This window comes from Salvelinus alpinus, chromosome 1 (assembly GCF_045679555.1).
Source record: "Salvelinus alpinus chromosome 1, SLU_Salpinus.1, whole genome shotgun sequence".
Classification (NCBI taxonomy): Eukaryota; Metazoa; Chordata; class Actinopteri; order Salmoniformes; family Salmonidae; genus Salvelinus; species Salvelinus alpinus.
The window spans coordinates 53,515,336-53,584,910 of NC_092086.1; the positions used below are offsets into that span (position 1 = coordinate 53,515,336).

The window sequence follows — 69,575 nt, forward strand, 5'->3', positions numbered from 1 at the left end:
CAACATATTGCACACAGACAGCAGAGCTGGGGACAGATGGGCAGGGACAGACTGGCAAGTTTGTTGAGTCTTTGTTTGGCAACATTATGAAAAGTTCTCTCTTTTTTAGACTTGTAAAATAGAGACATAATTGGAAAATGCCATGGATACCCCCACTCTCAACTTAAACTGGTGACTGAACTAAGATTTGTTTAAGGCAATGGTATTGCTGTTGTGATTAATTGTGTAGTTTTAGGTACCGGTAGTTAGGAGTATGACAAACACATTATTTATTTTCTAGGAGACAGACTGTGAGTCGGTGAGGGTGGTGAAAGGGAAAGAGCCAGGGAGAGAAACTTCAGAGGACAGTGTCACAGCCACGGCAAGACCAGGTGTCAACCTTGTTGCCAGCAGCACCAGTATAGGGGACAGTGGCACAGCATTGTCCAGTTACCTCAGTGATGGCACAAAACCATATCAGCCACACCATCAATTTATAGAACCGCAAACTCTTGCCAACAGATTGTTGACGTTTCAAGAGAGATGGTTTTGCGATTTCCCCTCGCTACATTATAATCCATCAATTAAAGGAGTGTTGTGTTTTCACTGTAGCCAAGGGTTTTCAAGCCAGCCATCTTTTGGCCAAAGAGCGGATTCTGCCTTTCCTTAGTGCAGGATTTAGGAACTGGAGAAAAGACATTGAAAAATTCACAGCACATCAACTGTCAAACCCACTGCCAATTTGTAACTGTAACAGCACACCAGCTAAATCTAATCAGTGCCCAGTTATCCAGCGCGTGGGGTAAACAGCAGAAATTACGAAAGCTACCTTGCACTGTATGAGAAAGCAACAACATTGATTGACTCCGTTGAATCCATTGAGACACACTCAATACGATTTGCTGGCAAAGCAGTGGATCACTATACGGCAGAATTTTTTTAAGTGTTGGATGGTGTGGAGGTTCAGTTTGGCGAACGTTTTGACCAGGACAGTCTAAACGTCCTGCACATGTTGGAAAGAGCGCTTCTCACGGGGGAGTTGGATGAGTCTCTAGATCAGTACCCTGAGCTGAACATAGATTCTCTTTCAGTGCAGTTGCCTCTCTTTCGCAACAAATACCCATGTAGCAGCAGTGGAGAGGCAGCAGAGGTCCTCAGGAGGCTTCCAGTGGAGGTGCAGGGGTTGTTTGACCAAGTTGAGGTGCTGATCAGAATTTTGTTTGTGGTGCCAGTGTCTTCATGTGAGGCTGAGAGGAGTTTCAGTGCACTCCTAATTTGGGTTATTCATTGAAGTAGTTCTTTTGCTTTTTGCTTTCTTTTGCTTTTAGAATTGTACTTATTTTGAGCTTTTTGTTCTTGTAAAGCTATTGTAGTAGACTCAGGCCAGTGGCACATATTTAATGACTATATAAAAGTATCAGAAAAAGTTAAATAAAAAGGTCAATTCAATACGGAGACCAACTTTGTGAGGGTCCTCAATGGAGATTCTTTTAGATGAGATCACACCATGTTCATTGTATTTACGAAAACTGCACCCATACACAGTGTACAGTACCATTGCCACCTACTGGCCTTTGTATTGCTGGTTGTAATATACAAATACCTTCATACATACTGGACTGATAAGGAACACTGCTATAACTATTATTAGTAGTAGTATTATAATGATTTAAACATTTTAACAAGTTGGGACAACCTTTTAGTTAACTACTGTATCTATCAATTATTCAGTAGTAGTAATTATGGTTCCTCAATATACATTTAACATATTACAACGTAGGCTGTGTTACAGCACCACTTTTGGTGTCCCCCTCAGGAATTGCTCTTGAGAAAATGTAATGTAATTGTCCCCTCCAAAGTTGATATCAGATTTTCGCCCCTGGGCGCACGGGGCAGGTCTGGCAACTGCAGCCAGAGATTTGGAATCTGTGGGCTTGGCCCCTGAAAGGTCCAAATTGATGGCAAAGGGTTTACCGCTGAACGTTATTGCTACTGTACAGTCCGCAACTGCACGCTCCACGAGAGGGTTGTATGGATTTAAGTGGCGGGCTTTGAGCTTTGGTGCGAAAATAAAGGAATTCTTCCTTGTCTGAGCTCTCTGGTGGACATTTCAATGTTCATACAGGGGATTTTCGAGCAGGGCTGTTAATTCTCCACCCTGAAGGTATATATAGCAGCTGTTTCAGCGTGTCATGTGTGAATTGATGGTGCCACTCGGTGGGTTCGTACCCTGACGGTGCGGGTTTTAAAAGGTGTGCGCCGTCTCAGGCCGGTCATCCAAATTGTTAGGTTGAAAAAACGATTCTAATAAAAGTTACAGCTGTACAATGGATGAAGATCCTCCAAACTATTAGATTTTTTATTTTCCATCAGATATTGACTGAATTATAGCACACAGACAAATAATGTTAAATGTTTCTCTTGTACTTGATTCTTGCACTCATATATACATTTTGTTAGTATATCAGGTGCTTTTAAAATGCTTTGATTAAAATAAAGAATTGTATGTGCTTAATTTGCAAATATACACTAGGTGTATTTGCATATATGGATAAATTAATATAAAGATGTGGAACAGGACTGCAACAACCAAAAACGTGCTCTGTCTAGGCCCAATACACTATCACAGCTTATTGTGAAATGTGTAATTGCACGATTTTCATCACAATGCATTTTGTGTTTATTATACAATTTGCTTTCTTCATAATACATTTGCGTACATTACACAGTCATAATACCCATAAAACCTAGCAGTCAAACAGAGAAATGGTTATAATACTTATTCCATCATTCATTTCTCCCATAGGGGATTTTAGAAACACTTAAGGATCGGACCTTTTTTTCCAATTTCCTCCTAAAATGACATACCTAAATCGAACTGCCTGTAGCTCCGGACCTGAAGCAAGGATATGTACATTCTTGATACCATTTGAAAGGAAACTCTTTGAAGTTTGTGGAAATGTGAAATGAATGTATGACGAGACAGCAGGGGTTCAAACTGTAGAACCCAGTTGCTACATTTGAATATAAAAATTGATATTATCAAACAAAATGATGCTACATTTTATCTCTGGGACCCTCAGGATGACAAATCAGAGCAAGATTACTGAATGTAAGTACATTATTTACCTTCAGAGGTGAATGTATCAAACCAGTTGCCGTGATAAGTGTTTTTTTGTTTTGCGCTCTACTCAAACAGTAACATGGTATTTTTTCACTGTAATAGTTACTGTAAATTGGACACTGCAGTTAGATTAACAAGAATTTAAGCATTCTGCCCATATAAAATGTCTATGTCCTGTAAAGTTGGCTGTTGATTACTAGTCATTCTAGTCACATTGGCGCATGTTAGCAAAAATCGTCCTGTAGAGGTTTTAAAATAAGGGGTGTATTTCGTGTAGGCTTACCGCGGCGTCATGGTTTATAAATCTCTCTCACAAGGTGACTTTTATCAATATATTCGCCTGCATTTAACCCCCCCCCCCAAAAAAAAAATCCAAAGGTAATTAACTGCTAATGTCGCTATCATAAAGAATAACAAATGCCATCATGATCTGGATGAGACGGATGTATAGAGGCAAAGGTAAGAGTCTCTGGATTAACTATCTAATGTTAGCTAAAATATCTTTAAATGCACAATTCTGTGAACTGTCTTGTTCCTAAATTGACACAATACCTGTTAGCAAAGGTGTCAGCTAGAGATGACATGCAAGAGCCTGTAGGGATTTGTAGTTTTGCATCATGTCTACTTTGATGCTAATTAGCATTTTCTGAGACTAAATAGAGCTGAATATTTATATTTTGTTCAATATAGTTGGCTATAAATTGATTTTGGTATTTTAACATGCATCTGGTGGGGATAGACAAAATCAACATGCGCACGCGGATGCACGAGCAGAGTCGGTTTTGTCAGTACCTATTGGGATAGATGAAATGCAGTGGCATGTAAAAAGTTTCGTTTTCGAACGTGGACGCGTTTATGGGGGTTTCCACTAGTTACCACAGCCACAAAGTCAAAATTGGCTATATCGTAAAAAAACATGAAAACAAAAATGCCTTTTTCGGTCTTCATTTAAGGATAGGGTAAGGCATAAGGTTAGAAGTGTGGTAAAGGTTAAGTTTTAGTTTAAAATCACATTTTAATTAGATAAGTTATAAAAGTGGGTTATGACTTTGGTGTTTTGTGTGTGGTCAGGGGGAGACCCAGCTGTATCCAAGAGGCGGCATGGATAATGGATATACAATCAACGCGTTCATTATAGGTGACGCTTAACAGCCAATATGAAGATCATGCGTGGCTATAATAACTTCAGTGTTAGTCTTCAAATGAATTGGTTTTACGTGGTGTGATTTTCATTACAGATGGTAAAAAAGCTTTGCACACTGAGCTTCATGTTTTTAACTGGCCGGTGAGCTCTTCCAACAGAACCCAACACTTGTGAAATGGAATACCATCAAACCCAGGGAGCTCCAAGACCTTCTTTCTCGACAACATAGGACCTATTCGGAATGTGGACGTTCTTGGTGATGCTGTTGTATTTGTTCATTGCGTTAGACAGTAGGTTATTACTTTATTAACCATAGTATCCGTGTAATTCATGTTATTAATATTATTCACAAGGAAAATCATATTCAAGTTGTTTGTTGTGTTTACAATTTTTTTCAGGTCAAAAACATGTCTGCTTCTTGACCCTCCAATGGGAGACAAGGTGAAGAACTTCTTCAAACAGCTGGACGACTTTCTTTCAGGTGAGGTAAATATCCCCTAGGTTTACTTTTTGGGGTTTTAAATGTAGTCTAATGAGAGGGGTGCCTATAAATATGATGTAGGCCTACGTGTATACTATGTTTTCTTAAAAATATCTATTCGTTTCTTGTTTTTTCTTTCAGAATTTCAGTTCTTGCGCACCGGAGGTCTTGAGAGATGAAATAGGGAGCATCCTGAGACATTTAAAAAAAAAAAAAAAAATAGGTAGCATATTGTAGTTACATTTGCATAAAAGTTTATTAAAACATGTTTATATAAGTCATTTTCTTAGGTATATTAATTATGACACTCCTATGTGTTTATGTTATTCCTCCATGTTATATAAAATTGCCACGAACTCTTAGGAAAAAAGGTTCTAGATTGAACCAAAAAGTGTTTTATTGATTGTTTCATATATGGCACCCCTGAAGGTTCTATATAGAACCCTTTTCTAAGAGTGTGTATAATATTTGAATAAACACACACACACACACAGCTTAGAATTGTGCTATCAATTTTGTAAAAATGTGTGGTGTGAATCAACCAATGAATGAAGACGAATTTCTCCATGAAATGTTAGCATAACTCCATACCAACATCATCTTCAATGAAAAACAATAAACGCCGTTAGAATACACTTTTAGACAAGAAATCATATGACTGTGGCATCATATCACTGTAAAATATTGTTTATTCTTATAGTTATTAATAATTTAAAGTATATACTGGATATTATGCAACATAATTATTATTACAATTTGAATATTAGTTCAATGGAGTATACCAATCGCTCTTAAAACCAAGCCTCTACTCTTCAGTCGCTGGAGAGGAAAGGTCATAGATGCAGAGGTCCCATCAACTTACATAACTGGGTGAATAAATAAAATATGTATTTACAAGTCCATTATGTCATGTTTTGTCTTTGATCATCATGTCTTGTCCCTGTGCTTCCCTCTGCTGGTCTTATTAGGTTCTTTCCCTCTTTCTATCCCTCTCTCTCCCCCTCCCTCTCTCCCTCTCTCGCTCTCTCTCTCTATCGTTCCGTTCCTGCTCCCAGCTGTTTCTCATTCTCCTAACGACCTCATTTACTCTTTCACACCTGTCCCCTATTTTGCCCTCTGATTAGAGTCCCTATTTCTCCCTCTGTTTTCCGCTTCTGTCCTTGTCGGATTCTTGTTTGATGTTTGCTGTTCTGTGTCCTTGTTCCGCCCTGTCGTGTTTTTGCCTTCTTCAGATGCTGCGTGTGAGCAGGTGTCTATGTCAGCTACGGCCTGTGCCTTCCTGAAGCGACCTGCAGTCTGTGGTCGCGTCTCCAGTCGTTCCTCTCTACTGACGAGAGGATTTCAGTTTCCTGTTTTGGATTTACCTTTGATAATATCCAGGAGAATCATTGTTTGTTTAATACTGGAATAAAGACTCTGTTTCTATTACGTCGCTTTTGGGTCCTCATTCACCAGCATAACAGAAGAATCCGACCAAGTATGGACCCAGCGACTATGGATTCTCTCAACACTGCCGTCGAGTTCCAGGGAGCAATGCTCGGCAGACACGAGCAGGAATTGTTTGCTGCTCGTCATGCCGTTGAGACCCTGGCCGCTCAGGTCTCCGATCTCTCTGGACAGTTTCAGAGTCTTCGTCTCGTGCCACCAGCTACTTCCTGGTCTTCCGAGTCTCCGGAACCTAGGGTTAATAACCCACCATGTTACTCTGGGCAGCCCACTGAGTGTCGCTCCTTTCTCACCCAGTGTGATATTGTGTTCTCTCTCCAGCCCAACACGTACTCAAGAGAGAGAGCTCGGATCGCTTACGTCATATCACTCCTTACTGGTCGGGCTCGGGAGTGGGGCACAGCTATCTGGGAGGCAAGGGCTGAGTGTTCTAACGATTATCAGAACTTTAAAGAGGAGATGATACGGGTTTTTGATCGTTCAGTTTTTGGGAAGGAGGCTTCCAGGGCCCTGGCTTCCCTATGTCAAGGTGATCGATCCATAACGGATTACTCTATAGAGTTTCGCACTCTTGCTGCCTCCAGTGACTGGAACGAGCCGGCGTTGCTCGCTCGTTTTCTGGAGGGACTCCACGCTGAGGTTAAGGATGAGATTCTCTCCCGGGAGGTTCCTTCCAGCGTGGACTCTTTGATTGCACTCGCCATCCGCATAGAACGACGGGTAGATCTTCGTCACCGAGCTCGTGGAAGAGAGCTCGCGTTAACGGTGTTTCCCCTCTCCGCTTCTCAACCATCTCCTCCCACCGGCTCAGAGACTGAGCCCATGCAGCTGGGAGGTATTCGCATCTCGACTAAGGAGAGGGAACGGAGAATCACCAACCGCCTTTGCCTCTATTGCGGTTCTGCTGGACATTTTGTCATGTCATGTCCAGTAAAAGCCAGAGCTCATCAGTAAGCGGAGGGCTACTGGTGAGCGCTACTACTCAAGTCTCTCCATCAAGATCCTGTACTACCTTGTCGGTCCATCTACGCTGGACCGGTTCGGCTGCTTCCTGCAGTGCCTTGATAGACTCTGGGGCTGAGGGTTGTTTTATGGACGAAGCATGGGCTCGGAAACATGAGATTCCTCTCAGACAGTTAGGGAAGCCCACGCCCATGTTCGCCTTAGATGGTAGTCTTCTCCCCAGTATCAGATGTGAGACACTACCTTTAACCCTCACAGTATCTGGTAACCACAGTGAGACCATTTCCTTTTTGATTTTTCGTTCACCTTTTACACCTGTTGTTTTGGGTCATCCCTGGCTAGTATGTCATAATCCTTCTATTAATTGGTCTAGTAATTCTATCCTATCCTGGAACGTTTCTTGTCATGTGAAGTGTTTAATGTCTGCTATTCCTCCTGTTTCTTCTGTCCCCTCTACTCAGGAGGAACCTGGTGATTTGACAGGAGTGCCGGAGGAATATCATGATCTGCGCACGGTCTTCAGTCGGTCCAGAGCCAACTCTCTTCCTCCTCACCGGTCGTATGATTGTTGTATTGATCTCCTTCCGGGGACCACTCCCCCTCGGGGTAGACTATACTCTCTGTCGGCTCCCGAACGTAAGGCTCTCGAGGATTATCTGTCTGTTTCTCTCGACGCCGGTACCGTGGTGCCTTCTTCCTCTCCCGCCGGAGCGGGGTTTTTCTTTGTTAAGAAGAAGGACGGTACTCTGCGCCCCTGCGTGGATTATCGAGGGCTGAATGACATAACGGTTAAGAATCGTTATCCGCTTCCCCTTATGTCGTCAGCCTTCGAGATTCTGCAGGGAGCCAGGTTCTTTACTAAGTTGGACCTTCGCAACGCTTACCATCTCGTGCGCATCAGAGAGGGGGACGAGTGGAAAACGGCGTTTAACACTCCGTTAGGGCATTTTGAATACCGGGTTCTGCCGTTCGGTCTCGCTAATGCTCCAGCTGTCTTTCAGGCATTAGTTAATGATGTACTGAGAGACATGCTGAACATCTTTGTTTTCGTTTACCTTGACGATATCCTGATTTTTTCACCGTCTCTCGAGATTCATGTTCAGCACGTTCGACGTGTACTCCAGCGCCTTTTAGAGAATTGTCTCTACGTGAAGGCTGAGAAGTGCGCCTTTCATGTCTCCTCTGTCACATTTCTCGGTTCTGTTATTTCCGCTGAAGGCATTCAGATGGATCCCGCTAAGGTCCAGGCTGTCAGCGATTGGCCCGTCCCTAAGTCACGTGTCGAGTTGCAGCGCTTTCTCTGTTTCGCTAATTTCTATCGGCGTTTCATTCGTAATTTCGGTCAAGTGGCTGTCCCTCTCACAGCTCTGACTTCTGTCAAGACTTGCTTTAAGTGGTCCGGTTCCGCCCAGGGAGCTTTTGATCTCCTCAAGAAGCGTTTTACATCCGCCCCTATCCTTGTTACTCCTGACGTCTCTAAACAATTCATTGTCGAGGTTGACGCTTCAGAGGTGGGCGTGGGAGCCATTCTGTCCCAGCGCTTCCATTCTGACGATAAGGTCCATCCTTGCGCTTACTTTTCTCATCGCCTGTCGCCATCGGAACGCAACTATGATGTGGGTAACCGCGAACTGCTCGCCATCCGCTTAGCCATAGGCGAATGGCGACAGTGGTTGGAGGGGGCGACCGTCCCTTTTGTCGTTTGGACTGACCATAAGAACCTTGAGTACATCCGTTCTGCCAAACGACTTAATGCACGTCAAGCTCGTTGGGCGTTGTTTTTCGCTCGTTTCGAGTTCGTGATTTCCTATCGCCCGGGAAATAAGAACACCAAGCCTGATGCCTTATCCCGTCTCTTTAGTTCTTCTGTGGCTTCTACCGACCCCGAGGGGATTCTCCCTGAAGGGCGTGTTGTCGGGTTGACGGTCTGGGGAATTGAGAGACAGGTTAAGCAAGCACTCACTCACACTGCGTCGCCGCGCGCTTGTCCTAGTAACCTTCTGTTCGTTCCTGTCTCTACTCGTCTGGCTGTTCTTCAGTGGGCTCACTCTGCCAAGTTAGCTGGCCACCCCGGCGTTCGGGGTACGCTTGCTTCTATTCGCCAGCGGTTTTGGTGGCCTACTCAGGAGCGGGACACGCGCCGTTTCGTGGCTGCTTGTTCGGACTGCGCGCAGACTAAGTCAGGTAACTCTCCTCCTGCCGGTCGTCTCAGACCGCTTCCCATTCCTTCTCGACCATGGTCTCACATCGCCTTAGACTTTATTACCGGTCTGCCTTCGTCTGCGGGGAAGACTGTGATTCTTACGGTTATCGATAGGTTCTCTAAGGCGGCACATTTCATTCCCCTCGCTAAGCTTCCTTCCGCTAAGGAGACGGCACAGATCATCATTGAGAATGTGTTCAGAATTCATGGCCTCCCGTTAGACGCCGTTTCAGACAGAGGCCCGCAATTCACGTCACAGTTTTGGAGGGAGTTCTGTCGGTTGATTGGTGCTTCCGTCAGTCTCTCTTCCGGGTTTCATCCCCAGTCTAACGGTCAAGCAGAAAGGGCCAATCAGTCGATTGGTCGCATATTACGCAGCCTTTCGTTTCGAAACCCTGCGTCTTGGGCTGAACAGCTCCCCTGGGCTGAGTACGCTCACAACTCGCTTCCTTCGTCTGCTACCGGGCTATCTCCGTTTCAGAGTAGTCTTGGGTACCAGCCTCCTCTGTTCTCGTCCCAGCTCGCCGAGTCCAGCGTTCCCTCCGCTCAGGCTTTTGTCCAACGTTGTGAGCGCACCTGGAGGAGGGTCAGGTCTGCACTTTGCCGTTACAGGGCGCAGACTGTGAGAGCCGCCAATAAACGTAGGATTAAGAGTCCTAGGTATTGTCGCGGTCAGAGAGTGTGGCTTTCCACTCGTAACCTTCCCCTTACGACAGCTTCTCGCAAGTTGACTCCGCGGTTCATTGGTCCGTTCCGTGTCTCTCAGGTCGTCAATCCTGTCGCTGTGCGACTGCTTCTTCCGCGACATCTTCGTCGCGTCCACCCTGTCTTCCATGTCTCCTGTGTCAAGCCTTTTCTTCGCGCCCCCGTTCGTCTTCCCTCCCCCCCCCCCGTCCTTGTCGAGGGCGCACCTATTTACAAGGTACGGAAGATCATGGACATGCGTTCTCGGGGACGTGGTCACCAGTACTTAGTGGATTGGGAGGGTTACGGTCCTGAGGAGAGGAGTTGGGTTCCATCTCGGGACGTGCTGGACCGTTCGTTGATTGATGATTTCCTTCGTTGCCGCCAGGGTTCCTCCTCGAGTGCGCCAGGAGGCGCTCGGTGAGTGGGGGGGTACTGTCATGTTTTGTCTTTGATCATCATGTCTTGTCCCTGTGCTTCCCTCTGCTGGTCTTATTAGGTTCTTTCCCTCTTTCTATCCCTCTCTCTCCCCCTCCCTCTCTCCCTCTCTCGCTCTCTCTCTCTATCGTTCCGTTCCTGCTCCCAGCTGTTTCTCATTCTCCTAACGACCTCATTTACTCTTTCACACCTGTCCCCTATTTTGCCCTCTGATTAGAGTCCCTATTTCTCCCTCTGTTTTCCGCTTCTGTCCTTGTCGGATTCTTGTTTGATGTTTGCTGTTCTGTGTCCTTGTTCCGCCCTGTCGTGTTTTTGCCTTCTTCAGATGCTGCGTGTGAGCAGGTGTCTATGTCAGCTACGGCCTGTGCCTTCCTGAAGCGACCTGCAGTCTGTGGTCGCGTCTCCAGTCGTTCCTCTCTACTGACGAGAGGATTTCAGTTTCCTGTTTTGGATTTACCTTTGATAATATCCAGGAGAATCATTGTTTGTTTAATACTGGAATAAAGACTCTGTTTCTATTACGTCGCTTTTGGGTCCTCATTCACCAGCATAACACATTAAAGACAAGAATATTGAATACTTTGACAGATGATCTACGTGAAATACCTATCTTATGCACACATGCCTATAGGCCCAGATTCAAAAGCCCCCGCAATATAGGCTCCAATTGAAGCAATATTCCCAAGGTCTATACTGCCTGTGCACTTCATAGGCTACCAGTGTCTAATTTTGAAAACTGGGAGCATATAGAAGGGGGTCAACCAAAATAATTCAGACCACCCAAACCTGTTTCTAAAACGAAATAAAGTCATGTTGAGTGTGTAATTGATTGAACCTATACAACGTTGTATCTTTAAATAGGCAGTTGAGGTCCACAAACCACAATTACCCTTTAAGCAGGTGGTTACAACGTAGTTGACACCATAGTTCTGTGCGCAAATGAAAAGGTGTTGCGTTTTCAACCATTAAATACTGTGGTTTTCGAAGTGAAAGGCCAAACTAAATGTATTCTATATGGTGATATTTTTTTAGGCCATAGTCCGATGAATTCACATGTTTATTTTTTTTATTAAAAAAAATCCTGGTTGGATGGCCAATATTTCATGATAAAATAGCAAATAACTCAAGATGTAACAATTCTTTGAGAGATGCACCTGTCCTTTCCGTGCATTTTCTCCAGACATAAAACAACTCTCAGGTATGAAAGTGTAAGGGAACTTCCACCTTTCACTTTTGGAATACCTTGCAGACTCTTAGTATAAAGGATCGACACAGGTTGGAGCATGGCAGAACTCGGGAATTCGACAAATTGATCAGTCAGGAAGAACACTTTATCTCTTTATCCGTTGCGGAAAACTTACTTTTGTCGGAATTATAATCTTTCGGAAGGGCATCAACGTTGATTGCGGACAGACCGAGAACTACAGCAGACCTACGCTAAAATGGGTTCAATCAGCTTTTGGATGTGCTTGGTCATGACGATTTGCACCTGGAATAAAACCATCGGATGCACGTGGATGAAGACACTTCCTCGGTCTCCGAGCATGTTCCAAGTGTTCAGCAACAACACCATAACGATGCTTCAGAAAATGGTAGGATATAGGGAAATGTTTATTCACTTGTTCCTGGTCATTGAGCTCTTGTCATCTTTTCAACATTTCATGAGCTGCTATGTTTCATTTAAATTACCTGACTCCTTTTTGTAATGTAATAATAATTCAATATTTTGTTTATATTTTTTGGCATCTCAGGGTCATGAAGTCTCTCGAGAACCTCAGATCCCTTTCCCTGACAAACAATACAGACAAGTCAATAATTTCAACGTAAGAAATATGCATAAAAAAGGTTTTGTTCTATCCATAACCTTTTTTCTAAGAGTGGATTAAACACTGAATTCGGAAAGTATTCAGACCCCTTCACCTTTTCCAAATTTTGTTACGTTACAGACCATTTCTAAAATTGATTACAAATAAATAAAATATGATCATCAATCTACACACAATACCCCGTAATGATAAAGCAAAAACAGTTTTTTGTTTTGAAAAAATTAGCAAAAATGTCTAAAAACATGTTTTGACTTGGTCATTATGGGTTATTGTGTGTAGATTGATGAAAGAAATCATATTTATTAAATTTTAATACAAGGCTGTAACGTAACAAAATGTGCAGATAGTGAAGGGTTCTGAACACTTCCCGAATGCACTGTATATAATTTGGTTATAACGAATAAGCAATTTGCTATAATTTTCTGATATTTTCCCTCAATTTATAAGGCATATATTAATACAAATCACTCTTCTTCTAGGCTGACGAACAGATGGCCTTCATTTCGCATACTCTGAACGCTATAAAGAAATTGTACAGCAGTGGTAAATATGAGTCCACCGCCTGGGACCAGAAAGAAGTTGACAAGTTTATGAATAACCTCTACCGCCAGACCTCGGAGCTGGACCAATGCGTATGTCATTTGTGATTTTCGCCCTTAACATTAATGCAAAAAGGAAAACATTATACTATCCTACTAGATTATAATATAAGTGGTTACATGTTAATCAAATCATAATATTAAATTAATTATTTGTATTTTGTTCTAACAGGTAAAGGCTATGAAAACTAGACAATCAAAATCTGTCAAAAGAGTGAACAAAAAGATGAGCCTTCACTTCAAGTCCCTGAAGAATTACTTGAAACACGAGGTAGGTTGATCCATTTGTCTTACAAAGAGAGTACATTTACCAAATCTGAATGTATTTGTGTGATGATACAACATGTGTCTACTCTCAAATCTCAACAAGTGTTTTTCATTTATGCAGGATTACAGCGCAAGCGGCTGGGAAGACATAAGGACAGTGGTGCTGGCACACCTACAAAGACTAGACACAACATTAAGTAGCCAATGAGCGTTATGTGTGTGTTGTGTAGATATTATTTATTTATATATCTATTTATCTATTCATATATCTAACTATTTATTTACATGTTTACTTATTTGTTTTTATTTACGTATTTATTTATTGGGTAGTAATGTATTCACAACTCTGTGGAGTAAATTATTTTTTATACTGAATAATTCTGTGATTGACTTAGGCTATACATAGCCTAATGTATCAATGTTTCCGTGCATGTTCTTTTGTATTCATGAAGGCCATTGCATACTGTATTTATTATTGCAACCTGATAGGAAATGTTTGTTATTGTAATAATGAAATATATTTTAATTAAATAAATGTGTCCTCTACAGCTGTAATCTTTTTTACTCAAATAAATTGTAATTTATGGCATACACACATTTAGCAGATGTTTTAACGGGTGTAGCGATATGCTTGTATTTCTAGCTCTACCACTGCAGTAATATCTGACAATACAGAACAATACACACATCTAAAAGTAAATGAATGGACATAAGAAACATAGAAATATGTCGAAGTCCGGAGTATATATATACAGTACCAGTCAAAAGTTGGGACACACCTCAGGGTTTTTCTTTATTTTTACTATTTTCTACATTGTAGAATAATAGTGAAGACATCAACACTATGAAATAGCACATATGGAATCATGTAGTAACCAAAAAAGTGTTAAACAAATCCAAATATATGTTAAAATTGTAGATTCTTCAAAGTATCCACCCAGCTTTGATGTCAGCTTTGCACACGCTTGGCATTCTCTGAACCAGCTTCATGAGTTAGTCACCTGGAATGCATTTAAATTAACAGGTGTGCCTTGTTAAAAGTTAATTTGTGGAATTTCTTTCCTTCTTAATGCATTTTAGCCAATCAGTTGTGTTGTGACAAGGTAGGGGTGGTATACTGAAGATAGCACTATTTGCTAAAATACCAAGTCCATATTTTTGGCAGGAACAGCTCAAATAAGCAAAGAGAAATGACAGTCCATCATTACTTTAAGACATGAATGTCAGTCAATGCGGGAAATGTCTCGAACTTTGATATTTTCTTCAAGTGCAGTTGCAAAAACCATCAAGCGCCATGATGGACCTGGCTCTCGTGAGGACAGCCACAGGAAAGGAAGACCCAGAGTTACATCTGCTACAGAGGAGAAGTTCATTAGAGATACCAGCTTCAGAAACTGCAGCCCAAATAAATGCTTCACAGAGTTCAAGTAACAGACACATCTCAACATCAAGTGTTCAGGGGAGACTGCCTGAATCAGGCCTTCATGGTTGAATTGCTGCAAAGAAAACACTGTGTGTGTGTGTGTGTGTGTGTGTGTGTGTGTGTGTGTGTGTGTGTGTGTGTGTGTGTGTGTGTGTGTGTGTGTGTGTGTGTGTGTGTGTGTGTGTGTGTGTGTGTGTGTGTAAGGCTGTAAAGTAACAACATTTTGAAAAAGTCAATGGGTCTGAACATTTTCCGAATGCACTGTACCTTAGTTGAATGCACTGTACCTCAGTTGAATGCACTGTAAGTCGTTGTGAATAAAAGTGTCTGCTGAGTGACCAAAATGTCATGACCAGACCAAATCTGAACTAATCATATTCATTTAGGCTTTGTTTCACAACTTTGAACAGCACAGTATGGTATGGCACAGTTCAATACAATAGAGCACTGTAGAGTACAATAAAGTACAGTAGAGTACAGTACAGTAGATATTAATTCAGTACAGTACAGCATAGTTTAATTCAGTAGAGTACAGTACAGTTTAGTAAATTAGTGTAAAGTAGGCTACAGTCTACTGTGCTGAACTCTACTGTACGTTACTTTCCTTTACTTTACTGTAATGTACACTGTATTGTAATGAACTATAATCTACTGTACTCTTCTGTATTGTACTGTACTGTGCTGTCCAAATGTATCCTTGGACAATGAAATTAACAGTCAAACCAAAAATCTGACCAAATAAAGACAGCACCGTGCTTAGTGGGTAGGCACGATGTATCCTGTATACATTGGGGTGATGCCGTTTAGACACCGTTTGCTCATTGACGTCTTACACATTCTAAAGTCTACAGTTCTACATCGTTGATATGTCTGCTAGACATCAACATTATATCATGATGTCTTGGCGCCGTCTTCCCAATATGCAAACGCTCTCAAAACTACATATTCCCAATTCGAAAGGTCGGCCAAAGGTGTCTATGATTACTGGGGAGAAGACTCAGGTGAAACTGATGACATCACACAACTTGTGTAAAACAGCTGGGAAACCCCCAAAATGCGTCCACCGCAGGCGCGTCATGCGACATAAGATGACGTTTCAGCACAATTGACAGGTATCACTACTAGTGCTAAAAAGCATGAAGACGTCAGCCACTTCAACACTTTGGACATCGCCACGAGGCAAAGATTCTATCAGTGGTTCTGTGTCGTGGCCGCAGCCCTGTTGCTACTGTTATTGCCATGCTTACTAGTGTTCCAATTCCCCAAACCCCTAAACTTAAATTTGTAAAACTATAGGCAATACATTTATGACATATGTGATGGGAAATATAGCTCTCTGACTCGTTGGTATCACGTTTCAAGTGTCACGATTATGATTCCTCATGGCTGGTCCTATTAAGGCTATATCGAATAACACCAAGGCCCGTATTTATAAAGCATCTCCGAGAGTTGGAGTGAATAAATGCAGCAGAATAATTAGGCTACATCTGACATTTTTGCCTATAACATGACATTTCAATATGAAACCACCCATGACATCTTATCAAGACCCTGATGGAACAGGTGTGTTTGTACTGGGTTGGAACAAAAGCCTGCACCTCCTCCTGCTGGTCTCCAGGACCGTGCAGACAGTTTTGGTGACCACTACCCTACAGTATATGATCTTTACAGTTGAACAGGCCTTGTATATTATGAATGAATCCCAATATTATATATAAAAATGAGCAATAAACCATTGCCAAGATTTGACCTTGTATAGTCACTCAAAAACGTGCACAACACTATGACATACACACACACACACACACACACACACACACACACACACACACACACACACACACACACACACACAAAGCCCTGTGAAATCTATTGACTCTGTAGGGAAAATATCCCTGATATCGTAGCCTATACCAAGGAACTATAGTCACATATTCTTTTTCATTTTCCCCTTGTAAAATAAACGACAAATAGAAAGTTCCAACAAATCATGTTGTCGTTGCTTGTCAACGTTGCATCACCAGCAGACAACAGTAGGGTGAAAGTTGGTTACGTCATTGTGAAAATGAAAGTTGAGAGATATGGGTATTGACGCTGACGTCTCCCATTCACTTTTCAGTTGTAGCGCAACAGCAGAGGACGACGGAACAATTGTTCGGACTAACTTTGAACGAAACCCACTAAATGAATGTCTTATATGGCTAAATTTCTTAAGAAGTGTGGGTTTTATTTCGACTTCGACGATTTTGTTATCAGACTTTTTTTTTATCGGTTCACGGGAAGTTATTAGCAGTTGAAAGCAAATCTCGCGAATAGCCTATTCTCGCTACAGTAATAGCCTAGACGATATCTAAATGGAATAATCTTATCTTGTGGTTCAACTAAAGTTTAAAGCTGATTTCAAGGAGAATGTCTATGGATTTACTTGGATTTGTTCGTCAAGGATACGGAGCAGGCATGGAATTCCTATTGCTGCATGTGCTAGTCTGGAAAATGAAAGTTCCCGCCTCCGGTAAGTTGATCAGGGGAAATTCTCTATACAGTTTTCCCTTTCCCAATTCCACATAAAACTACTGAACACAGCCAATATGTTCAAACTCATCTGGAAAACTAATAGCGAAACGAACTGCTATTTACAATGTATACAATGCAGAGTTGGACGTGTATTTGTCTTATTATTTGCAGTATGCAGAGCGTGTGTCATTGCTGTGACTGGATACGACACCACTACGGTCACTTGAGCACAGAATACCTTTCCCTGCTGGACCAGATGGTGAGTTACAAGCACACTGTAAGAGGAGACTGAATGCATGTATTAAGGACAGCAAAACAACCAACCAAGTAAAGTAGTCATATGTTTCATGTTTAGCATCTGTGTTAGAAAACTGTTAGCCTATATTTGAATGTACATACTAAAAGGGCGCTAAGGCTATAATGACAGAGATCAAGAGACGCTATCTACATTAGGCCTACTGTACTTGCAGTTTAAGCCATACTTTATGTCTGTCTTGATTGGTCTTGAAGTATTTGACAAGTGACTTAACATACTATATTGATTGTTTTCCAGGGAGGAGATATCACAAAGCAGGATGCCCCAGTCTTTTTCCCAACATCACTTTACAGACACATAGATGATGCCGAGGTAAAGACTAGAATTGTGACTTATCATGTTCTGATATGCTTTGGTATGGCGGTCTTGACCCAATGTTATATTGATGCCATAACGAAAGCCTATACTTTTTCTAATCTTCTTTTTCTATCTTCCTGTGTAGTTTGAGGACCAAGTCAGATTCCTGAAAGAGACCATCTATCAAATCACAAAACTGTTTGATGGGAATATGAAATCTGTCACCTGGGACAAGAAAAACCTGGACGATTTCCTCAACATTCTAGAACGCCAATTGGAGAACATTAATTCCTGTGTAAGTAACGGGTCTATTTAAAGTATAATCCCTGTTTAAGTCAGGGCTCTCCAACCCCGTTCATGGAGATTTACCCTCCTCTAGGTTTTCGCTCCAACCCCAGTTGTAACTAACCTTATTCAGTTTATCAACCACATAGTTAACCTCTTAGTGATCCCTTCACGCGCCAATCCCTTTAGCGGGATCGATTTGACAGCATCCAGTGAAATTGCAGAGCGCCAAATTCATACTACAGAACTATCAATATTCAACATTCACGAAAATATAAGTGTAATACATCAAAATAAAGCTTAACTTCTTGTTAATCCAGTCGCTGTGTCAGATTTCAAAAAGGCTTTATGGCGAAAGCAGACCGTGCGATTATCTGAGGACAGCGCCCCGCATACAAACACATGAAAATAATTTTTCAACCAGGCAGGTGCGACACAAAAGTCAGAAATAACGATATAATAAATGCCTTACTTTTGAAGATCTTTTTGCAATCCCAAATGTCTCAGTGACACAATGAATGGTCGTTTGGTTCGATAAAATCCTTCTTTATATCCCCAAAATGTCAATTTCTTTGGCGCATTTGATTCAGAAATACACCGGTTCCAACTCGTCTAACATGACCACAAAGTATCTAATAAGTTACCTGTAAACTTGGTCCAAACATTTCAAACAACATTCCTAATCCAACCTCAGCTATCCTAAAATGTAAATAATTGCTCAAATTTAAGACGGGATAATCTGTTTCCAATACCAAAGAAAAATAACACGGAGCGTGCTCCTGTTCACACGCACCAAAATGGGAGGGACCTTCAGAGTGACACATGGAATGAATAGCACTACTTCTTCATTTCTCAAAAGAAAAACATCAACCAATTTCTAAAGACGTTTGACATCTAGTTGAAGCCATAGGAACTGCAACCAGGTTCCTAATAATAAGGGTATCCCATAAAAAAACATTGGGAAATCCTATGACCTCAATTTTTTTCCCCCCCTGGTCGGTTTGTCCTCGGGGTTTCGCCTGCCAAATCAGTTCTATTATACTCACAGACATTATTTTAACAGTTTTAAAACGTTAGAGTGTTTACTATCCAAATATACCAAGTATATACATATCCTAGCTTCTGGGCCTGAGTAACAGGCAGTCTACTTTGGGCACGCTTTTCATCCAGACGTCAAAATACTGCCCCCTAGCCTTAAGAAGTTTTAATCAGGTGTGGTAGATTAGCATTGGAGTGAAAACCTACAGGCAGGTAGTTCTCCAGGAACAGGGTTGGAGAGCCCTGGTTTAGGAGTAGCCTAACTCCACAAGTGGAGAAATCTACGTATAAGGTACATATAATTTAGTCAACCCCTTGACATTTTCCACATTTTGTTACGTGACAGCCTTTTTCTATAATTGATTAAATAGATTTCCCCCCTCATCAATCTACACACAATACCCCATAATGACAAAGCAAAAACAGTGTCTTAGACATTTTTGCTAAATGTATTAACAATAAAAAACTGAAATATCACATTTACATAAGTATTCAGACCCTTTACTCAGTACTTTGTTGAAGCACCTTTGGCAGTGATTACAGCCTTGAGTCTTCTTGGGTATCATGCTAGAAGCTTGGCACATCTGTATTTGGGGAGTTTCTGCCATTCTTCTCTGCAGATCCTCTCAAGATCTATCAGGTTGGATAGGGAGCGTCGCTGCACAGCTATTTTCAGGTCTCTCCAGAGTTGTTCAATCAGGTCATGTCCGGGCTGTGGCTGGGCCACTCAAGGACATTCAGGGACTTGTCCCGAACCCACTCCTGTGTTGTCTTGGCTGTATGCTTAGGATCGTTGTCCTGTTGGAAGGTGAACCTTAGCCCCAGTCCTGAGGTCCTGAGCGCTCTGGAGCAGGTTTTCATCAAGGATCTCTCTGTACTTTGCTCCGTTCATCTTTCCCTCGATCCTGACTAGTCTCCCAGTCCCTGCCAATGAAAAACATACCCACAGCATGATGCTGCCACCACCATGCTTGACCGTAGGGATGGTGCAAGGTTTCCTACAGATGTGATGCTTTGTATTCAGGCCAAATAGAGACACTTGTTTCTCATGGTCTGAGAGTCCTTTAGGTGCCTTTTGGAAAACTCCAAGCGGGCTGCAATGTGCCTTTTACTGAGGAGTGTCTTCCGTCTGGCCACTTTACCATAAAGGCCTGATCGGTGGAATACTGCAGAGATGGTTGTCTTTCTGGAAGGCTTTCCCATCCCCACAGAGGAAATCTGGAGCTCTGCCAGAGGGACCATCGGGTTCTTGGTCACCTCCCTGACCAAGGCCCTTCTCCCCTGATTGCTCAGTTTGGTCGGGCGGCCAGCTCCAGGAAGAGTCTTGGTGGTTACAAAGTTCTTCCATTTAAGAATGATGGAGGCCACTGTTTTTTTGGAGACCTTCAATGCTGTAGACATTTTTTGGTACCCTTTCCCAGATCTGTGCCTTCGAGACAATCTTGTCTCGGGGCTCTACGGACAATTTCCCAACTTCATGGCCTGGTTTGTGCTCTGACATGCACTGTCAACTGTAGGACCTTAAATATACAGGTTTGTGCCTGTCCAAATCATGTCCAATCAGTTGATTTTACCTCAGGTGGACTCCAATCAAATTGTAGAAACATCTCAAGGATGATCGACGAAAATAGGATGCACCTGAGCTGAATTCTGAGTCTCATAGCAAAGGGTCAGAATTCGTATGTAAATAAGGTATTTCTGTTTTTGCATTGTCATTATTGGGTATTGTGTGTAGATTGGTGAAGAATTTTTTTCTTTCATCCATTTTAGAATAAGGTTGTAACGTAACAACATTTGGAAAAAGGGAATTGGTCTGAATACTTTCCGAACGCACTGTATATGGGTTATTACAGATTTTGAGCCAGTTTGCAACGTCACATAAATAATATTGCAGCAATGAGAAATGTAAATTATTATGGATTATAATTAATGGAAAGTTTTCGTAGGCTTTGATGCATTTTTCATTATGGCAAGTCAAGTTTGATATTTTAAAGTGGAAATTACATTCTTTAGAAGCCTTTTCAAACATTGAATACACATTAAGTTTCCATTTCCTGCCGTGCAGGATAATTCTCAGAAAAAAAGGGATCAAATGAAGATCCTACATCTGTATGATGCTAAAATTTTGGTTAATTTTGTACAACAGGTATCACCCTCCATGAAACCTGAGAGGAGACTGAAACGGTACTTCAAGAAGTTGAATAGGAAGGTTCTGAGAAGAATGGTGAGTTTGGTTTAGTATGGAAATGTGTTTAATACATGTAATCAAATTAATATAAACTAGGCTAGGCTAAACAGGAGCAGTGTTCATTTTTAAAAAGTGGGTTCGGGGCCATATGTATCAAACATCTCAGAGAAGTGCTGATCTAGTATCAGGTCTCCTCTGTCCTTATTTATAGTGATCTAAAAACAATACTGATCCTAAATCAGCACTAATACTCTGAGAAGCTTAATACATACGGCACCAGGTCTTTCTTTGTTGTTCAAGACATTATGGTCGTTATTTTGCCAAGAAAGTTCACCCCACTAATATTTCAAATGTTCTGTGTTTTTCAGAACTACAGTGCACAGGCGTGGGAGCTCATCAGGAAAGAGACTAAACGTCATCTGCAAAGATTGGATATCCTTGCGGCAAAGATGCACTGATCATCCGGACTCATCTCAGAAGCTACGCCCTTACCAGTTTATTAAGCATGAATACAATCATGTGGGGGACCCTGTCAGTCTATTTATTATATTTAAATCCATAAATTATTGTTTTTTATTTGAATAATTTATTATTTATATTTTGTATTTCCATTTTGTACCTGTGTTGAACTGAACTGTATTGCCGGTCGACTTGAAAAAACAGTGAAAAATAATATTGAAAATGTGAATAAAAATGTATTTTGTTTAAATTGTCCAAATTTCGTTCTTGTCTGAAACCAATGAGAGTGGATTTATAATATCTTATCTAACCATCAGAGGGGACTCACATTAAACTTGTTGCTGATCAGTCACATGATAATTTCTACTTTAAGTTTATGTATGCTTGTAGTTTTGTTTCTTTATGTAAATTATTTTTACTGGGTTTTTGTACTTTGTGAGGGTTGCTGTTCTTGTAGTTTTTCCTGTTCGTTTTGTGTGTGGTAATCACACTGGGGCAGTGGGCTGAACGGGGTGGGGAGATCTGGGTGAGGAGTAGAGGATAATCTGGGGGACCAGGAACTTGACAATGTGGGATGTTCATTTATAAAGTCTGTCCTACTATGATTGGAGGAGAAATAAGAAAAAATACATGGAAAGACAAAATGGAAAAAGAGACAAAAAACAAGCAATACTTGAAATGGATAATAGTTTAGTCCCCTGAACAAGGCAGGGTGCTGGTGGGCAAAAAATAAAAACAAATAATTGATATAGCTTAGTCATATATATATTACTTTTTAAGTGGCATCATGGGGATCCTCCTAATAATTCTCAATGCATTACTGAGGTCAATTGTTGTATAACATTAGACAATAGTGTGTATTATATAGGCCAATGTGGCAGCACACAGTCCTTTCATAAGACTTGGAAATTCCTGGATAGAATAGAGTTATTGTAGATATATACTGTATATCCATCTGTATAATGGTATGAGGTTATATGAGGTTATTATTTAACATCTAGAATGGTGTGTATGCGTGTTTACATAGTATGGTATAATACTGAGAGCCCCACCTATTTCATGCCCCACCCTTTTAGCAAGAAATATAGTTTGTTGTTGTTGTTGTTGCCTGTTTTGCATGTCATTTTGGTACTAATACGTGTCACATATCAGTTTGCAAACCATGTTAAAAAAAATATTTGAGTTAATGAAGCTGCACACCAACATGGTCTCTTGAGTAAGGCAGCTCCAAGATGCAGGTGTTTCAGCCTAGCTCAGTGCTTTCTGTGGTGGTGGGGCAGCCATCGGAAAATGCAAAGCATAGGGGTTGGTAATAATCTCTAGTTGCGCCGTGATTGTCTCAGTGTTCTGTCACTCATGGGGACACTACGTCACCAAAAAAATCTATGTGGAGAGCTCGAGAATTTAAGCCCCTTGGGTGTTTAAGAATATGTTGATGAGAAATACACATCGCAAAGGATGAGAGGACAAGAAAATTGAGTTCTAATGGTCAATACCAAATTGTAAATAGGAGTTGGGTTTCAGTTCAACATCTGTTCAGAATCTGTGGAATGTCACTCCTGAACTCAGAGTGACGTGTACTACGTGTGCCACGTTGTCATTGTTCTGTACATTGAGTCGGGGGCAGGATTTGGCCATTGGCCAAGTTGTACTGCAAGGACTTCTGATTGGTCAAACTCCAGGCTAGGGTGGAGGGGTTATAAATGGCATCCTGTTCCTTTGTTCGGTGGGGAAAAGCTGAGGACAGGGGAGACTGAACATCTGAACATCTACCTCCCAGCATAACATCTTGATTTGTCCACTCAGAATAAACCAATTTTCACGCCCTGATTTGCTTTGGAGTTTCTGTTATTGAAGAAAAACATAAATTGCCAACAGGTGCTGCCATAGAGTTACATTAGAAGTGCCCATCCATGAAGGCTCAAGGTCATTGACCACAAATAAAATGACGTTAAATCAAGATATATCTACCAAAGCTTTGATTGGACTGATCAAGTCAACGTCCAGCTTTCAAAATCTTAGCTCGCAAGCTAGACAAGCAGTCATCATCATGACTCACGTTGACAATCTACTGTCAAATCCTTTTCAAGCCTTGTCATATGAAGATATACTATAGATAAAACGTATAAGTGCTCATCGGCCATTAGACATGAACATTACACAACAAGTTGGAAATTGCAAATTCAACAATGAGAGGTTTGGAAGGAATCAGTGGCTAATTTCAAATAACTAGCCTGCTATTCAGTAGACTTGTGTGTGGTCCAAGTCTGGGTTTAAGGGTCTCTTTCCAAGATTAAAAGGATAAACTTTCAACACCAAGGGCCAGAAAAGGTTGAATACATTGGCCATGCTGTCAATCCAGCATGACTTTTGCCGTGTTCAAAACAACTGGAAACTCGGAACTGGGAAATCTCAGACTTCAGTGAGTTCAAACAACTAGGAATTCTGGAGAAGAAAAACTAGCTCCGACAGGGAAAATACATTTTGAACAGTCATCCAACTCGGATTTCCAAGTCGGGCTACCACCAGTTCCGGCACCACGCACCAGGCCTACTGTGCGCCTCAGCAGGCCAGAGTCTCCCGTCTGTCCAGCGCCGCCTGAGCTGCCCGTCTGTCCAGCGCCGCCTGAGCTGCCCGTCTGTCCAGCACCGCCTGAGCTGCCCGTCTGTCCAGCGCCGCCTGAGCTGCCCGTCTGTCCAGCGCCGCCTGAGCCGCCCGTCTGTCCTGAGCCGCTAGAGCCGCCCGTCTGTCCTGAGCCGCTAGAGCCGCCCGCCAGTCAGGAGCCGCCAGAGCCGCAAGCCAGTCAGGAGCCGCCAGAGCCGCCCGCCAGTCAGGAGCCGCCAGAGCCGCCCGCCAGTCAGGAGCCGCCAGAGCCGCCCACCAGTCAGGAGCCGCCAGAGCCGCCCGCCAGAGCCCCCTCAGTCCAGAGGTGCCTTTCAGTCCTATGAGCCCATTTATTGGGGTTCCCAGGCCAAGGTCGGCGGTGAGGATCGCCGCTCGTAAGAGGCCACGGGGGCGGTTAAGGAGGCGGACAAAAACTATGGTGAAGTGGGGTCCATGTCCCGCGCCAGAGCCGCCACCGCGGACAGACGCCCACCCAGACCCTCCCCTATAGGTTCATGTTTTGCGGCCGGAGTCCGCACCTTTGGGGGGGGGGGGGGTACTGTCACGTTCTGACCTTTATTTCCTTTGTTTTGTCTTTACTTAGTATGGTCAGGGCGTGAGTTGGGGTGGGCAGTCTATGTGTGTTTTTCTATGTTGGGGTTTTGTGTTCGGCCTGGTATGATTCTCAATCAGAGGCAGCTGTCAATCGTTGTCCCTGATTGAGAATCATACTTAGGTAGCCTGGGTTTCACTTTTGGTTTGTGGGTGTTTGTTTCCATGTCAGTGTTTGTCGCCACACGGTACTGTTTCGTTTGATCATCGTTTATTGTTTTTGTTCCTGTGTTCAGTTTTGGATTTACATTAAAGACATGAACACTTACCACGCTGCGCTTTGGTCCGATCCTTCTACCACCACAGACGATCGTTACACAGATGATAATTCTACCATTGGGCACGTTTTCATGGAGACACTACGTTGTTCTACAAAACGCTACTCTAGCAAAATCAAGCATCTTCTATAGCAAAAGGTTAAAATAACACTACGTTATTGGTTTTATTTGAATCACTTTTTCGTTACATTTACTCAATTCAATTTACTGTGGGGTTTCATCGTTTCAGGACAACAGTACCCGGGAGGTTGTTCGAAATGAAATCGTGTGGATATTCAAGAACTTACAGATTCTACTCGAGTCTATGCACTACAAATGAGCAGATGTAATATATTTATTTTAAACACGACTGTAAGCTGCCAAATAAACCTGTTCACCCATTTAACAACATTTGTAATTAACTGACTGCACAAATACAGTGGAATTCATCTCAAGTTTTAAAAAAATCATTAATTAGTTAATTGGCCAACAATCATGAATAATCAATGACATGATCAGATAGTTCATTGTTACAAGGTAACCTAATTTAAACATAAACTTAACATAAAAACTGCATAATCAGAAACCTACACCTCCAATTAACATCATCATCATCATCCTATGATTCTATATCTGAATGGGACTTTCACGGTTAAATAAATGTTTTAAAAAAATATAGCCATAACTATCATTAGCATTATCATCAGTCACATTCGGTCAAATTCACACATCATCATCAAGGCTAATTTGGGGCATGTACCAATTTTTTAAACAAAAATGGACAAACTGTAAAAAGAACCTCTGGAATTTACTGAATCAATTTTGATAAGAATGAAAAGCATGAGAGAAGACCGATTTGGATTTATGCATTATGTCACTTAATTACTTTTTTACCACACTGTCGGTATGGATGGAACATGTCAGATTGTCAGTGATGTGTACTCTGAGGAACTTGAAGCTTTTTACATTCTCCACTGAGGGCCTGTCGATATGGATGGGGGCTTGCTCCCTCTGCTGTCTCCTGAAGTCCACGATCAGCTCCTTTGTTTTGTTGACCATGAGGGAGACGTCATTTTCCTGGCATCACTCCGCCAGGGCTCTGAAATCGGAGCAGATAGCCAGGGCGAATTTACGAAGCCTCCGTTTTGACACTGTCCGTTGAGAACGCACAACGACTACTCTGTTTAGCCAAGTTAAGAATGATGTGAATAATCAAGTCAATAACTGTTGGGTAGCCACATCTAACGCAGCCAATGCACGCAGTTTAACCTCGGTTTCCCCGAGAGCAATCAGCAAGCGGAGTTAGCCATCCCATCCTTGTCGCCAAATTGTTAGAGAAATTCTATAGGAAGAGAGACTGCAGATTCTTTCAAACGACAATTTTATAAGATTTACAAAAATGAAGCAATCAATAACAACCACTCAATCAGTGCATCATTAGGAAAGCCCAACAAACAGAGTTGTCTCTCTACTCTTATAGAAAAAGTACAACCTATTTTGACGAAGTGGCAGGTTAGCAGATTGGTGGAAAGAGGGACGGAACATGGTGTGTAAAAGCTGATTTAGCGGGTCTGTTCAGATTAAGATAGATGACATTGCCACTGATGTCTATTCCTTTCATCATGTTTCCACACATCTAAGTTCCTGTAGACTGTGGAAACAGTATGTCACATACTCAGGTCGTATCCAAACGGCTTTTATCTGTACACATAGACTCATGACTAAGTCACACAAGACTAGCCTGTATCAGCAAAATTCTAACATATAACAATGGACAATTCTCTAATAAAAACAGCATAGTAAGTCTAATTAAACAGTATAGTATGTCATGAATTTTACTTTTCCAAAACATAATGACGCAGTATAACAGTGGCGTGCAAAACGACATCTCAGAAATAACAATTTGTGGCTACTTGTCATGGATGGGCTATTGCAACAGACGACCAAAATGGGTTCTACTCCTACCAGCTAAAAACAAGAAGTGGCTCCGGCGGGCACGTAATCACCAAAGCTGGACAATTGAGAAGTGGAAAAAGTTTGCTTGGTCCGATGAATCCCGGTTCCTTTTGCATCATGCTGATGGCAGTCAGGATTGGTGTACCTAATAAACTGACCGCTGAGTGTATTTAACATGTTGATTACTGTGAGGGTGGGGGCATCTCTAAATATAATTTGCAAAAATATAAAACAATATTTTCATTATTTTTTCTTATTGCTTAACATTGTATTTTTAATATATTTTTTTATTTTATAAATATTTGACCACTTTCCATTATGTATGTGTTGTGTCACTACTTCTTATTTAACCAATGTCCAAAGTGATGTTTTCATTTAGAGCTTTAGACTTTAGTGGGATTCACACTAAAATGTTAAATAGTGCTTCCCCCTGGTGGACGGTTGGGGTACGTGAATATCCATTACTCTTTTCCTAAATTTAACCTAATAATCCTAACCTGCTACGTTAATTATCCTAACCTGCTGCGTAATTTCGGTTAACCTGCTACGAAAAGTCAAATCTGACGTTAATTTAGCCAAAGCTGGATCCCTTCTAGTCATGACCCTGTCCCACGTGCAGTTATACAAAATAACAAAGGACTTTAATCTGTATAGTAGCTCGCTGACTGTGACCACTGAGCAGTCATTGTTCATGTTATTTCATTTGGCCAATAGAAACTGTAAGGAAAACACCTTCATGACATTGTATCTAGCTCTTAATAATAAATCAGGTCCACAATAAATTGTTTGAATTACCTTTTTATACTCCAATGTCAATTTGTTTACCAACAAATTATGAAATGCCATGGATGCTACATTAAGATAACTGCAGTGGAGCAGCTGTGTGGAGTCCAACTATTATCATCATGTTGTTCTTTCTGTAACAGAGTAGCTGTGCAATTAGTTACACGTTCCATCCCCTGAGAGAGGGGATATAAACAGTATGCATTTAAATGCTTATACTGTAGGCTATCAAGCCTACTCAGTAAATATAAAATTTATATACAAAAATAGATAGGCTACTGTATTGAAAATACAAAGGGCACTGTGTATCTGCACACAGAAGACAAGAACGCAAAATGTCGTAAACAGCTATGCAAGGTGAAGGAATGGAATTTCCAATTCTCTTTCACTTTCCCCACTTGAACTTTCCTTGTTTTACATATTACCTCATCCATGGCATATCAATGAGGGAGGCTTTAAAGGTAGGGCAGGTAGCCGACCGTTTAGAAGTAGTGTTCAGGGATTTATCAACTCACCGGACACATGGCCACTCTTAACGTGTCCTTTGTGGTACATCTCCTGTGTGTAATTGCTCTTTGCCCGGTTGTTTATGCTAAATGCAGTAACCAAAAGGAGCAAATGCATTATCTTTCTCAAACTCGCCAGACTCTCAATGATCTTTCCATGGTTGGTAAATTTCTTTAACCTGTTACAAATTGACCATATAAGCATAGACATATTTAGAAATATGGCTCTGAATATAGGCTGTAGCATGCATACTGTGATATCACAAGTTATTTATTCTAGTGGAAAATTGATTATTGGAGCTTGATTCATTCATATATTTTGTTGTTTTATTGAGATTTTGTGTATTTTGTGTGTGGTATAGGAGAGGTTACCAAGAGGCTGTATCCCAGAGGCGGAAAGGTTAAGGGTCCAACGTCCAACCCTTTCAATAGAGGTGATGCTCAGGAGATCATGAGTGTCTACAATTTCTGTGTTAGTCTAGTTCAATTGCATGGTTACACGGGGTGTTATTCTGATTACAGGAGGGGGAAAAGTTTTGGATACTGAGACTTGCGTTTCAACTAGCCAGCGAGCTCTTCCAACAAAACCTAACTCTTGTGAAATGGAATTCCATCAAACTCAGGGATCTCCAAGACCTTCTTGCTCGACAACAAATGACCTATTCGGAATGTGTACGTTCTTGGTTATGTTTCATTTGTTAACTGTAACTTGTTACACAATTATGATTAGGTATATTGTTATTATTCATGTAATCACATGGATATTGATATTAATGTTGTTTGTTTTTTACTATTTGAGGTCAGAGACATGCGTCTGCGTCAAAACCTTCCAATTGGTGATATGGTTAAGGACTTCTTCAAACAGCTGGACGACTTTCTTTCACGTGAGGTAAAGCATCTCATAGGTTGCATTGTATTGAGAGGGATGGAGTGGGCCTAGCCTATTTCTATGGTGTATAATGTACTCTTTTCACCTAAAACATATTTGTTTGTCGTTTTTCATTTCAGCGTTTCAGCTTGTGCTCATGGGAGGTCGTGAGAGCTGAAATGGGGAGCATCCTGAGGGATTTTTACAAGAAATCAAAAATGCCAAGAAAAAACGGTTAATTTTGTTGAAGAAACTGAAATGTGGCCTTTGGAAGCTTAATTTATATGTTTATGTTATTTCTCCGTGTTACAAATACTTTCCATGTAGGTTATAGTATTTAAATGAAGATACAAACACGCCTTACATTGGTTGAAATTGTGCTATTAATTTTGTAAAATTCTGTGGTGTGATGCAACCTTGAAATACAACGACTTTTTCGTTTAAATGTTTTCCTAAATGAGAAATTATTCCTACTAACAAATGCATATCAACATCATCTTCAATGAAAAACAATGAACTCCTTTACAATACTCTGAATTCCAGCCATACTTTCCCGCCCTTTAAGACATCATCATATCACTGTAAAACAATGTTGATTCAGATAGTTATTAATTCTATCAAGTACACATTTACTGGATATCATGCAACATAATTATATCTCCACATTCTGAATGTTAGTTCAATGGAGTATAGCAATCGCTAACCATGCTGTTACTCTTCAGTCTCTATAGTGGAAAGAGAATAGATTCAGAGGTAACATCAACTCACATATCTGGATAAAAGTTCAATAAAAATACACGAATATGGAATACTTTGACAAATGATCTACGTGATAGACTTATATTTTACTCACAAGTGCATATAGGCCCAGATTCAAAACCATCCGAAATATAGGCTCCAATTTAAGCACTAATGTCAAAGTAAGCAGTAATGCCAAGGTCTATACTGCCTGTGCGCTGCATAGGCTTCCAGTGTCTTATTCTGAAAACCGGGAGCTTAGGAGCGGGTCAACCCAAATATTTCAGACCACCCAAACCTGTTTCTAAAACGTTATAAAGTCATGTTATATGTGTAATTCATACAATCCATACAAGGTTGATCTGTATCTTTAAATAGGCAGTTGAGGTCCACAAACCACAATAACCCTTTAAGCAGGTGGTTACAACGTAGTTGACACCATAGTTTCTGTGCGCAAATGAAAAGGTGTTGCGTTTTCAAACATTAAATACTGTGGTTTTCGAAGTGAAAGGCCAAACTAAATTTGTTCTATATGGTGATATTTTTTTAGGCCATAGTCCGATGGATTCACATGTTTATTTTTTTATTTTTTTAAATCCTGGTTGGATGGCCAATATTTCATGATAAAATAGCAAATAACTCAAGATGTAACAATTCTTTGAGAGATGCACCTGTCCTTTCCCTGCATTTTCTCCAGACGTAAAACAACACTCAGGTATGAAAGTGTAAGGGAACTTCCACCTTTCACTTTTGGAATACCTTGCAGACTCTTAGTATAAAGGATCGACACAGGTTGGAGCATGGCAGAACTCGGGAATTCGATAAATTGACACTTTATCTCTTTATCCGTTGCGGAAAACTTACTTTTGTCGGAATTATAATTATACGAAGTAGGCTATCTTTCGGAAGGGCATCAACGTTGATTGCGGACAGACCGAGAACTACAGCAGACCTACGCTAAAATGGGTTCAATCAGCTTTTGGATGTGCTTGGTCATGACGATTTGCACCTGGAATAAAACCATCGGATGCACGTGGATGAAGACACTTCCTCGGTCTCCGAGCATGTTCCAAGTGTTCAGCAACAACACCATAACGATGCTTCAGAAAATGGTAGGATATAGGGAAATGTTTATTCACTTCTTCCTGGTCATTGAGCTCTTGTCATCTTTTCAACATTTCATGAGCTGCTATGTTTCATTTAAATTACCTGACTCCTTTTTGTAAAGTAATAAAAATTCAATATTTTGTTTACATTTTTTGGCATCTCAGGGTCATGAAGTCTCTCGAGAACATCAGATCACTTTCCCTGACAAACAATACAGACAAGTCAATCATTTCAAGGTAAGAAATATGCATAAAAAAGGTTTTGTTCTATCCATAATCTTTTTTTCTAAGAGTGGATTAAACACTGAATTCGGAAAGTATTCAGACCCCTTCACCTTTTCCAAATTTTGTTACGTTACAGACCATTTCTAAAATTGATTACAAATAAATAAAAAATAATCATCAATCTACACACAATACCCCATAGTGATAAAGCAAAAACAGTTTAAAAAAAATTGCAAAAATAGCAAAAATGTCTAAAAACATGTTTTGACTTGGTCATTATGGGTTATTGTGTTTAGATTGATGAAACAAATAATATTGAATCCATTTTAAAATAAGGCTGAAAAGTAACAAAATGTGCAGATAGTGAAGGGTTCTGAGTACTTCCCGAATGCACTGTATATAATTTGGTTATAACGAATATGCAATTTGCTATAATTTTCTGATATTAGCCCTCAATTTATAAGGCATATACTAATACAAATCACTCTTCTTCTAGGCTGACGAACAGATGGCCTTCATTTCGCATACTCTGAACGCTATAAAGAAATTGTACAGCAGTGGTAAATATGAGTCCACCGCCTGGGACCAGAAAGAAGTTGACAAGTTTATGAATAACCTCTACCGCCAGACCTCGGAGCTGGACCAATGCGTATGTCATTTGTGATTTTCGCCCTTAACATTAATGCAAAAAGGAAAACATTATACTATCCTACTAGATTATAATATAAGTGGTTACATGTTAATCAAATCATAATATTAAATTAATTATTTGTATTTTGTTCTAACAGGTAAAGGCTATGAAAACTAGACAATCAAAATCTGTCAAAAGAGTGAACAAAAAGATGAGCCTTCACTTCAAGTCCCTGAAGATTTACTTGAAACACGAGGTAGGTTGATCCATTTGTCTTACAAAGAGAGTACATTTACCAAATCTGAATGTATTTGTGTGATGATACAACATGTGTCTACTCTCAAATCTTGACAAGTGTATTTCATTTATGCAGGATTACAGCGCAAGCGGCTGGGAAGACGTAAGGACAGTGGTGCTGGCACACCTACAAAGACTAGACACAACATTAAGTAGCCAATGAGCGTTATGTGTGTGTTGTGTAGATATTATTTATTTGTATATCTATTTATTCATCTATTTATTTACAAGTTTATTTATTTGTTTTGAACGTATTTATCTATAGTGTAGTAATGTATTCACAACTGTGTGGAGTAAATCATTTTTTATAATGAATAATTATGTGATTGACTTAGGCTATACATAGACTCATGTAACAATGTTTTCGTATATTTATTTTTGTATTTATGAAGGCCATTGCATACTGTATTTATTATTGCCACCTTATAGGAAATGTTTGTTATTGTAATAATGAAATATATTATGATGAAATAAATTATTTTACACATTTCTTCAAACGTACCTTCATATATTTTTTTTACAACAATAATCTATTTTAATCAAATAAACTGTAATTTATCGCATGAACATATTTAGCAGATGTTTTAATGGTTGTAGCAAAATGCTTGTGGTCCTAGCTCTACCACTACAGTAATATCTAACAATACACACAAATCTAAAAGTAAAAGATTGGACATAAGAAACATGGAAATATTAGGAGGAGCAATGTCGGAGTCTGGGGTATATATATATATATATATATATATATACAGTACAAGTCAAAAGTTTGGACACACCTCCGGGGTTTTCTTTATTTGAACTATTTTCTACATTGTAGAATAATAGTGAAGAAATCGACACTATGAAATAACACATATGGAATCATGTAGTAACCAAAAAAGTGTTAAAAGTTTCAGACTTAACCTACCTGTTGATAATGGGTGTCTTCAAATAAGAAATGAATGTTAAATGTTGATGTACACGTTGTCTTGCAAGCACTGCCCCTGAAAACGACCCCTTTAAGTATTTTTTAAAAATTGTATGGTTTACAGATTGAGAAATTAGCCTACATTTCGTGCTCGGACACAATCATCAATGGTTTAAGTCAGCCCCCTCACCAAATCCTGAATAAGTTTGATGTTGTGCTTATTTATGATTTTTAGAGGAGCGTCCTTCCATTTTCATCCAATCATATATGTGCAACATGGCACACTCCACCATGTCAAACTGGTAATCATGATGGTCGGCTTTTAGCATCTAAATCTTGGTGGGGCAAATTCCCCCCAAAATATTTATGCATGTCAGCAAAACCAATACAACATGCCACTAAACAGTACAATAATTGCACTATAATGGTGACAAACGGTCACCACAAACTGTTAGCGCCTACATAAAGCTGTCCCAACAGCACAGCTTTCTTTTCAGCACCATGGAGTGAATCCTTACCACTGCTACACCTGGCTATCAGCGGAGCCTTGTCTGGCAGTGAAACAGTTCATTCAGCATCGTTTCTGCCTTAAAAGAAACATAGCTAATATGGCTGACTTGCTTAAACAAATGTGATTTCTACTGATAATTGAGATGTACAAACTACGGCATAAGGGGACATCGAGTAGAGAAGAGGCAATCCATAATTCTGATGAAGACATTCATGAGCGAGCTAGGAGGGACGTAGTAAAAAACTATTTGTTCAGCACTTTTGAATGTACAGTGACAGAATTCAGAACATGGGCCGTTCTTACAGTATTCTCCCTGTACACCAAGTCAGAACCATAGGATAAAAAAGGGGGCATGTAAGCAGACATTGAAAGCTCTTACAATATTCGATGATTACGTTTCTCTACAACAGGATATAGGCTACATATGCACCACCAAGTCAGAACAGTAGGCTAAGTTATTAGGGGGAAACGGCCCAACTTATTAGGGTGAGGCATATGGACTACTAACAGCTTACTACACAACATACTTTTAGTATTACTTTCTTAGCTAGAGTATACATATCGCCCTGGCATATTACATAATTTATGCAGCAGCATGCAATACAATTTTGAACTCAGCTTGTTGTGCTATGCTCACTTGAACAGGAAGGAGGCGCTGAAGTCCATCCTTTGGGCACATTTTGTCATCAAACTTTGTCATCAAAGTCTGGCGTTCTCTGGATTTCTGGTGCTTCCAAGACAACTGGGAACTCAAGAAGAAAAAAAACTGGTCGAATCATGACGTCAGTAATCTTCAGGTCGGAACTCTAGAGATCCCGACTTGGAATTCCGAGTTGGATGACTGTTCAAAATGTATTTTCCTGTCGGAGATTGTTTTTTTCTCCAGAATTCCCAGTTGTTTGAACTCACTGAAGTCTGAGATTTCCCAGTTCCAGGTTTCCAGTTGTTTTGAACGCAGCAAAAGTCATGCTGAATTGACAGCATGGCCAATGTACTCAACCTTTTCTGCCCCTTGGTGTTGAAAGTTTATCCTTTTAATCTTGGAAAGAGACCCTTAAACCCAGACCACACACAAGTCTACTGAATAGCAGGCTAGTAATTTGAAATTAGCTACTGATTCCTTCCAAACCACTCATTGTTGAATTTGCAATTCAAACTTGTTGTGTAATGCTGTTGTCTAATGGCTGATGAGCACTTATACGTTTAATCTATAATATCTCTTCCTATGACAAGGATCGAAATGGATTTGACAGTAGATTGTCAACGTGAGTCATGATGATGACTGCTTGTCTAGCTTGCGAGCTAAGATTTTGAAAGCTGGACGTTGACTTGATCAGTCCAATCAAAGCTACGGAAGATATAACATGATTTAACATCATTTTATCTGTTGCCAATGACCTTGAGCCTTCTTGGATGGGCACTGCTAATGTAACTCTATGGCAGCACCTGTTAGCAATGTACTTTATTCTTCAATAACACAATATCCAAAGCAAATCAGGGTGGGAAAATGTGGTTAATTCAGAGAGGACAAATCAAGATGTTATGCTGGAAGGTAGATGTTCAGATGTTCAGTCTCCCCTGTCCTCAGCTTTTCCCCACCGAACAAAGTAACAGGATGCCATTTATAACCCCTCCACCCTAGCCTGGGGTTGACCAATCAGAAGTCCTTGCAGTACAACTTGGCCAATGGCCAAATCCTGCCCCCGACTCAATGTACAGACCAATGACAACGTGGCACACGTCGCTCTGAGTTTAGGAGTGGCATTCCACAGATTTTGAACAGATGATGAACTGAAAGCCAACTCCTTTTTACAATTCGCTATTGACCATTAGAACTCTATTTTCTTGTCCTCTCATCCTCTGCGATGTGTATTTATCATCAAAATATTCTTAAACACCCAAGGGGATTAAATTCTCGAGCTCTCCACATAGATTTGTTTGGTGACGTAGTGTCCCCATGAGTGACAGAATACTGAGACAATCACGACGCAACTAGAGATTATTACCAACCCCTATGCTCTGCATTTTCCAATGGCTGCCCCACCACCACAGAAAGCACCGAGCTAGGCTGAAACACCTGCATCTTGGAGCTGCCTTACTCAAGAGACCATGTTGGTATGCAGCTTCATTAACTCAAATATTTTTTAAACATTGTTTGCAAACTGATATGTGACACGTATTAATACCAAAATGACATGCAAAACAGGCAACAACAACAAACTATATTTCTTGCTAAACAAGTGGGGCATGAAATAGGTGGGGCTCTCAGTATTATACCATACTATGTAAACACGCATACACACCATTCTAGATGTTAAATAATAACCTCATATAACCTAATACCATTATAGTAATCGATACACAGTATATCTACAATAACTCTATTCTATCCAGGATTTCCAAGTCTTATGAAAGGACTGTGTACTGCCACATTGGCCTATATAATACACACTATAGTCTAATGTTATACAACAATTGACTTAATTTATCCATTGAGAATTATTAGGAGGATCCCCATGATGCCACTTAAAAGTTCTATATATATGACTAAGCTATATCAATTATTTGTTTTTATTTTCTGCCCACCAGCAGCCTCGTTCAGGGGACAAAACTATTATGCATTAAAAGTATTGCTTGTTTTTTGTCTCTTTTTCCATTTTGTCTTTCCATGTCTTTTTTCTTATTTCTCCTCCAATCGTAGTAAGACATACAGGTGTTTAATACAATGGACAGACTTTATAAATGAACATCCACAATGGGAGCTAAAAGTTCCTGGTCCCCCAGATTATCCTCTACTCCTCACCCAGATCTCCCCACCCCCTTCAGCCCACTGCCACAGCGTGATTACCACACAAAAACAAACAGGAAAAACAAAAAGAACAGCAACCCTCACAAAGTACAAAAACACAGTAAAAAAAAGTAACATAAAGAAACAAAACTACAAGCATACATAAACTTAAAGTAGAAATTATTATGTGATTGATCAGCAACAAGTTTAATGTGCGTCCCCTCTGATGGTTAGATAAGATATTATAAATCCGCTCTCATTGGTTACAGACAAGAACGAAATTTGGACAATTTATACAAAATACATTTTTATTCACATTTTCAAAATTATTTTTTCACTGGTTTTTCAAGTAGACCGGCAATATAGTTAATTTCATCACAGGTACAAAAGGGAAATACAAAATATAAATAATAAATTATTCAAATAAAAAACAATAATTTATGGATTTAAATATAATAAATAGACTGACAGGGTCCCACATGATTGTATTCATGTTTTATAAACTGGTAAGGGCGTAGCTTCTGAGATGAGTCTGGATGATCAGTACATCTGTGCAACAAGGATATCCAATCTTTGCAGATGACGTTTAGTCTCTTTCCTGATGAGCTCCCACGCCTGTGCACTGTAGTTCTGAAAAACACAGAACATTTGAAATATTAGTTGGGTGAACTTTCTTGGCAAAATAACGATCATAATGTCTTGAACAACGAATAAAGACCTGGTGCCGTATGTATTAAGCTTCTCAGAGTATTAGTGCTGATTTAGGATCAGTTTTGTCTTTTGGATCACTATAAATAAGGATAGAGGAGACCTGATACTAGATCAGCACTTCTCTGAGATGCTTGATACATATGGCCCCGAACCCACTTTTTTTAAATGAACACTGCCCCTGTTTAGCCTAGCCTAGTTAATATTCATTTGATTACATGTATTAAACACGTTTCCATACGAAACCAAACTCACCATTTTTCTCAGAACCTTCTTATTCAACTTCTTGAAGTACCGTTTTAGTCTCCTCTCAGGTTTCATGGCAGGTGATACCTGTTGGACAAAATTAAACAAAACATTAGCGTCATACAGATGTAGGATCTTTATTTTATCTCTTTTTTTCTGAGTATTTCCTGCACGGCAGGAAATGGAAACTTAATGTGTATTCAATGTTCTAAAAGGATTCTAAAGATTGTAATTTCCACTTTAAAATATCAAACTTGATTTGCCATAATGAAAAATGCATCAAAGCATACAAAAAATGTCCATTATTTATAATCCACAATCATTTACATTTCTCATTACTGCAGTATTATTTATGTGAAGTCGCAAACTGGCTCAAAATCTGTAATAACCCATATACAGTGCGTTCGGAAAGTATTCAGACCCCTTCCCTTTTTCCAAATTTTGTGAAGTTACAGCTTTATTCTAAAATCGATTAAAGAAAAAAAATCCTCATCAATCTACACACAATACCCAATAATGACAACGCAAAAACAGAAATACCTTATTTACCAATGAATTCAGACCCTTTGCCATGAGACTCAAAATTCAGCTCAGGTGCATCCTGTTTCCATTGATCAGTTGACAGTGCATGTCAGAGCAAAAACCAGGCCGTGAAGTTGAGGAAATCGTCCGTAGAGCTCCGAGACAAGATTGTGTCGAGATACAGATCTGGGAAAGGGTACTTTGTAACCACCAAGACTCTTACTAGAGCTGGCCGCCTGGCCAAAGTGAACAATCGGGGTAGAAAGGCCATGGTCAGGGAGGTGACAAAGAACTCGATGATCACTCTGACAGAGCTCCAGATATCCTCTTTGGGGATAGGAGAGCCTTCCAGAAAGACAACCATCTCTGCAGTACTCCACTGATCAGGCCTTTATGGTAAAGTGGCCAGACGGAAGTCACTCCTCAGTAAAAGGCACAATGCAGCCCGCTTGGAGTTTGCCAAAAGGCATCTAAGGAGTCTTAGACCATGAGAAACAAGTGGCCTGAATGCAAAGCATCACATCTGTAGGAAACCTTGCACCATCCCTACGGTCAAGCATGGTGGTGACAGCATCATGCTGTGGGGATGTTTTTCATTGTCAGGGACTGGGAGACTAGTCAGGATCGAGGGAAAGATGAACAGAGCAAAGTACAGAGACATCCTTCATTAAAACCTGCTCCAGAGCGCTCAGGACCTCAGATTGGGGTGAAGGTTCACCTTCCAACAGGACAACGACCCTAAGCATACAGCCAAGACAACGCAAGAGTGGCTTCGGGACAAGTCTCTGAATGTCCTTGAGTGGCCCAGCCAGAGCCCGGACTTGACCTGATCGAACAACTCTGGAGAGACCTGAAAATAGCTGTGCAGCGACGCTCCCTATCCAACATGACAGATCTTGAGAGGATCTGCAGAGAAGAATGGCAGAAACTCCCCAAATACAGATGTGCCAATGTTGTAGCATGATACCCAAGAAGACTCAAGGCTGTAATCACTGCCAAAGGTGCTTCAACAAAGTCCTGAGTAAAGGGTCTGAATACTTATGTAAATGTGATATTTCTGTTTTTTTATGTTAATTCATTTGCAAAAATGTCTAAAACACAGTTTTGCTTTGTGATTATGGGGTATTGTGTGTAGATTGATGGGGGGGGGGGGGGGGGGAATGAATTTAATCAATTATAGAAAAAGGCTGTAAAGTAATAAAATGTGGAATAAGTCAAGGGGTTGACTAATTTATATGTACTTTATACGTAGATTTCTCCACTTGTAGAGTTAGTAGGCTACACCTAAACCAGGGCTCTCCAACAATGTTCCTGGAGAACTACCTTCCTGTAGGTTTTCACTCCAACCCTAATCTACCACACCTGATTAATTAGCTGGTTGATAAACTGAATCAGGTTAGTTACAACTGGGGTTGGAGCGAAAACCTACAGGAAGGTAACTCTCCATGAACGGGGTTGGAGAGCCCTGACCTAAACAGGGATTATACTTTAAATAGACCTGTTACTTACACAGGAATTAAGGTTCTCCAATTGGCGTTCTAGAATGTTGAGGAAATCGTCCAGGTTTTTCTTGTCCCAGGTGACAGATTTCATATTTCCATCAAACAGTTTTGTGATTTGATAGATGGTCTCTTTCAGGAATCTGACTTTGTCCTCAAACTACACAGGAAGATATAAAAAGAAGATTAGAAACAGTATAGGCTTTCGTTATGGCATCAATATAACATTGGGTCAAGACCGCCATACCAAAGCATATCAGAACACGATAAGTCACATTTCTAGTCTTTACCTCGGCATCATCTATGTGTCTGTAAAGTGATGTTGGGAAAAAGACTGGGGCATCCTGCTTTGTGATATCTCCTCCCTGGAAAACAATCAATATAGTATGTTAAGTCACTTGTCAAATACTTCAAGACCAATCAAGACAGACATAAAGTATGGCTTAAACTGCAAGTACAGTAGGCCTAATGTAGATAGCGTCTCTTGATCTCTGTCATTATAGCCTTAGCGCCCTTTTAGTATGTATATTCAAATATAGGCTAACAGTTTTCTAACACAGATGCTAAACATGAAACATATGACTACTTTACTTGGTTGGTTGTTTTGCTGTCCTTAATACATGCATTCAGTCTCCTCTTACAGTGTGCTGATAACTCACCATCTGGTCCAGCAGGGAAAGGTATTCTGCGCTCAAGTGGCCGTAGTGGTGTCGTATCCAGTCACAGCAATGACACACGCTCTGCATACTGCAAATAATAAGACAAATACACGTCCAACTCTGCATTGTATACATTGTAAATAGCAGGTCGTTTCGCTATTAGTTTTCCAGATGAGTTTGAACATATTGGCTGTGTTAAGTAGTTTTATGTGGAATTGGGAAAGGGAAATCTGTATAGAGAATTTCCCCTGATCAACCTACCGGAGGCGGGAACTTTCATTTTCCAGCCTGCTCCGGCTCCTTGACGAACAAATCCAAGTAAATCCATAGACATTCTCCTTGAATCCGGATTAAACTTGAGTTGAACCACAAGATAAGATTATTCCATTTAGATATCGGCTAGGCTATTACTGTAGCGAGAATAGGCTATTCGCGAGCTTTCAACTGCTAATAACTTCGCGTGAACCGATAAAAAAAAAGTCTGATAACAAAATCGTCGAAGTCTAAATAAAACCAACACTTCTTAAGAAATGTAGCCATATAAGACATTCATTTAGTGGGTTCCGTTCAAAGTTAGTCCGAAATATTGTTCCGTAGTCTTCTGCTGTTGCGCTACAACTGAAAAGTGAATGGGAGACGTCAGCGTCAAGACCCACATCTTTCAACTTTCATTTTCACATTGACGTAACCAACTTTCACAGTACTGTTGTCTGCTGGTGATGCAACGTTGACAAGCAACGACAACATGATTTGTTGGAACTTTCTATTTGTCGTTTATTTTACAAGGGGAAAATGAAAAATAATATGTGACAAAAGTTCCTTGGTATAGGCAACAATATCAGGGATATTTTCACTACAGTGTCAATAGTTTGACAGGGCTGTGTGTGTGTGTGTGTGTGTGTGTGTGTGTGACACTGTTGTGCACGTTTTTGACTATACAAGGTAAAATCTTGGCATTGGTTTATTGCTCCCTTTTTCTATATAATATTGGGATTAATTCAAAATATACAAGGCCTGTTCAACTGTAAAAATCATATACTGTAGGGTAGTGGTCACCAAAACTGTCTGCACGGTCCTGGAGACCAGCAGGAGGAGGTGCAGGATTTTGTTCCAACCCAGTACAAACACACCTGTTCCATCAGGGTCTTGATAAGATGTCATAGTTGGTTTCATATTGAAAAGTCATGTTGTAGGCAAAAATGTCAGATGTAGCCTAATTATTCTGCTGCATTTATTCCTAAAGCGTCTCAGAGTAGGAGTGCTGATCTAGGATAAGGACGCACTCCATCCATTCATTATAATCTATTGGGCAAAACTGATCCTAGATCAGCAATGCAACTCTCTGAGATCCTTAATAAATACGGGCCTTGGTTATATTTGATATAGCCTTACTGTAGGCCTTATGTATGAAATATGTTTTTCTATTGGGGACCAGCAATGAGGATGAATCAAATCGAGTGACACTTGAAACAATTCCAAAGAGTCAGAGAGCTATATTTCCCATCACATATATCATCAATTTGTTGCCTATAGTTTTACAGGCATGGCAATAACAGTAGCAACAGGGCTGCGGCCACAACACAGGACAACTGATAGAATCTTTGACCGTGTGGCGACGTCCAATGTGCTGAAGTGGCTGACGTCTTCATGGGTTTTAGCGCTAGTAGTGATACATGTCAATGGTGCTGAAACGTCTTCTTATGTCCCATGACACGCCTGCGGTGGACGCATTTTGGGGGTTTCCCAGCTGTTATACACAAGTTGTGTGATGTCATCAGTTTCCCTGAGTCTTCTCCCCAGGAATAATAGACACCTTTGGCTGAGGTATCGAATTGGGTCGGGAATATGTAGTTTGAAGAGCGTTTGCACATTGGGAAGATGTCGCCAAGATATCATAATAGAATATTGATGTCTAGCCGACATCTAAACAATGTAGAACTGTGGAATTTAGAATGTGTAAGACGTCAATGAGCAAACAATGTCTAAACTGCATCATCCCAATGTACAGTTGAAGTCGGAAGATTACATACACCTTAGCCAAGAACTTTTCAATTCAGTTTTCACAGTTCATGACATTTAATAGAAGTAAAAATTCCCTATCTTATGTCAGTTAGGTTCACCACTTTATTTTAAGAATGTGAAATATCAGAATAATAGTAGAGAGAATTATTTATTTCAGCTTTTATTTCTTTCATCACATTCCCAGTGGGTCAGAAGTTTACATACACTCAATTAGTATTTGGTAGCATTGCCTTAAAATTGTTTAACTTGGGTCAAATATTTCGGGTAGCCTTCCACAATCTTCCCACAATAAATTGGGTGAATTCTGGCCCATTCCTTCCTGCCTCACGATACCATCTATTTTGTGAAGTGCACCAGTCTCTCCTGCAGCAAAGCACCCCCACAATATGATGCTGCCACCCCTGTGCTTCACGGTTAGGATGGTGTTCTTCGAATTGCAAACCTCCCCCTTTTTCCTCCAAACATAACGATGGTCATGATGGACAAACAGTTCTATTTTTGATTCATCAGACCAGAGGACATTTCTCCAAAAAGTATGATCTTTGTCCCCATGTGCATTTCTACAAACCGTAGAAACAAACAGTAGTCTGGCTTTTTTATGGTGGTTTTGGAGCAGTGGCTTCTTCCTTGCTGAGTGGCCTTTCAGGTTATGTCGATATAGGACTCATTTTACTGTGGATATAGATACTTTTGCACCTGTTTCCTTCAGCATCTTCACAAGGTCCTTTGCTTTTGTTCTGGGATTGATTTGCACTTACTGCATCAAAGTACGTTAATCTCTAGGAGACAGAACACGTCTCCTTCCTGAGCGGTTTGATGGCTGCGTGGTCCCATGGTGTTTATACTTGCATACTATTGTTTGTACAGATGAACGTGGTACCTTCAGGCGTTTGGAAATTGCTCCCAAGGATGATCCAGACTTGTGGAGGTCTACCATTTTTTTTTGAAGTCTTGGCTGATTTCTTTTGATTTTCCCTTGATGTCAAGCAAAGAGACACTGAGTTTGAAGGTGGGCCTTGAAATACATCCACAGGTACACCTCCAATTGACTCAAATGATGTCAATTTGCCTATCAGAAGCTTCTAAAGCCATGACATCATCTTCTGGAATTTTCTAAGCTGTTTAAAGGCACGGTCAACTTAGTGTAAGTAAACTTCTGACCCACTGGAATTGTGATACAGTGAATTATAAGTGAAATAATCTGTCTGTAAACAAGTGTTGGAAAATTACCTGTGTCATGCACAAAGTAGATGTTCTAACCAACTTGCCAAAACTATAGTTTGTTAACAAGAAATGTGTGGAGTGGTTGGAAAACAAATCTTATTGACTCCAACCTCAGTGTATATAAACTTCCACCTTCAACTGAATACAGGATACATCGTGCATACCCACCAAGCACGGTGCTGTCTGGACGGGCCTTCTTTATTTGGTAAAAATTTTGATTTGTTTGTTAATTTCAATGTCCATGGATAAATTTGGAGAGCACAGTTCAATAGAGAACAACAGAGTACAATTCATTACAGTGGAGTGTACAGTAGAGTACAGTTCATTACAGTACAGTGTACAGGACAGTACAATACAGCAGAGCACAGTAGAGTATAGTTCGTTACAGTACAGTGTACAGTACAGTAAAGTAAAGTATAATTCAGTACAGTAGAGTACTGCACAGTAGAGTGTAGCCTACTTTACTCTAATGTACTAAACTGTACTGTACTCTACTGAATTAAACTATACTGTACTGTACTGAATTATTATATACTGTACTGTACTATTCTATACTTTATTGTACTCTGCTGTGCTCTATTGTATTGAACTGTGCCATACCATACTGTGCTGTTCAAACGTGTGAAACAAAGCCTAGATGTCAATGATTGGTTCAGATTTGGTCTGGTCATGACATTTTGGTCATTCAGCAGACAACTTTATTCACAGCGGCAAACAGTGCATTCAACTAAGGTACAGTGCATTCGGAAAGTATTCATCCCCATTGACTTTTTCCAAATTTTGTTACTTTACAGCCTTACACACACACACACACACACACACACACACACACACACACACACACACACACACACACACACACACACACACACACACACACACACACACACACACACACACACACACACACACACACACACACACACAAGTAGTGTTTTCTTTGCAGCAATTCGACCATGAAGGCCTGTTTCAGGCAGTCTCCCCTGAACACTTGATGTTGAGATGTGTCTGTTACTTGAACTCTGTGAAGCATTTATTTGGGCTGCAGTTTCTGAAGCTGGTAACTCTAATGAACTTCTCCTCTGCAGCAGATGTAACTCTGGGTCTTCCTTTCCTGTGGCTGTCCTCACGAGAGCCAGTTTCATCATAGCGCTTGATGGTTTTTGCGACTGCACTTGAATAAATGTTCAAAGTTCTAGAAATTTCCCGCATTGACTGACATTCATGTCCCTCTTAGCGCACAGATCCCGCTCCCGGGATCAAAATCGACAACATCCGGTGAAGCTGGAGCGCGCCAAATTTAAATGACAAAATTGTAATATTAAACATTCTTGAAAATACATGTCTCTTACATTGTTTAAAAGCTTAACTTCTTGTTAATCCAACCGCTTTGTCAAATTTCAAAATGGCTTTACGGCGGTAGCGTACCATGCAATTATCTGAGGACAGCGCCCCACATACACCAGCATTAAAAACATTTTCCAAATCAGTAGAGGCGTCACAAAAATCTGAAATAGCGATAAAATAAATAATTTACCTTTGAAGGTCTTCCTCTGTTTGCAATCCCAAGGGTCCCAGCTATACAACAAATGGTTGTTTTGTTCGATAAAGTCCTTCTTTAAATCCCCCAAAAGTCAGTTTAGTTGGCGTGTTTGATTCAGTAATCCACCCGTTCCACCCAATACCAGAGATAAATAATAAAGTGCGCGCCCTCATCCAGACTTCAGTCAAAATGAGAGCCACCTTGACAAACTACAACTACTAAGGCATTTTTCAAATAACAAACCTAAAACCATTTCTAAAGGCTGTTGACATCTAGTGGAATCCATAGGAACTGCAATCTGGGAGGAATTCCTATGAACATCCCATAGACAAGCATTTGAATGGACTGTGACCTAAAAAAAAAAATCTGAATGGATTTTCCTCGGGTTCTTGCCTGCCATATCAGTTCTGTTATACTCACATACATTATTCTAACAGTTCTAGAAACTTCAGAGTGTTTTCTATCCAATGCTACCAATTCTATGCATATCCTAGCTTCTGGGCCTGAGTAACAGGCAGTTTACTTTGGGGACGTCATTTATCCGAACTTCCGAACACTGATCCCTAGCCCTAAAAATTATGATGGACTGTCATTTCTCTTTGCTTATTTGAGCTGTTCCTGCCGTAATATGGACTTGGTCTTTTAGCAAATAGTGATATCTTCTGTATACCACATTTACCTTGTCACAACACAGCTGATTGGCTCAAACGCATTAAGAAGGAAAGAAATTCCACAAATTAACTTTTAACAAGGCACACCTGTTACTGTAATTGAAATGCATTCCAGGTGACTACCTCCTGAAGCTGGTTCAGAGAATTTCCAAAAGTGTGCGAAGCTGTCATCAAGGCAAAGAGTGGATACTTTGAACAATCTTAAATATAACATATATTTTGACTTGTGTAAACACTTTTTTGGTTACTACATGAATCCATATGTGTTATTTCATAGTGTTGATGTCTTCACTACTATTATACAATGTACAAAATAATTAAAATAAAGAAAAACCCTGAGGTGTGTCCAAACTTTTGACTGGTACATTATATATATACAGTGGGGAGAACAAGTATTTGATACACTGCCGATTTTGCCGATTTTCCTACTTACAAAGCATGTAGAGGTCTGTAATTTTTATCATAGGTACACTTCAACTGTGAGAGACGGAATCTAAAACAAAAATCCCAAAAATCACATTGTATGATTTTTAAGTAATTAATTAGCATTTTATTGCATGACATAAGTATTTGATACATCAGAAAAGCAGAACTTAATATTTGGTACAGAATCCTTTGTTTGCAATTACAGAGATCATACGTTTCCTGTAGTTCTTGACCAGGTTTGCACACACTGCAGCAGGGATTTTGGCCCACTCCTCCATACAGACCTTCTCCAGATCCTTCAGGTTTCGGGGCTGTCGCTGGGCAATACGGACTTTCAGCTCCCTCCAAAGATTTTCTATTGGGTTCAGGTCTGGAGACTGGCTAGGCCACTCCAGGACCTTGAGATACTTCTTACGGAGCCACTCCTTAGTTGCCCTGGCTGTGTGTTTCGGGTCGTTGTCATGCTGGAAGACCCAGCCACGACCCATCATCAATGCTCTTACTGAGGGAAGGAGGTTGTTGGCTAAGATCTCGCAATACATGGCCCCATCCATCCTCCCCTCAATACGGTGCAGTCGTCCTGTCCCCTTTGCAGAAAAGCATCCCCAAAGAATGATGTTTCCACCTCCATGCTTCACGGTTGGGATGGTGTTCTTGGGGTTGTACTCATCCTTCTTCTTCCTCCAAACACGGCGAGTGGAGTTTAGACCAAAAAGCTCTATTTTTGAATCATCAGACCACATGACCTTCTCCCATTCCTCCTCTGGATCATCCAGATGGTCATTGGCAAACTTCAGACGGGCCTGGACATGCGCCTGCTTGAGCAGGGGGACCTTGTGTGCGCTGCAGGATTTTAATCCATGACGGCGTAGTGTGTTACTAATGGTTTTCTTTGAGACTGTGGTCCCAGCTCTCTTCAGGTCATTGACCAGGTCCTGCCGTGTAGTTCTGGGCTGATCCCTCACCTTCTTCATGATCATTGATGCCCCACGAGGTGAGATCTTGCATGGAGCCCCAGACCGAGGGTGATTGACCATCATCTTGAACTTCTTCTATTTTCTTCTATTTTCTAATAATTGCGCCAACAGTTGTTGCCTTCTCACCAAGCTGCTTGCCTATTGTCCTGTAGCCCATCCCAGCCTTGTGCAGGTCTACACTTTTATCCCTGATGTCCTTACACAGCTCTCTGGTCTTGGCCATTGTGGAGAGGTTGGAGTCTGTTTGATTGAGTGTGTGGACAGGTGTCTTTTATACAGGTAACGAGTTCAAACAGGTGCAGTTAATACAGGTAATGAGTGGAGAACAGGAGGGCTTCTTAAAGGAAAACTAACAGGTCTGTGAGAGCCGGAATTCTTACTGGTTGGTAGGTGATCAAATACTTATGTCATGCAATAAAATGCAAATGAATTACTTAAAAATCATACAATGTGATTTTCTGGATTTTTGTTTTAGATTCCGTCTCTCACAGTTGAAGTGTACCTATGATAAAAATGACAGACCTCTACATGCTTTGTAAGTAGGAAAACCTGCAAAATCGGCAGTGTATCAAATACTTGTTCTCCCCACTGTATATATATATATATATATATATATATATATATATATATATATATATATATATATACTCCGGACTCCGACATTGATCCTCCTAATATGTCTATGTTTCTTATGTGCAATCTTTTACTTTTAGATTTGTGTGTATCGTTGTGTATTGTTAGATATTACTGTAGTGGTAGAGCTAGGACCACAAGCATTCGCTACACCCATTAAAACATCTGCTAAATATGTGAATGCGATAAATTACAATTTATTTGATTAAAAAAGATTACAGCTGTAAAAAGATTATGACGTTAAGTTCGAAAAAAAATTGTCAAATTATTTATTTAGTTAAAATATATTTCATTATTACAATAACAAACATTTCCTATAAGGTTGCAATAATAAATAAAGTATGCAATGGCCTTCATAAATACAAAAATACATGTAGAAAAATGTACAAAAATACATGTACAATCACATAATTATTCAGTATAAAAAATGATTTACTCCACACAGTTGTGAATACATTACTACACTTTAAATAAATTCCTTCAAAAATAAATAATTTTTTTTGTAAATAAATAGTTGAATAAATAGATATATAAATAAATAATATCTACAAAACACACACATAACGCTCATTGGCTACTTAATGTTGTGTCTAGTCTTTGTAGGTGTGCCAGCACCACTGTCCTTATGTCTTCCCAGCCGCTTGCGCTGTAATCCTGCATAAATGAAACACACTTGTTAAGATTTGAGAGTAGACACATGTTGTATCATCACACAAATACATCCAGATTTGGTGAATGTACTCTCTTTGTAAGACAAATGGATCAACCTACCTCGTGTTTCAAGTAATTCTTCAGGAACTTGAAGTGAAGGCTCATCTTTTTGTTCACTCTTTTGACAGATTTTGATTGTCTAGTTTTTATTGCCTTTACCTGTTTGAACAAAATACAAATCATGATTATTATGATTTGATTAACATGTATCCACTTATATTATAATCTAGTAGGATAGTATAATGTTTTCCTTTTTGCATTAATGTTAAGGGCGAAAATCACAAATGACATACGCATTGGTCCAGCTCCGAGGTCTGGCGATAGAGGTCATTCATAAACTTGTCAACTCCTTTCTGGTCCCAGGCGGTGGACTCATATTTACCACTGTTGTACAATTTCTTTATAGCGTTCAGAGTTTGCGAAATGAAGACCATCTGTTCGTCAGCCTAGAAGCAGAGTGAATTGTGTTAGTATATGCCTTATGAATTGGGGGCAAATATCAGAAAATGATAGCATATTGCTTATTCGTTATAACCTAATTATATACAGTGCATTCGGAAGGTATTCAGAACCCTCACTCTCTACACATTTTGTTACGTTTCAGCCTTATTTTAAATGGATGAAATATTATTTGTTTCATCAATCTACACACAATAACCCATAATGACCAAGTCAAAACATGTTTTTAGACATTTTTGCTAATTTATTCAAAACAAAAAACTGTTTTTGTTTTATCATTACGGGGTATTGTGTGTAGATTATTGATGGTTTTGTATTTATTGGTAATCAATTTTAGAAATGGTCTGTAACGTAACAAAATTTGGAAAAGGTGATAGGGTCTGAATACTTTCCGAATTCAGTGTTTAATCCACTCGTAGAAAAAAGGTTATGGATAGAACAAAACATTTTTTATGCATATTTCTTACCTTGAAATTATTGACTTGTCTGTATTGTTTGTCAGGGAAAGTGATCTGAGGTTCTCGAGAGACTTCATGACCCTGAGTTGCCAAAAAATATAAACAAAATATTGAATTATTATTACTTAACAAAAAGGAGTCGGGTAATTTAAATGAAACATAGCAGCTCATGAAATGTTGAAAAGATGACAAGAGCTCAATGACCAGGAACAAGTGAATAAACATTTCCCTATATCCTACCATTTTCTGAAGCATCGTTATGGTGTTGTTGCTGAACACTTGGAACATGCTCGGAGACCGAGGAAGTGTCTTCATCCACGTGCATCCGATGGTTTTATTCCAGGTGCAAATCGTCATGACCAAGCACATCCAAAAGCTGATTGAACCCATTTTAGCGTAGGTCTGCTGTAGTTCTCGGTCTGTCCACAATCAATCTTGATGCCCTTCAAAAAGATAGCCTACTTCGTGTAATTTCGACAAAACAAAGTTGTCCGCAAAGGATAAAGAGATAAAGTGTTCTTCCTGATCGATCTATTTATCGAAAACCCGAGTTCTGTCATGCTCCAACCTGTGTCGATCCTTTATACTAAGAGTCTTTAAGGTATTCCAAAAGTGAAAGGTGGAAGTTCCCTTACACTTTCATACCTGAGTGTTGTTATACGTCTGGCGAAAATGCACGGAAAGGACAGGTGCATCTCTCGAATAATTGATTTATTTGCTATTTTATCATGAAATATTGTCCTTTCAAACAGGATTTTTTTTATAGAAGAAATAAACATGTGAATACATTTTAGTCAGACTATGGCCTAAATAAATATCACCATATAGAACAAGATTGAGTTTGGCCTTTCACTTCGAGAAGAACAGCATTTAATGTCTGAAAACGCAACACCTTTTCATTTGCGCACAGAAACTATGGTATCCAACTACCTTGTAATCACCTGCTTAAAGGGTAATTGTGGTTTCCGGATCTCAACTGCCTATTTAAAGATACAGATCAACGTTGTATAGGTTCAATCAATTACACACTCAACATGACTTTATTTCGTTTTAGAAACAGGTTGTGGTCTGAATTATTTTGGTTGACCCGCTCCTAAGCTCCCGGTTTTCAGAATAAGACACTGGAAGCCTATGCAGCGCACAGGCAGTATAGACCTTGGTATTACTGCTTACTTTGACATTAGTGCTTAAATTGGAGCCTATATTTCGGATGGTTTTGAATCTGGGCCTACAGGCACTTGTGAGGAAAATATAAGTCTATCACGTAGATCATTTGTCAAAGTATTCCATATTCGTGTGTTTTTATTGGACTTTTATTGAACTTTTATCCAGATATGTGAGTTGATGTTACCTCTGCATCTATTATCTTTCCACTATAGAGACTGAAGAGTAACAGCATGGTTAGCGATTGCTATTCTCCATTGAACTAACATTCAGAATGTGGAGATATAATTATGTTGCATGATATCCAGTAAATGTGTACTTGATATAATTAATAACTATCTGAATCAACATTGTTTTACAGTGATATGATGATGTCTTAAAGGGCGGGAAAGTATGGCTGGAATTCAGAGTATTGTAAAGGAGTTTATTGTTTTTCATTGAAGATGATGTTGATATGCAATTGTTAGTAGGAATCATTTCTCATTTAGGATAACATTTAAACGAAAAAGTCGTTGTATTTCAAGGTTGCATCACACCACAGAATTTTACAAAATTAATAGCACAATTTTAACCAATATAAGGCGTGTATGTATCTTTATTTAAATACTATAACCTACATGGAAATTATTTGCAACACGGAGAAATAACATAAACATATAAATAAAGCTTTCTGTGGCACATTTCGTTTATTCAACAAAATTACACGTTTTGCAAAAATGAACTAAAAGTAATGCTACTCTCACACGTGTTTTCTTTGCATTTTTGATTTCTTGTGAAATGATGCTCCCCATTTCAGCTCTCACGACCTCCCATGAGCACAAGCTGAAACGCTGAAATGAAAAACGACAAACAAATATGTTTTAGGTGAAAATACTACATTATACACCATAGGAATAGACTAGGCCCACTCCACCCCTCTCAATTAAATGCAACCTATGAGATGCTTTACCTCACGTGAAAGAAAGTCGTCCAGCTGTTTGAAGTAGTTCTTAACCATATCACCAGTTGGAAGGTTTTGACGCAGACGCATGTCTCTGACCTGAAGTAGTAAACAACAAACAACATTAATATACATATCCATGTGATTACATTCACATTAATAATATAAACAATACTAAATGTGTAACAAGTTAGAGTTAAATAACCAAGAACGTACACATTCCGAATAGGTCATATTTTGTCGAGCAAGAAGGTCTTGGAGATCCCTGAGTTTGATGGAATTCCATTTCACAAGAGTTAGGTTTTTTTGGAAGAGCTCGCTGGCTAGTTGAAACGCAAGTCTCAGTGCCCAAACCTTTTCCCCCTCCTGTAATCAGAATAACACCCCGTGTAACCATGAAATTGAACTAGACTAACACAGAAATTGTAGACACTCATGATCTCCTGAGCATCACCTCTATTGAAAGCGTTGGACGTTGGACCATTATCATTTCTGCCTCTGGGATACAGCTTCTTGGTCTCCTCTCCTATACCACACACAAAAAAACACCATACCTCAATAAAACAACTAAATATATGAATGAATCAAGCTCCAATAATCAATTTTCAACTAGAATAAATAACTTGTGATATCACAGTATGCATGCTACAGCCAGAATTATTAGGAGGATCCCCATGATGCCACTTAAAAAGTTCTATATATATGACTGAGCTATATAAATAATTTGTTTTTATTTTTTGCCCACCAGCACCCTGCCTCGTTCAGGGGACTAAACTATTATCCATTAAAAGTATTGCTTGTTTTTTGCCTCTTTTTCCATATTGTCTTCCATGTTTTTTTTCTTATTTCTCCTCCAATCATAGTAAGACATACAGGTGTCTAATACATTGGACAGACTTTATAAATAAACATCCCACAATATGGGAGCTAAAAGTTCCTGGTCCCCCAGAGTATCCTCTACTCCTCACCCAGATCTCCCCACCTCCTTCAGCCCACTGCCCCAGTGTGATTACCACATAAAAACAAACAGGAAAAACTAAAAGAACAGCAACCCTCACAAAGTACAAAAACACATTCAAAAGAAAGTACACAAAGAAACAAAACTACAAGCATACATAAACTTAAAGTAGATATTATCATGTGACTGAGCAGCAACAAGTTTAATGTGAGTCCCCTCTGATGGTTAGATAAGATATTATAAATCCACTCTCATTGGTTTCAGTCAAGAACGAAATTTGGACAATTTATACAAAATACATTTTTATTCACATTTTCAATATTATTTTTCACCGGTTTTTCAAGTAGACCGGCAATACAGTTCAGTTCAACAAAGGTACAAAAGGGAAATACAAAATATAAATAATAAATTATACAAATAAAAAACAATAATTTATCGATTTAATTTATACAAAATACGTTTTTATTCACATTTTCAATATTATTTTTCACCGGTTTTTCAAGTAGACCGGCAATACAGTACAGTTCAACAAAGGTACAAAAGGGAAATACAAAATATAAATTATAAAAATAAAAAACAATAATTTATGGATTTAAATATAATAAATAGACTGACAGGGCCCCACATGATTGTATTCATGTTTTATAAACTGGTAAGGGCGTAGCTTCTGAGATGAGTCTGGATGATCAGTACATCTGTGCTGCAAGGATATCCAATCTTTGCAGATGACGTTTTGTCTCTTTCCTGATGAGCTCCCACGCCTGTGCACTGTAGTTCTGAAAAACACAGAACATTTGAAATATTAGTTGGGTGAACTTTCTTGGCAAAATAACGATCATAATGTCTTGAACAACAAATAAAGACCTGGTGCCGTATGTATTAAGCTTCTCAGAGTATTAGTGCTGATTTAGGATCAGTTTTGTCTTTTGGATCACTATAAATAAGGACAGAGGAGACCTGATACTAGATCAGCACTTCTCTGAGATGCTTGATACATATGGCCCCGAACCCACTTTTTTTAAATGAACACTGCCCCTGTTTAGCCTAGCCTAGTTAATATTCATTTGATTACATGTATTAAACACGTTTCCATACGAAACCAAACTCACCATTTTTCTCAGAACCTTCTTATTCAACTTCTTGAAGTACCGTTTTAGTCTCCTCTCAGGTTTCATGGCAGGTGATACCTGTTGGACAAAATTAAACAAAACATTAGCGTCATACAGATGTAGGATCTTTATTTTATCTCTTTTTTTCTGAGTATTTCCTGCACGGCAGGAAATGGAAACTTAATGTGTATTCAATGTTCTAAAAGGATTCTAAAGATTGTAATTTCCACTTTAAAATATCAAACTTGATTTGCCATAATGAAAAATGCATCAAAGCATACAAATAATGTCCATTATTTATAATCCACAATCATTTACATTTCTCATTACTGCAGTATTATTTATGTGAAGTTGCAAACTGGCTCAAAATCTGTAATAACCCATATACAGTGCGTTCGGAAAGTATTCAGACCCCTTCCCTTTTTCCAAATTTTGTTAAGTTACAGCTTTATTATAAAATCGATTAAAGAAAAAAAATCCTCATCAATCTACACACAATACCCAATAATGACAACGCAAAAACAGAAATACCTTATTTACCAATGAATTCAGACCCTTTGCTATGAGACTCAAAATTCAGCTCAGGTGCATCCTGTTTCCATTGATCAGTTGACAGTGCATGTCAGAGCAAAAACCAGGCCATGAAGTTGAGGAAATCGTCCGTAGAGCTCCGAGACAAGATTGTGTCGAGATACAGAACTGGGAAAGGGTACTTTGTAACCACCAAGTTGACAGTACATGTCAGAGCAAAAACCAGGCCATGAAGTTGAGGAAATCGTCCGTAGAGCTCCGAGACAAGATTGTGTCGAGATACAGATCTGGGAAAGGGTACTTTGTAACCACCAAGACTCTTACTAGAGCTGGCCGCCTGGCCAAAGTGAACAATCGGGGTAGAAAGGCCATGGTCAGGGAGGTGACCAAGAACCCGATGGTCACTCTGACAGAGCTCCAGATTTCCTCTTTGGGGATGGGAGAGCCTTCCAGAAAGACAACCATCTCTGCAGTACTCCACTGATCAGGCCTTTATGGTAAAGTGGCCAGACGGAAGTCACTCCTCAGTAAAAGGCACAATGCAGCCCGCTTGGAGTTTGCCAAAAGGCACCTAAGGAGTCTTAGACCATGAGAAACAAGTGGCCTGAATGCAAAGCATCACATCTGTAGGAAACCTTGCACCATCCCTACGGTTAAGCATGGTGGTGGCAGCATCATGCTGTGGGGATGTTTTTCATTGGCAGGGACTGGGAGACTAGTCAGGATCGAGGGAAAGATGAACAGAGCAAAGTACAGAGACATCCTTCATTAAAACCTGCTCCAGAGTGCTCAGGACCTCAGACTGGGGTGAAGGTTCACCTTCCAACAGGACAACGACCCTAAGCATACAGCCAAGACAACGCAAGAGTGGCTTCGGGACAAGTCTCTGAATGTCCTTGAGTGGCCCAGCCAGAGCCCGGACTTGACCTGATCGAACATCACTGGAGAGACCTGAAAATAGCTGTGCAGCGACGCTCCCTATCCAACATGACAGATCTTGAGAGGATCTGCAGAGAAGAATGGCAGAAACTCCCCAAATACAGATGTGCCAATGTTGTAGCATGATACCCAAGAAGACTCAAGGCTGTAATCACTGCCAAAGGTGCTTCAACAAAGTACTGAGTAAAGGGTCTGAATACTTATGTAAATGTGATATTTCTGTTTTTTTATGTTAATTCATTTGCAAAAATGTCTAAAACACGGTTTTGCTTTGTGATTATGGGGTATTGTGTGTAGATTGATGGGGGGGGGGAATGAATTTAATCAATTATAGAAAAAGGCTGTCACGTAACAAAATGTGGAAAAAGTCAAGGGGTTGAATAATTTATATGTACTTTAAACGTAGATTTCTCCACTTGTAGAGTTAGTAGGATACACCTAAACCAGGGCTCTCCAACAATGTTCCTGGAGAACTACCTTCCTGTAGGTTTTCACTCCAACCCTAATCTACCACACCTGATTAATTAGCTGGTTGATAAACTGAATCAGGTTAGTTACAACTGGGGTTCTCTCCATGAACGGGGTTGGAGAGCCCTGACCTAAACAGGGATTATACTTTAAATAGACCTGTTACTTACACAGGAATTAAGGTTCTCCAATTGGCGTTCTAGAATGTTGAGGAAATCGTCCAGGTTTTTCTTGTTCCAGGTGACAGATTTCATATTCCCATCAAACAGTTTTGTGATTTGATAGATGGTCTCTTTCAGGAATCTGACTTTGTCCTCAAACTACACAGGAAGATAGAAAAAGAAGATTAGAAATAGCACAGGCTTTCGTTATGGCATCAATATAACATTGGGTCAAGACCGCCATACCAAAGCATATCAGAACATGATAAGTCACATTTCTAGTCTTTACCTCAGCATCATCTATGTGTCTGTAAAGTGATGTTGGGAAAAAGACTGGGGCATCCTGCTTTGTGATATCTCCTCCCTGGAAAACAATCAATATAGTATGTTAAGTCACGTGTCAAATACTTCAAGACCAATCAAGACAGACATAAAGTATGGCTTATACTGCAAGTACAGTAGACCTAATGTAGATAGCGTCTCTTGATCTCTGTCATTATAGCCTTAGCGCCCTTTTAGTATGTACATTCAAATATAGTCTAACAGTTTTCTAACACAGATGCTAAACATGAAACATATGACTACTTTACTTGGTTGGTTGTTTTGCTGTCCTTAATACATGCATTCAGTCTCCTCTTACAGTGTGCTGATAACTCACCATCTGGTCCAGCAGGGAAAGGTATTCTGCGCTCAAGTGACCGTAGTGGTGTCGGATCCAGTCACAGCAATGACACACGCTCTGCATACTGCAAATAATAAGAAAAATACACGTCCAACTCTGCATTGTATACATTGTAAATAGCAGTTCGTTTCGCTATTAGTTTTCCAGATGAGTTTGAACATCTCTGCTGTGTTAAGTAGTTTTATGTGGAATTGGGAAAGGGAAAGCTGTATAGAGAATTTCCCCTGATCAACCTACCGGAGGCGGGAACTTTCATTTTCCAGACGAGCACATGCAGCAATAGAAATTCCATGCCTGCTCCGTCTCCTTGACGAACAAATCCAAGTAAATCCATAGACATTCTCCTTGAATCCGGCTTTAAACTTTAGTTGAACCACAAGATAAGATTATTCCATTTAGATATCGGCTAGGCTATTACTGTAGCGAGAATAGGCTATTCGCGAGATTTGCTTTCAACTGCTAATAACTTCGCGTGAACCGATAAAAAAAAGTCTGATAACAAAATCGTCGAAGTCGAAATAAAACCCACACTTCCTAAGAAAAGTAGCCATATAAGACATTCATTTAGTGGGTTTCTTCAAAATTAGTCCGAACAATTGTTCCGTCGCCTTCTGCTGTTGCGCTACAACTGAAAAGTGAATGGGAGACGTCAGCGTCAATACCCATATCTCTCAACTTTCATTTTCACATTGACGTAACCAACTTTCACCCTACTGTTGTCTGCTGGTGATGCAACGTTGACAAGCAACGACAACATGATTTGTTGGAACTTTCTATTTGTCGTTTGAATTACACGGGGAAATGAAAAATAATATGTGACAATAGTTCCTTGGTATAGGCTACGATATCAGGGATATTTTCCCTACAGAGTCAATAGATTTGGCAGGGCTATTCTACTGTTGTCTCTCTGTGTGTGTGTGTGTGTGTGTGTGTGTCATAGTGTTGTGCACGTTTTTGACTACACAAGGTCAAATCTTGGCATTTGTTCATTTCTCCCCCTTTTCTATATAATATTGGGATTAATTCATAATGTACAAGGCCTGTACAACTGTAAAAATCATATACTGTAGGGAAGTGGTCACCAAAACTGTCTGCACGGTCCTGGAGACCAGCAGGAGGAGGTGCAGGATTTTGTTCCAACCCAGTACAAACACACCTGTTCCATCAGGGTCTTGATAAGATGTCATAGTTGGTTTCATATTGAAATGTCATGTTGTAGGCAAAAATGTCAGATGTAGCCTAATTATTCTGCTGCATTTATTCACTCCAACTCTCGGAGATGCTTTATAAATACGGGCCTATTCGATACAGCCTTAATAGGACCAGCCATGAGAAATCATACTCGTGACACTAGAAACGTGATACCAAAGAGTCAGAGAGCTATATTTCCCATCACATATGTCATAAATGTATTGCCTATAGTTTTACAAATTTAAGTTTAGGGGTTTGGGGAATTGGAAAACTAGTAAGCATGGCAATAACAGTAGCAACAGGGCTGCGGCCACGACACAGAACCACTGATAGAATCTTTGCCTTGTGGCGATGTCCAAACTGATGAAGTGGCTGACGTCTTCATGCTTTTTAGCGCTAGTAGTGATACCTGTCAATTGTGCTGAAACGTCTTCTTATGTCGCATGACACGCCTGTTGTGGACGCATTTTGGGGTTTTCCAAGCTGTTATACACAAGTTGTGTGATGTCATCAGTTTCACCTGAGTCTTCTCCCCAGTAATCATAGACACCTTTGGCCGACCTATCGAATTGGGAATACGTAGTTTGGAGAGCGTTTGCATATTGGGAAGACGTCGCCAAGACATCATGATAGAATGTTGATGTCGAGCCGACATATCAACGATGTAGAACTGTAGAATTTAGAATGTGTAAGACGTCAATGAGCAAACAGTGTCTAATCTACATCATCCCAATGTATACAGGATACATCGTGCCTACCCACTAAGCACGGTGCTGTCTGGACTGCCTTCTTTATTTGGTCAGAGTTTTGGTTTGAATGTAAATTTCATTGTCCATGGATAAACTTGGACAGAACAGTACAGTAGAGAACAGCAGAGTACAATTCATTACAGTGGAGTGTACAGAACAGTACAGTTCATTACAGTGGAGTGTACAGTATAGTACAATACAGAAGAGTTCAGTAGAGTACACTTCATTACAGTACAGTGTACCCCACAGTAAAGTAAAGGAAAGTAACGTACAGTAGAGTACAGCACAGTAGAGTGTAGCTTTCTTTACACTAATTTACTAAGCTGTACTGTACTCTACTGAATTAAACTATACTGTACTGAATTAATATCTGCTGTACTGTACTACCCTATACTTTATTGTACTCTGCTGTGCTCTATTGTATTGAACTGTGCCATACCATACTGTGCTGTTCAAAGTTGTGAAACATAGCCTAAATGAGTATGATTAGTTCAGATTTGGTCTGGTCATGACATTTTGGTCATTCAGCAGACACTTTTATTCACAGCGACTTACAGTGCATTCAACTGAGGTACAGTGCATTCGGAAAATGTTCAGACCCATTGACTTTTTTCACATTTTGTTAGGTTATAGCGTATTCTAAAATTGATTTTTTAAATAATCTTCTTCAATCTTGACACATACCTCATAATGACAAAGCAAAAGCAAGGTTTTCAGAAATGTTTGCAAATTCATAAAAATTTATAATTCTATCCACATACTGTCCATAATGTAAATACATCCCAACACACACACACACACACACAAGTAGTGTTTTCTTTGCAGGAAGAAATGAAGGCCTGATTCAGGCAGTCTCCCCTGAACACTTGATGTTGAGATGTGTCTGTTACTTGAACTCTGTGAAGCATTTATTTGGGCTGCAGTTTCTGAAGCTGGTATCTCTAATGAACTTCTCCTCTGCAGCAGATGTAACTCTGGGTCTTCCTTTCCTGTGGCTGTCCTCACGAGAGCCAGTTTCATCATGGCACTTGATGGTTTTTGCAACTGCACTTGAAGAAACATTCAAAGTTCTAGAAATTTCCCGCATTGACTGACATTCATGTCTTAAAGTAATGATGGACTGTCATTTCTCTTTGCTTATTTGAGCTGTTCCTGACAAAAATATGGACTTGGTATTTTAGCAAATAGCGCTATCTTCAGTATACCACCCCTACCTTGTCACAACACAACGGATTGGCTAAAATGCATTAAGAAGGAAAGAAATTCCACAAATGAACTTTTAACAAGGCACACCTGTTAATTTAAATGCATTCCAGGTGACTACCTCATGAAGCTGGTTCAGAGAATGCCAAGCGTGTGCAAAGCTGACATCAAAGCTAGGTGGATACTTTGAAGAATCTCAAATATAACATATATTTTCATTTGTTTAACACTTTTTTGGTTACTACATGATTCCATATGTGCTATTTCATAGTGTTGATGTCTTCACTATCATTCTACAATGTAGAAAATAGTAAACATTTAAAAAGAAACCCTGAGGTGTGTCCAAACTTTTGACTGGTACTGTATATATATACTCCGGACTCCGACATATTTCTATGTTTCTTATGTCCATTAATTTACTTTTAGATTTGTGTGTATTGTTGTGTATTGTCAGATATTACTGCAGTGGTAGAGCTAGAAATACAAGCATATCGCTACACCCGTTAAAACATCTGCTAAATGTGTCTATGCCATAAATTACAATTTATTTGAGTAAAAAAGATTACAGCTGTAGAGGACACATTTATTTAATTAAAATATATTTCATTATTACAATAACAAACATTTCCTATCAGGTTGCAATAATAAATACAGTATGCAATGGCCTTCATGAATACAAAAGAAAATGCACGGAAGCATTGATACATTAGGCTATGTATAGCCTAAGTCAATCACAGAATTATTCAGTATAAAAAATAATTTACTCCACAGAGTTGTGAATACATTACTACCCAATAAATAAATACGTTAAAAAAAACAAATAAGTAAACATGTAAATAAATAGTTAGATATATGAATAGATAAATAGATATATAAATAAATAATATCTACACAACACACACATAACGCTCATTGGCTACTTAATGTTGTGTCTAGTCTTTGTAGGTGTGCCAGCACCACTGTCCTTATGTCTTCCCAGCCGCTTGCGCTGTAATCCTGCATAAATGAAATACACTTGTCAAGATTTGAGAATAGACACATGTTGTATCATCACATAAATACATCCAGATTTGGTAAATGTACTCTCTTTGTAAGACAAATGGATCAACCTACCTCGTGTTTCAAGTAATTCTTCAGGAACTTGAAGTGAAGGCTCATCTTTTTGTTCACTCTTTTGACAGATTTTGATTGTCTAGTTTTCATAGCCTTTACCTGTTAGAACAAAATACAAATGATTAATTTAATATTATGATTTGATTAACATGTATCCACTTATATTATAATCTAGTAGGATAGTATAATGTTTTCCTTTTTGCATTAATGTTAAGGGCGAAAATCACAAATGACATACGCATTGGTCCAGCTCCGAGGTCTGGCGATAGAGGTCATTCATAAACTTGTCAACTCCTTTCTGGTCCCAGGCGGTGGACTCATATTTACCACTGCTGTACAATTTCTTTATAGCGTTCAGAGTATGCGAAATGAAGGCCATCTGTTCGTCAGCCTAGAAGAAGAGTGATTTGTATTAATATATGCCTTATAAATTGAGGGAAAATATCAGAAATCTATAGCAAATTGTATATTCGTTATAACCTAATTATATACAATGCATTCGGAAAGTGTTCAGAACCCTTCACTATCTGCACATTTTGTTACGTTTCAGCCTTATTTTAAAATAGAATAAATATGATTTGTTGCATCAATCTAAACACAATAACCCATAATGACCAAGCCAAAACATGTTTTCAGACATTTTTGCTAATTTATTCAAAACAAAAAAAACAGTTTTTGCTTTATCATTATGGGATTTTGTGTGTAGATTGATGATCATTTTTTATTTATTTGTAATCAATTTTAGAAATGGTCTGTAACGTAACAAAATTTGGAAAAGGTGAAGGGGTCTGAATACTTTCCGTATTCAGTGTTTAATCCACTCTTAGAAAAAAGGTTATGGATAGAACAAAACTTTTTTATGCATATTTCTTACCTTGAAATTGTTGACTTGTCTGTATTGTTTGTCAGGGAAAGGGATCTGAGGTTCTCGAGAGACTTCATGACCCTGAGATGCCAAAAAATATAAACAAAATATTGAATGATTATTACTTTACAAAAAGGAGTCAGGTAATTTAAATGAAACATAGCAGCTCATGAAATGTTGAAAATATGACAAGAGCTCAATGACCAGGAACAAGTGAATAAACATTTCCCAATATCCTACCATTTTCTGAAGCATCGTTATGGTGTTGTTGCTGAACACTTGGAACATGCTCGGAGACCGAGGAAGTGTCTTCATCCACGTGCATCCGATGGTTTTATTCCAGGTGCAAATCGTCATGACCAAGCACATCCAAAAGCTGATTGAACCCATTTTAGCGTAGGTCTGCTGTAGTTCTCGGGCTGTCCGCAATCAACGTTGATGCCCTTCCGAAAGATAGCCTACTTCGTATAATTATAATTCCGACAAAAGTAAGCTTTCCGCAACGGATAAAGAGATAAAGTGTTCTTCCTGATCGATCAATTTGTCGAATTCCAGAGTTCTGCCATGCTCCAACCTGTGTCGATCCTTTATACTAAGAGTCTGCAAGGTATTCCAAAAGTGAAAGGTGGAAGTTCCCTTACACTTTCATACCTGAGTGTTGTTTTACGTCTGGAGAAAATGCACGGAAAGGACAGGTGCATCTCTCAAAGAATTGTTACATCTTGAGTTATTTGCTATTTTATCATGGCCTTTCAACCAGGATTTTTTTTAATTAAAAAAATAAACATGTGAATCCATCGGACTATGGCCTAAAAAAATATCACCATATAGAATACATTTAGTTTGGCCTTTCACTTCGAAAACCACAGTATTTAATGGTTGAAAACGCAACACCTTTTCGTTTGCGCAAAGAAACTATGGTGTCAACTACGTTGTAATCACCTGCTTAAAGGGTAATTGTGGTTTGTGGTCCTCAACTGCCTATTTAAAGATACAGATCAACCTTGTATGGGTTGTATGAATTACACATTCAACATTACTTTATAACGTTTTAGAAACAGGTTTGGGTGGTCTGAATTATTTTGGTAGACCCCCTTCTATATGCTCCCGGTTTTCAAAATTAGACACTTGTAGCCTATGCAGCGCACAGGCAGTATAGACCTTGGGAATACTTCTTCAATTGGAGCTTATATTGCGGGGGCTTTTGAATCTGGGCCTATAGGCATGTGTGCGTAAGATAGGTCTTTCACGTAGATCATCTGTCAAAGTATTCAATATTCTTGTCTTTAATGGACTTCTAAATACATATTTTATTTATTCACCCAGTTATGTAAGTTGATGGGACCTCTGCATCTATGACCTTTCCTCTCCAGCGACTGAAGAGTAGAGGCTTGGTTTTAAGAGCGATTGGTATACTCCATTGAACTAATATTCAAATTGTAATATTAATTATGTTGCATAATATCCAGTATATACTTTAAATTATTAATAACTATAAGAATAAACAATATTTTACAGTGATATGATGCCACAGTCATATGATTTCTTGTCTAAAAGTGTATTCTAACGGCGTTTATTGTTTTTCATTGAAGATGATGTTGGTATGGAGTTATGCTAACATTTCATGGAGAAATTCGTCTTCATTCATTGGTTGATTCACACCACACATTTTTACAAAATTGATAGCACAATTCTAAGCTGTGTGTGTGTGTGTTTATTCAAATATTATACACACTCTTAGAAAAGGGTTCTATATAGAACCTATATTCAAGATATAGGAGTTCAAGAGTCTATATTTCAAGACTAGTCATTCAACTGAGACTGCTCTTCTCTGTGTCACGGAGGCGCTCCGCACTGCTAAAGCTAACTCTCTCTCCTCTGCTCTCATCCTTCTAGACCTATCGGCTGCCTTTGATACTGTGAACCATCAGATCCTCCTCTCCACCCTCTCCGAGCTGGGCATCTCCGGCGCGGCCCACGCTTGGATTGCGTCCTACCTGACAGGTCGCTCCTACCAGGTGGCGTGGCGAGAATCTGTCTCCGCACCACGTGCTCTCACCACTGGTGTCCCCCAGGGCTCTGTTCTAGGCCCTCTCCTATTCTCGCTATACACCAAGTCACTTGGCTCTGTCATATCCTCACATGGTCTCTCCTATCATTGCTATGCAGACGACACACAATTAATCTTCTCCTTTCCCCCCTCTGATAACCAGGTGGTGAATCGCATCTCTGCATGTCTGGCAGACATATCAGTGTGGATGACGGATCACCACCTCAAGCTGAACCTCGGCAAGACGGAGCTGCTCTTCCTCCCGGGGAAGGACTGCCAGTTCCATGATCTCGCCATCACGGTTGACAACTCCATTGTGTCCTCCTCCCAGAGTGCTAAGAACCTTGGCGTGATCCTGGACAACACCCTGTCGTTCTCAACTAACATCAAGGCGGTGACCCGTTCCTGTAGGTTCATGCTCTACAACATTCGCAGAGTACGACCCTGCCTCACGCAGGAAGCGGCGCAGGTCCTAATCCAGGCACTTGTCATCTCCCGTCTGGATTACTGCAACTCGCTGTTGGCTGGGCTCCCTGCCTGTGCCATTAAACCCCTACAACTCATCCAGAACGCCGCAGCCCGTCTGGTGTTCAACTTTCCCAAGTTCTCTCACGTCACCCCGCTCCTCCGCTCTCTCCACTGGCTTCCAGTTGAAGCTCGCATCCGCTACAAGACCATGGTGCTTGCCTACGTAGCTGTGAGGGGAACGGCACCTCCGTACCTTCAGGCTCTGATCAGGCCCTACACCCAAACAAGGGCACTGCGTTCATCCACCTCTGGCCTGCTCGCCTCCCTACCTCTGAGGAAGTACAGTTCCCGCTCAGCCCAGTCAAAACTGTTCGCTGCTCTGGCACCCCAATGGTGGAACAAACTCCCTCACGACGCCAGGTCAGCGGAGTCAATCACCACCTTCCGGAGACACCTGAAACCCTACCTCTTTAAGGAATACCTAGGATAGGATAAAGTAATCCTTCTAACCCCCCCCCCCTTAAAAGAGTTAGATGCACTATTGTAAAGTGGTTGTTCCACTGGATATCATAAGGTGAATGCACCAATTTGTAAGTCGCTCTGGATAAGAGCGTCTGCTAAATGACTTAAATGTAAATGTAAATGTAACCTTCAGGGGTGCCATATATGAAACAATCAATACAACCCTTTTTGGTTCAATCTAGAACCTTTTTTCCTAGGAGTTCGTGGCAATTTTATATAACATGGCAACACAGTCTCACATTCAATTTGCGCATATATGTACAAAATGTATTTCAGCAGATTTCGTGCGTTTTTGTGAATTTTTGGGGTGGTTCAATTCGTTTAAAAATACACGAATTTCTGTGCTACTTAATTCGTGCGAAAAGACACGAATTTAACCAGTAGGCGACACACAAGCCGTTGCAACAACCATGTAGACGCGATCATTTGTATTTCGTTTTTGTTCTTCTTAATGGCTAGTTCAACGTCATGAATATACAGAAATGTTGTCTTTGTTTAACCATGTTTTAAAATGTGTCGTTGTATGCCTATATGTACTGTTTTAGACTTGCTGAACAGAATTTTTGAGAAAAGACGCACATTTACCTGCGACTTAATTCGTGGGAAATATTGTTTTATTAATGCCAATGCTGTTTTCTGTGCTTAATTTCGCTTAATACTTTGGATACTGGTGCACTTGTAATCAGAACGCCTTTTTGTCATGTAGGCAACCATACACGATTTTCTTCATAACCCATTTCATATTTCGTGGAGCCTAAATTACACCATTTTCTTCATAATGCATGTATTACATGTTAATGTAAAATAATGAATAATGTTGGCTTACACTTATGGCCTTTCCAAGGCCTTTCCATACCTTAAGGGAACATTTTAGCACTCGCCATATGGTTAGTGAGAAACACCACATTGCAAATATACGGTCCCTTACTAGACGTCCTGCAACGTTTCTAAAATTCGCGGACGGCGTCGGGGCGTGCGCGGGGGAGAGATCTTTCAGGAAGTCATCAAACGAAATCTCTCGGACGTTCGGTTTCCGTTTTATAAAAATAACAAATTTTGGTCATTTTTCCGCAGTCTCGGAAATTCCCACCAGAGGGAAAATAAATAATATTGCAAATGCACAAGCACATTGCAAATGCATGTGGCCTTTTCTCCTAAACGGAAAATATTTCGAAGACGTAATGGACAGTTGGCCCCGAACAAGATTTTTCCATACCTTAAGGGAACATTTTAGCACTCGCCATATGGTTAGTGAGAAACACCACATTGCAAATATACGGTCCCTTACTAGACGTCCTGCAACGTTTCTAAAATTCGCGGACGGCGTCGGGGCGTGCGCGGGGGAGAGATCTTTCAGGAAGTCATCAAACGAAATCTCTCGGACGTTCGGTTTCCGTTTTATAAAAATAACAAATTTTGGTCATTTTTCCGCAGTCTCGGAAATTCCCACCAGAGGGAAAATAAATAATATTGCAAATGCACAAGCACATTGCAAATGCATGTGGCCTTTTCTCCTAAACGGAAAATATTTCGAAGACGTAATGGACAGTTGGCCCCGAACAAGATTTTTCCGCAGTCTCGGAAATTCCCACCAGAGGGAAAATAAATAATATTGCAAATGCACAAGCACATTGCAAATGCATGTGGCCTTTTCTCCTAAACGGAAAATATTTCGAAGACGTAATGGACAGTTGGCCCCGAACAAGATGGCGTCGAGGCCTCAACGCTTTTTGAGTTATGGCCATTTTTCTGGGATTAAAGGTCAAAAACGCAAAGTAGGGTGCTAATTTGACCGCTTCACGTCAAAGTACATAAGCATACGGTGTCAGGAAAAAAAGAACCAGCCATTTATCTATCGTAATTTAAGAGAAATCGTACATTGACAAATTGGTCATGTTCACAAAAAGGAGTTAAAAAAAAAGAAGTTACAGATCCAGTTGCAGTGTGTTCAGACGAAATTTTTTAAGTGGGTCTCTAAGCTCTGCCAGAATTCTGTGATTTTATGTGATTTTATGAAATAACACACACTCATTTAACCCTCTGTAAATAAGTCAGTTCTTAACATAAAGACTTAAAACTCAATATTATATAAGAGCCTACCCCAAGGAGGATATGTGTTCACTTTCAGCTTCCTATGTCAACCGGAAGTACCTTCAAATGGTGCCATAGGGTCAGTTTCGAAGGGTTAAAAAGGTCAGATCTGCCTCCCGGGTGGCGCAGTGGTCTAGGGCACTGCATCGCAGTGCTAGCTGCGCCACCAGAGTCTCTGGGTTCGCGCCCAGGCTCTGCCGCAGCCGGCCGCGACCGGGAGGTCCGTGGGACGACGCACAATTGGCCTAGCGTCGTCCGGGTTAGGGAGGGTTTGGCCGGTAGGGATATCCTTGTCTCATCGCGCTCCAGCGACTCCTGTGGCGGGCCGGGGGCAGTGCGCGCTAGCCAAGGGGGCCAGGTGCACGGTGTTTCCTCTGACACATTGGTGCGGCTGGCTTCCGGGTTGGAGGCACGCTGTGTTAAGAAGCAGTGCGGCTTGGTTGGGTTGTGCTTCGGAGGACGCGTGGCTTTCGACCTTCGTCTCTCCTGAGCCCATACGGGAGTTGTAGCGATGAGACAAGATAGTAATTACTAGCGATTGGATACCACGAAGATAAAAGGATGGAGTGAAAAAGTACGGTGCTTAAAGACACACAAAGCCTGCAATGGCATTGCCGTTATCTCCAGGCCGTGCCGAGTTCAACGAGATGCCCCGCTTGACCGTAGCTCGCTCGGTCTGAGTGCAGCGACAGGGACAAGAAGAAGGACCCAAATGACCCTTTGACCTCAATTTCATATTTTTTTGCTTTTGGGAGACAGAGAGAGAACCGTTAAGGTTAGAAGCACAATTTGACCTCAGGAACGTTCCTAAGGTCCTCCCGATCTGTGCAAGCCTAACATTTACCGTGTGGCATTAACACTTAACAGTTAAAAGAAGGTGTTTACATCAAACAGTTTACAATGACATGTCTCCCCATTGGAATACATTGCCTGCTCCCCTAAATTCAACCTGAAGCCTATGTGGGTTAATAATGCCTTATGAACCTGTCTTCGATGACAATCCATCAGGCCACTATGAGGTCTACCTGTGTCGATTCTAAGCTTCCTGGAGCAACCGGAAGTGGTTAAATCACCCTAAAAGTGTTTGCCATACCCAACCTGCAGTTTGAGAGAAATAGTGCATTCAACCCTATGTAAATCAGTGAGTTCTTAACGTATAGACTTAAAACTCAGGATTCTGTAAAAGCCCACTCCAATGAGGATATGTGTTTATTTTCAGCTTCCTGTGCCAACCGGAAGTGCCATAATTGGTGTCAAAAGGGCTGTTTCGAAGGGTTAAAAAAGTCAAATCTTTCCAAAACTTAATATATGTGAATAGGCTACCCTCATGAACTGTAAATCAGTCATTCATCCCATCAGATTTCAAGGAAAAATTTACACACCCACACAGAAAGGATGGAGTGACACACTGAGGGGCTTAGAGGCAGACAGTGCCTGCAATAGTTACTTTTGTTCGAACTTTTAAAGAATCGTCAGACCTAGAGTTCTGAAACTTTACAAACCTGTTCTAGAGCTCAGGTCGATTAAGCACGGTGAGTTATGTGGCTCTAGACGGTTCTCCGACCGATTAAAAAGCCTCGTGCATTTGCATTGACTTCAATTCATTTTGAGCATTACGAAAATGGTGACATTTAGAAAAGTCCCAGAGTTGCAAGACTAGGTGCATTGAAACCGGCTCGGCCCATAGAGACGGACCCCGACATTTCTGTCCGATAGCTCATTCAAGGACCCCGTAGCAAGGCATGTAAAAAAGTGGAATTTCAGCACCGATTAAGGTTTTGCTCGGGCACCGAATGACCTATCGAGACGAAACTTGGGATTCGAGGTCGCCTCACATAGGGCTAAACATAATGTGAGAACTGGACCCGCAGCTAGAACACAACTACGTATTATTTGTTTTATTATGGTTTAAATGGAAGGCGCTGTGAATTTTGGGCCTGCTCTGAAATATGTGATAGTTGGCTTCTAAACGAGTTGGAAAAAGTGAGTTTGGAGTCAGATGGTATCAGTTTGGTGTCTGAAAATATCTAATTGGCTGATGGACACTGACTTGCTAGTTGACTTTTGTGCATTTGCAATATGTTTCAACAGTGAAAAACCACCAAAATAGCATTCTGAAATCACCACTAAAAATGACATCACCATAGTCTCCAGGCCGTGCCGAGTTCAACGAGATGCCCCGCTTGACCGTAGCTTGCTCGGTCTGAGCGCAGCTACAGTGACAAGAAGATGACCCTTGACCTACATTTCAAGTCTTTTGCTTTTGGGAGACAGAGAGAGAACTGTTAAGGTTTAGAAGCACAATTTGACCTCAGGAACGTTCCTAAGGTCTCTGTGCAAGCCTAACCTTGACCGTGTGGCATTAACCCTTAACAGTTAAAAGAAGGTGTTTACATCAAACAGTTTACAATGACATCTCACCCCATAGGAACACATTGCCTGCACCCCTAAATTCAACCTGAAGCCTATGTGGGTTATGAATGTCTTATGAATCTGTCTTCAATGACAATCCATCAAGCCACTATGAGGTCTACCTGTGTTGATTCTAAGCTTCCTGGAGCAACCGGAAGTGATAAAATCACCCTAAAAGTGTTTTGCCATACCCAACCAGCAGTTTGTGATATATAGTGCATTCAACCCTGTGTAAATCAGTCAGTTCTTAACGTATAGACTTAAAACTCAGGATTCTGTAAAAGCATACCCCGATCAGGATATGTATTTACTTATAGCTTCCTGTGCCAACCGGAAGTGCCTTAAAATGGGGTCATAGGTGCTGTTTCAAAGGTTTAAAAAAGTCTGATCTTTCCAAAACTTTAAATGTGTGAATCGGTCAACCCTCATGAACTGTAAATCAGTAATTTCTCTAAACAGATGTCAAAGAAAAGCTCTCTCACACACACACACACACACACACACACACACACACACACACACACACACACACACACACACACACACACACACACACACACACACACACACACACACACACACACACACACACACACACACACACACACACACACATGGTGCTTAAAGACACACAGAGCCTTAAATGCTTTTAGGGGGGATCCAGACTTCCATACCCACTCTGGGAGCGCTATACTACCGCCCCAAATCAATGGGTGCTGGCCTGAGTGATTTATGGAG

The 69,575-nt window shown here is 40.2% G+C and overlaps 8 protein-coding genes across 11 annotated transcripts; 4 read left to right on the plus strand and 4 right to left on the minus strand.

Moving 5' to 3' along the window:
• The first annotated feature begins 11,904 nt into the window (after positions 1–11,904).
• On the plus strand, positions 11,905–13,362 carry LOC139567891 (interferon a3-like). Its single transcript, XM_071389496.1, has 5 exons — positions 11,905–12,054; positions 12,214–12,285; positions 12,768–12,920; positions 13,060–13,158; positions 13,276–13,362. The coding sequence occupies exons 1-5, from the start codon at positions 11,905–11,907 to the stop codon at positions 13,360–13,362; spliced, it is 561 nt and encodes a 186-aa protein (XP_071245597.1).
• A 3,335-nt stretch (positions 13,363–16,697) lies between these two features.
• On the plus strand, positions 16,698–21,927 carry LOC139580511 (interferon a3-like). 2 transcript variants are annotated; one of them, XM_071409285.1, is made up of 6 exons: positions 16,698–17,089; positions 17,263–17,350; positions 17,645–17,719; positions 17,850–17,999; positions 21,174–21,251; positions 21,584–21,927. In XM_071409285.1, the coding sequence occupies exons 2-6, from the start codon at positions 17,264–17,266 to the stop codon at positions 21,671–21,673; spliced, it is 480 nt and encodes a 159-aa protein (XP_071265386.1). In that variant the 5' UTR covers positions 16,698–17,089; position 17,263; the 3' UTR covers positions 21,674–21,927. The 2 variants fall into 2 exon arrangements, with proteins under 2 accessions (XP_071265386.1, XP_071265378.1); XM_071409277.1 differs by lacking the exon at positions 16,698–17,089 and having other exon boundaries at positions 17,201–17,350.
• Positions 21,928–28,408: 6,481 nt separating this feature from the next.
• Positions 28,409–29,499, plus strand: LOC139562947 (interferon tau-11-like). The gene is made up of 5 exons (XM_071381183.1): positions 28,409–28,552; positions 28,755–28,826; positions 28,915–29,064; positions 29,192–29,281; positions 29,401–29,499. The coding sequence occupies exons 1-5, from the start codon at positions 28,409–28,411 to the stop codon at positions 29,497–29,499; spliced, it is 555 nt and encodes a 184-aa protein (XP_071237284.1).
• A 1,461-nt stretch (positions 29,500–30,960) lies between these two features.
• LOC139567900 (interferon a3-like) lies at positions 30,961–32,420 on the plus strand. Its single transcript, XM_071389507.1, has 5 exons — positions 30,961–31,110; positions 31,270–31,341; positions 31,826–31,978; positions 32,118–32,216; positions 32,334–32,420. Exons 1-5 carry the CDS (start codon positions 30,961–30,963, stop codon positions 32,418–32,420), a joined length of 561 nt encoding a protein of 186 aa, XP_071245608.1.
• A 4,333-nt stretch (positions 32,421–36,753) lies between these two features.
• LOC139567910 (interferon a3-like) lies at positions 36,754–40,752 on the minus strand. 2 transcript variants are annotated; one of them, XM_071389527.1, is made up of 6 exons: positions 40,359–40,752; positions 40,098–40,185; positions 39,729–39,803; positions 39,449–39,598; positions 37,427–37,504; positions 36,754–37,093 (listed from the first exon to the last, which is right to left on the minus strand). In XM_071389527.1, exons 2-6 carry the CDS (start codon positions 40,182–40,184, stop codon positions 37,004–37,006), a joined length of 480 nt encoding a protein of 159 aa, XP_071245628.1. In that variant the 5' UTR covers position 40,185; positions 40,359–40,752; the 3' UTR covers positions 36,754–37,003. The 2 variants fall into 2 exon arrangements, with proteins under 2 accessions (XP_071245628.1, XP_071245620.1); XM_071389519.1 differs by lacking the exon at positions 40,359–40,752 and having other exon boundaries at positions 40,098–40,247.
• Positions 40,753–48,160: 7,408 nt separating this feature from the next.
• Positions 48,161–49,611, minus strand: LOC139567925 (interferon a3-like). The gene is made up of 5 exons (XM_071389539.1): positions 49,462–49,611; positions 49,231–49,302; positions 48,598–48,750; positions 48,365–48,463; positions 48,161–48,247 (listed from the first exon to the last, which is right to left on the minus strand). Exons 1-5 carry the CDS (start codon positions 49,609–49,611, stop codon positions 48,161–48,163), a joined length of 561 nt encoding a protein of 186 aa, XP_071245640.1.
• A 2,961-nt stretch (positions 49,612–52,572) lies between these two features.
• On the minus strand, positions 52,573–56,787 carry LOC139567931 (interferon a3-like). 2 transcript variants are annotated; one of them, XM_071389562.1, is made up of 6 exons: positions 56,411–56,787; positions 56,150–56,237; positions 55,781–55,855; positions 55,501–55,650; positions 53,393–53,470; positions 52,574–53,059 (listed from the first exon to the last, which is right to left on the minus strand). In XM_071389562.1, the coding sequence occupies exons 2-6, from the start codon at positions 56,234–56,236 to the stop codon at positions 52,970–52,972; spliced, it is 480 nt and encodes a 159-aa protein (XP_071245663.1). In that variant the 5' UTR covers position 56,237; positions 56,411–56,787; the 3' UTR covers positions 52,574–52,969. The 2 variants fall into 2 exon arrangements, with proteins under 2 accessions (XP_071245654.1, XP_071245663.1); XM_071389553.1 differs by lacking the exon at positions 56,411–56,787 and having other exon boundaries at positions 52,573–53,059; positions 56,150–56,299.
• Positions 56,788–60,225: 3,438 nt separating this feature from the next.
• Positions 60,226–61,684, minus strand: LOC139567944 (interferon a3-like). Its single transcript, XM_071389574.1, has 5 exons — positions 61,535–61,684; positions 61,304–61,375; positions 60,668–60,820; positions 60,430–60,528; positions 60,226–60,312 (listed from the first exon to the last, which is right to left on the minus strand). The coding sequence occupies exons 1-5, from the start codon at positions 61,682–61,684 to the stop codon at positions 60,226–60,228; spliced, it is 561 nt and encodes a 186-aa protein (XP_071245675.1).
• Between the last annotated feature and the right edge of the window lie 7,891 nt (positions 61,685–69,575).

Excerpts from the sequence above, each read along its gene's own strand:
- LOC139562947 (XM_071381183.1), top strand. The coding sequence starts at position 28,409 with ATGGCCACTCTTAACGTGTCCTTTGTGGTACATCTCCTGTGTGTAATT. Across the intron at positions 29,065-29,191 it reads AAATGACCTATTCGGAATGT|GTCAGAGACATGCGTCTGCG; the intron begins GTACGTTCTTGG and ends TTACTATTTGAG. Across the intron at positions 29,282-29,400 it reads ACGACTTTCTTTCACGTGAG|CGTTTCAGCTTGTGCTCATG; the intron begins GTAAAGCATCTC and ends TTTTCATTTCAG.
- LOC139567925 (XM_071389539.1), bottom strand. The coding sequence starts at position 49,611 with ATGGGTTCAATCAGCTTTTGGATGTGCTTGGTCATGACGATTTGCACC. Across the intron at positions 48,751-49,230 it reads GACAAGTCAATAATTTCAAG|GCTGACGAACAGATGGTCTT; the intron begins GTAAGAAATATG and ends CTCTGCTTCTAG. Across the intron at positions 48,464-48,597 it reads CCTCGGAGCTGGACCAATGC|GTAAAGGCAATAAAAACTAG; the intron begins GTATGTCATTTG and ends TTGTTCAAACAG.
- LOC139567910 (XM_071389519.1), bottom strand. The coding sequence starts at position 40,232 with ATGTATACAATGCAGAGTTGGACGTGTATTTGTCTTATTATTTGCAGT. Across the intron at positions 39,599-39,728 it reads GACACATAGATGATGCCGAG|TTTGAGGACAAAGTCAGATT; the intron begins GTAAAGACTAGA and ends CTTCCTGTGTAG. Across the intron at positions 37,505-39,448 it reads TGGAGAACCTTAATTCCTGT|GTATCACCTGCCATGAAACC; the intron begins GTAAGTAACAGG and ends TTTGTCCAACAG.
- LOC139567891 (XM_071389496.1), top strand. The coding sequence starts at position 11,905 with ATGGGTTCAATCAGCTTTTGGATGTGCTTGGTCATGACGATTTGCACC. Across the intron at positions 12,055-12,213 it reads TAACGATGCTTCAGAAAATG|GGTCATGAAGTCTCTCGAGA; the intron begins GTAGGATATAGG and ends TTGGCATCTCAG. Across the intron at positions 13,159-13,275 it reads AGAATTACTTGAAACACGAG|GATTACAGCGCAAGCGGCTG; the intron begins GTAGGTTGATCC and ends TCATTTATGCAG.
- LOC139567944 (XM_071389574.1), bottom strand. The coding sequence starts at position 61,684 with ATGGGTTCAATCAGCTTTTGGATGTGCTTGGTCATGACGATTTGCACC. Across the intron at positions 61,376-61,534 it reads TAACGATGCTTCAGAAAATG|GGTCATGAAGTCTCTCGAGA; the intron begins GTAGGATATTGG and ends TTGGCATCTCAG. Across the intron at positions 60,821-61,303 it reads GACAAGTCAACAATTTCAAG|GCTGACGAACAGATGGCCTT; the intron begins GTAAGAAATATG and ends CTCTTCTTCTAG.
- LOC139567900 (XM_071389507.1), top strand. The coding sequence starts at position 30,961 with ATGGGTTCAATCAGCTTTTGGATGTGCTTGGTCATGACGATTTGCACC. Across the intron at positions 31,342-31,825 it reads GACAAGTCAATCATTTCAAG|GCTGACGAACAGATGGCCTT; the intron begins GTAAGAAATATG and ends CTCTTCTTCTAG. Across the intron at positions 31,979-32,117 it reads CCTCGGAGCTGGACCAATGC|GTAAAGGCTATGAAAACTAG; the intron begins GTATGTCATTTG and ends TTGTTCTAACAG.
- LOC139580511 (XM_071409277.1), top strand. The coding sequence starts at position 17,216 with ATGTATACAATGCAGAGTTGGACGTGTATTTGTCTTATTATTTGCAGT. Across the intron at positions 17,351-17,644 it reads TTTCCCTGCTGGACCAGATG|GGAGGAGATATCACAAAGCA; the intron begins GTGAGTTACAAG and ends ATTGTTTTCCAG. Across the intron at positions 21,252-21,583 it reads GGAAGGTTCTGAGAAGAATG|AACTACAGTGCACAGGCGTG; the intron begins GTGAGTTTGGTT and ends TGTGTTTTTCAG.
- LOC139567931 (XM_071389553.1), bottom strand. The coding sequence starts at position 56,284 with ATGTATACAATGCAGAGTTGGACGTGTATTTTTCTTATTATTTGCAGT. Across the intron at positions 55,651-55,780 it reads GACACATAGATGATGCTGAG|TTTGAGGACAAAGTCAGATT; the intron begins GTAAAGACTAGA and ends CTTCCTGTGTAG. Across the intron at positions 53,060-53,392 it reads AGAAGGTTCTGAGAAAAATG|AACTACAGTGCACAGGCGTG; the intron begins GTGAGTTTGGTT and ends TGTGTTTTTCAG.